Below are 72,089 nucleotides of genomic sequence, written 5' to 3' on the forward strand. Positions count from 1 at the left end.
ACACACACACACACACACACACACACACACACACACACACACAAACACACACACACACACACACCAATATAGAGCATTTGCCAGTCAGCCTACCAAGTTCCATCTCTAGGAACTCAATATTATTTTAGAAAGAGGGAGAATGGAAGGAAGGACTTGCTCCAGGAGGTGATATAACTAGTGCCAAAATTCCACTGGAATTCTAAGATGTGGAACAGGACAAAGTGCCTCAGGCAGAAGGTACACAGCATGGGCAAAGGTCCTGAGGTGTGGTGTAGAGCAGGTGGTATGGGGGGGAATGAAGGTTCTGTGTCTTCAGAAAAGTCTGGCTGAACACTCAAGGCTGGGTCAAGATTTGTACTTGAGTCACAGGTAGGGCAGAGGGTAGGGTCCAGAATGGGGCCCAGGGGAAGATTAGCTTGACTTTTCGCAATGGACCCCAGCCATTTCCTGTGGCTGAACGCCTATTTTTCACAGCTCCTGACCCTAAGGCCTCCTTTGCATGGAGGAGTCAGGGCAAACGCAGGGAAGAACACTTGCTTAAGAAAAGCTTCTACCCAATGACACCAGTGGCTCATCCTCTGTAAATCCTAGCTACTCAAGAGACTGAAATCAGAGCTCATGGTTCAAAGCCAGCTCAGGGGAAGAAAGTTAGTGAGACTCTTCTTGCCAATGAACCACCAAAAGCCAGAAATGGAGCTGTGGCTCAAGTGGTAGAGTACCAGCCTTGAGGGAAAATTTTAAGAGACCAGAGCCCAGACCCTGAGTTCAAGCCCCAGTACAGGCACAGAAAAAATAAAGAAGATTTCAGAAGCTCTAAGTCCACTGTGGAGAAAGGCCATTATCAGCTGGGTGAAAGTGGCTCAAGCCTGTCATCCTAGCTACTCAAGGCTGAGACCTGAGGATCAATCAAGATTCAAAGCTAGGCTGGGCAGAATCTTATCTCCAATGACTCACCAAAAAGCTGGGAAGTTGAGCTACTGTAGTTCAAGTGGTACAGCACAAACCTAGTGTAAACAAGCTAAAGGATAACATCTAGGCTCTGAGTTCTTGTCCTGGTAAACACACACACACACACACACACACACACACACACACACACACACACACACACACATACACACTAACATCATTAGCAGGTGCCAGCAATCCTAGCTACTCAAGAGGCTGAGCTCTTAGGATGGCAGCTTGATGCCAGCCCAGGCAGGAAAGTCCATGAGACCCTTATGTCCACTAAACAACTAAAAAGATGAAAGTTCAGCTGTGTTTCAAGTGGTAGAATGTTAGCTTTGAGCAAAGGAAGTTCAGGGACAGTGCCTAGGTCCTGAGTTACAGCTCAAAGATTTTTTAATACACCCTTTGCCAGCCCCGCAGGCCATAAATCCAGATTTTGGTCATCCTAGATCTCACCTCCACTTCCGTCACTTCCACAGTACTGACACATGTGGCCAGTGTGTGGTCAACACTGGGTTAAGAAGTGAACGTACACAAGGAGGGAGGGGCATAGCCAGGTCAAGACTAATATCCCAGAACATTGAGTTTTTGGTCATACCAGTCTCTCATCCCCCAGTTCCCTGGCCCTGGAATCTAAAGTCTGTGCCTCTGTATTCTGGGCATCCGGAATTGTCTAGAAGGCCCAGGTAGGGCCAGAAGATAGACTTTCCTATGATAAAGTACATTTACATTTCCTAGAAACTGACCAATATTTCCAAGCCACCTTAGTCTCACCTCCCATGTAGCCCTGGATCCTCCTTGCTCGGGTGGCCTTCAGTCAGATGTCAAGCTTGAGTTAGCCAGAGCCACCAGCACCCCCCATTCCCCAGTCCACTGCCAGCCTGTTGAGAGGGATGTCATAGGCCCAGCTGAGGAAAAGGACAGGACATCATATGACTGAGGCCCTCCTTCTGAGGCATGGGAGACCCTATGCCAGCTGGCACTGCTGTACCAGAATCTGCTGGAGGCGGCCAAATATTTGGACAGCCAGACTTGTGCCCCAGAGAAAATATGGAACACAGGCCACTGGCAATTTACGACTCATTGTAGACCCTGATAGGGAGCTAAAGGCAAGGTCGGTGTGGAGGAAGGGCACAATCTGAAGTCAGAAAGAGGAGGATAGGCACCTAAGAAGGGGACAGAGAAAGATGAGGGAAAATTTCACACACACAGACACACAGACACATAAACAGACACACACACACACACAGACACACACACACAGACACAGACACACACACACACACACACACGCACGCACACACATGGACATTCCTAGGCCTCAGCGGTTCCTGTGAACAGAACCTCGAACTCCCTCCATTTGGATCATATCTGACCTGTGAGAAGATGGCACTATCGTACTCATTCCAACTGTCGACACAAGATTGAGCCTCTAACATATCTGGAATGTCTCATAACCTAGCATGGAATTTCCTACCATACACACTGCTATGTTGAAAACTCAGCCACCTCTTTGTTTATTGCTGGTCATGGGGTTTGAACTCTGGGTCAGGGCACTGACTTTCAGCTCTTCAGCTGAAGATGATCACTCTACCACTTGAGCCACACCGCCAGTTCCTGTTTTCTGGTGGTTCATTGGATATGAAGTATCACCAAGCTGGCCTTGAACTTTGGTCTTTACATCTCAGCTTTATGAGTAGCTAGGATGCCAGTTGTGAGCCACCAGCAGCACCCTGCTTTAGCTACATTCATATACCCAGAGGAAACCCAATTTGTCAGGCCACGAACTTCTTGCAGCCCTTGACTTCAAACTTTGACACTCAGCATCCAAATCCATCCTTCAATGGAGAAAATACAGGCACAACAATCCGACCTCTGCACCCATTCACCCACTCACTGCCTGCCAAAGGCCTCATCCTCTTGAGTACTTGGTAAGGGACTGCCCATCCTACTGTGGCTTCAAACTGGGGAAAACTTGGGGAGTTCTTAGAAATGTCTGTACAGTGAGGCCAACACCTGGTCTCTCAACCACAGCACCCCCACACACACCTCCACATTTTTGCAGGCAAAGATGGTTTACTTTCTTTCTTTTTTTTGGTTGTAGGGTTTGAACTCTGGGCCTGGGTGCTTTCCCTGAGCTCTTCAGCTCAAGGCTTGAGCCACAGCACCCCTTCTGGTTTTGTGGTGGTTTGTTGGATATAAGAGTCTCAGGGCCGGGCACTGGTGGCTCATGCCTGTAATCCTAGCTACTCAGGAGGCTGAGATCTGAGGATCACGGTTCAAAGACAGCCCGGGCAGGAGAGACCGTGAGACTCCTATCTCCAATAAACCACCAGAAAACCGGAAGTGGCGCTGTAGCTCAAGTGGTAGAGCTCTCGCCTTGAGCTGAAGAGCTGAGGAACAGTGCCCAGGCCCAGAGTTCAAGCCCCACGAATGACAAAAAAAAAAAAAAAAGAAGAAGAAGAGTCTCAGGGTCTTTCCTACCCAGGCTGGCTTTGAACTGTGATCTTCAGATCTCACCTCCTGAGTACCGAGGATGACAGTCATAAGCTACTGGCACCTGGCTAAAGATACTTTTCCATGATTGTCATCTTATCTCCTTAGGAGACTAAGATCTGAGGACTGCAGTTGGATGCCACCCTTGGCACCAAGTCCATGAGAACTCTTTATCTCCAATTAAACCCAAAAAAGCTAGAAGTAAAGCTCTGGTTCAAATGTTAGAGTCCTATCTTGGAGCATAAAAGACAAGACAACCCCTAATTTTAAGCATTTCCTAGCAAAGATCCACTCAAGAAAGGGAAGCAGGTGGGCACACGGGTGCTCAAAGCTCACACTTAATAATCAAGACTCTCAGAAAAGATCCCACCCTGCTATGATTCTCTAGATAATTTGTCCTACACCATGGCAGTCTTAGATGGGACTGACCATGCAACAAATTAGGACGTTCAAGTATGATCTCATACTGAGGATCCCCGGACATTATCAAAGACTCAGGATCTCTCAGAGTCCTGCCTCAACACTGGACAGTAAAATGAGATCTAGTAATCCAAACACATGATATGGGAACCAAAGGGTTTCTTGGTCAAGGGACTGAGACTGGGGAGCTCTAGCTCCCTCTCTCTTGGGAAGGTGAAAAGGGCTGTTCTATCCCAGGAATGTTCCTCTGTTTGAGTATTATCAAAAAAGCAACCCTGCTCAGATCCTAGTGCCTCTGGTTTTCCCACCAGTCTCTACCCAGCCCTGCCCCACCTTCAGCCTGCCCTCTCTGAATCCCAAATCTGCCATCTAGATTAAAGACTGAGCCACCAAAGAGACCCCCTTCTGCCACTGAGAATGGCAGTCACAGGGCCCTAGCACCTTCTATATGAAGTCTCAGAGCAACATGGGTCCCAACTCCCGCCCTCATTCCCAGGCTGTCCTGTGCCAGTGGCATGCTTACCTCTGACTCTCATGGAGGAATGAACACCAGGGGTGTCATCTTCAGATGAAGCCCGATTGAGCACTCGAAAGCCCCAGCCCCCAAGGTTGTACTGCACAGGCATCCTGCAGTGAACGACAGCCAGGTCGTCAACGGTGAAACCAAGGTGCCAGGAATTTTAACAGCATTGTGGCTGGATCAAAGGCTCGATCACTGGTAGTCTGGTTTGTCAGGTGAGATCATAGCTAAAATATCCTGACACACCTGACCTGGGATCATCCTCCCTCTTCATCTTCCTAATTATCACTTGCCCCCGCCCTTTACACTCCCTCACCCCAATACCTCCCTAGCCCTTGGACACTTTCTTCTTATCTGACCAGAAAATAAACTCGTTGGGGCCAGGGATGATTTAAATCTGGTAACCCACCCTGATCCCTAGGGTCTACTGAGGCTGCTCTGCACTCGGTTGAGCACACAGCTCCTGGATGTCATGAACTTGCTGAGGGGTCAGTCGCTTGATCCAACATACTGGCTTTGATCTCTGAAACTGTCCCTACAGAGCTTGTGAATGGTTGGCTCCCTTGATCCAGGGACACCAAACCAAGTCTTGCATGTTATCCCTTCTTCCTTCCTTTCCTCTTTTTCTCCCTCTGTCCTTCCCTCCTCTCTCTCTCTCTGTCTCTGTCTATGTCTCTCTCTCTGTTTCTCTCTCTGTCTTTCATTTCTTTGTGTCAGTCATGTGCCTTGAACTCGGAGCCTAGGTGCTATCCCTGAGCCTTTTTACTCAAGGCTAGCAGTCTATGGCTTGAGGCATACATCCACTTCTGTTGTTTTGTTTTTGGTAGTTAATTGAAGACAAGAGTCTTACAGGCTTTCCTGCTTGGGCCAAAAGTCTCCATCCTTGGATCTCAGCTTCCTAAGTAAGTAGGATGACAGGCCTGAAGCACCAGCATCCAGCTCAAACCAAGGTTTCTTGATGTTCTGTGGAAACAGCCTGGAACCTTTCATTGTCTAAGACCTCCCAGAGCATGGTGCACACTGTATATGTTTGTTGGATAAATAAATGAGCATCTGTCTATGACAATACTACAGAAAAGTCCCATCTGATTCAGGTAACTATCCCCTGTAATTATTCCTCTGATGAAGCCTGATGTAGCTCTCTCACAGTTCTCTCTCCTCCCTCTTCATGCCCTCCTGGTGGCACCACACTTAACTGTTTTGACTCATAGGATGTGAGCTATGATGTACTCACTGTATTCCAGGGCCTCTAGGATGCCTATCTTCTCAAAGATCTCTGTCCAGCGGCTGACCAGCTCTGTGGCACTCAATTCCCCACTCAGGTATGAACAAGTTTGCCATGAGCTGAATGACTGGCTCAAGAGGCCTCCTCTCCTCCCCCTGGGACCAGCCAGGATGGTCTACCACATCCCGCCCCCAAGATTCATGTTGCAGACAAAGGATCTTTGAGGCAGCCTGGGGTCTCTGAATCTCCGATAATCCAGTGCAGTTGCTGGGAATCGTCTCTACTCACAGCTGGCAGGCTGGGGATGGCAAGGTCACAATCTCTGCTCCCCAGGACGTCCCCGACTTAGGTGGTCACCCTAGAGAGAACTGGAGGAGATTCAGCAGCTGCCAGAGAAAAGCTTAATCAAGGCACAAGGTTCAAAGCAAGAAAATAATCTGGCTTGGGACCTCTGCCTGTGACACTTTGAATGACATTTTTGGCATTCATCCAAGGCATTCGTGGAAATTGCCAGCTTAAATAAAAAAAACCTGGAAAATGTAGCATTTAAATTGTCCCAATCAAACTTAAAGGGTTCCAAAATCAGTGGTCCCCTTTTGCTTCCAGACAGCCTACAGCAGGTTACAGAAACTGGCATTCATCAATCCCTATCTAACTGCCATATCCTGATACCAAGCGGGCTCCAGCAGGGGGAATGGAATAACCTACCACCAGCATGAAACGTCCCAGACAGGACACAGATTGGAGTCTGCAGGAATCCAGGGAGGATTGACCACTGGTGCACTGCCCCGGGAGAGAATCCATACCACCACTGGGGCCCCGGAGCCCTGGGCTTGGATGCCCACAGAGACCATAATCGCCCTAGGTAAGGTTCCCCTCTCATCCTCGGTCATGGTGAAACATCTGCCATGTCACACTGTACTCCAGCCCCCAAAACCTCATAGCTTCACAGCCCCTGCCCTACCCTTTCCCCCATCTCCTTTCCTAATTATGTTTGGCAGACACATTCCCAACCCTTAAATTAGCTCCAACTATACACTGAGAGCAAAGTGTCTGTCTGGAAGAATGTGGCTGTGGACACACTTGCCTCACCAAGCTTCTGGCCTGGGATAGAAGGACAGGTGTCCACTCGAGTTCACACAGGTCTCCTAGGGGAGGGCCACGCAGGCCCAGCAGCTATTGTGGGCTACAGGAAAAGGGGAAAAGTGAGGTGGAAAGGGGAGGAAAGGAATGTCTACTGAAATCTTCCATAACGGACCCATGAAACTGTGAAGGAGAAAACAAAAATTGTGGCTGGGTTCATACTTGGTACTGATGAAAAAAGAACAACAACAAGTACATACACACAGAGAAATAAAATGCTTTTGCTGTTTTTAGACATGGTGACACACACACACACACACACACACACACACACACACACACACACACACACAAATCCAGAACAGTGACAGAAGTGTCTTCCATGCAGCACCTACAATTTGCCAAATGATCACTCACCTGAGCACAGTCAGGCTGTACAAGGAGAAAGATGATCTCTCTCTCTCTCTCTCTCTCTCTCTCTCTCTCTCTCTCTCTCTCTCTCTCTCTCTCTCTCTCTCTCTCTCTCTCTCTCTCTCTCTCTCTCTCTCTCTCGTTCTCTCTCTTTCTCTCTCTCTCTCTCTCATGCACACACACACACACACACACAGACACACACACACACAGACACACACTCAGACTCAGAGTAGTGCCTCTCTTAAGTTTGTTGGTTACTCATCTGGGGCAATGTACAGCTAGATCATGCATGTTCCCATTCCCCATTCCCTTTTCAGAACCAAGGGTTCCCACCCAAGGGGAGCACCACTGTAATGACACAGCACCACCCTGCCTCTCGCCTTCTCCAGCGCCAAACTCTTCCCCTTGGGAACAACTAGCCTTATATCCCCATTCACCAAAACCCTAAGCCAGGACACTGGGTGAAGGAATCCCCAGACAGCTGGCTCCTCAGAGCAAGGACTGAAAACAAGCAGGGGGTCATGGGGTCCCCAAGGGAATGTCTAACCTGGGGTGGGCATGGTGTTGAGGAAATGGATGGGGTTTTAAAGGCTACACACATGGACACACTCCCTACTTCCAGCCTAGATGCTTCTGGGAGACTGGGTGGATTCTTGGAGGGACAAGGAGAACAGATGGACCAGGAGCACCAGCAGATGCTGGAAGAGCTGGGAAATGTGACCAAACTGTGAGTACTATTGACAGCTGGGGTGGGGGGTACAGGCCAGGTGTATATGTGTCAGAGAGAGTGTGTTCCTCCCAGATATTCACCTTTCATCTGACCCCCAGCGCTGTAACCTACCTAGTGGGATTTTCTGATACCCTCCTCAGGTGAGAGGGTGACTGAGAACAGAGGACAAGAACTCACACAGCAAATGGCCCCTATCTTTGGCATCCAATACCCCCCACCCCCAGAAAAAAGGAAAAGACCTGAGAAGGCAGGTGTGGAGTTGCTGCTCCCCACCTCTTTATAAAGCCACAAAATTCCAACCTAGGAGAGGAAGTGTGAAGATGTGGGGCTATGTGGTTCCCACTGCTCCAGGCCAGGGGTTTGGTGATACCCCCTTCTCACCCAACCCTCCATCTCCCCATTTCCTGGGACACTGACACTAGGGATGGGGGTGGGATCCTTGGGATGACACCCACTCCCCCCCCCACTCCTGGGGAGTATTTGTGGCATAACCAGGGCTGGCCCCTGGCACAGGTGAGGCAAGGTTGGGATGTGAGAAGGGAAGTGGGAGTCGCGGGTCTGGGTGGGGTGGGGAAGGGAGAGGTCACAAGGTGCGGGCCTATGGGACAGCCACTCATGTGTGCTGCTGGCAGATGCTATAGCCTGCCATTCTGGGTGTAGCAGGAAGCAATGGCAGCATCATGGCAGATGCTCAGGCCCAGAGCAGAGGATGGGGTCCAGGACATTGTCAGGGCCACAAGCTGGCCTGGGGCACATCACTGGATGACTCAGAGGCCCTGCCGGTCCGAGCCAGCAGCCCATGTTTGAAACGTGATGCCACGGGGACAGCAGGAAAGGGGTCCAGGACAGGGGCTGGCAGGTGGCAGGGCTGAGCCCACCTTAGGCCCAGCTATGCTCATGGCACTGGAATCTCAGACTCAGTGCCTCCTTGGCCTCTGAGCCTCCCAGGGCCTGTGGGAGGGATGTGATTGCTGTGCTGGCTTTGTGTGCTCTGTGCTCCTGGCACAGACCTGTGATCCTACAGCAGCAGAAGCCAGCCATTGATGCCGCCTTCCCTGGTGCTTGTTCCTGCTCTTCTCTCTGCTGTCTCTCTCTGACCCCCACTTTTCTCCTGGGCTGCCACACCCACGCTGCACAAGTGAGCCAGCCCCCATGTGCCCCTGGCTGCAGCAGATATGTGTCCCCTCGGCCACATCCTTTCCTCTCCTCAGTCATGCCCCCTCCCCACTCGACCACACCCCCCATCCCTGACCTTTTGGTGCCCTGACTGCCCTAAGGCTAACAGGCCATGGAAGAAGCAGCCTCACCTCAGCTCAGGACTTCCTCCCAAACCCAGCAGCTGCCCATGGCATCGAACCCCTCCCTCTGCCCAAAGGCTGGGAGAGACTCTTCTCTATCCACCTCACACACTAAGCAGGTGCACAGTTACCCTCTGTTAGTGTGTGTGTGTGTGTGTGTGTGTGTGTGTGTGTGTGTGTGTGATTTTCAGGGATACCTACCTCACAAGGACTCAGAACATAGCACCCTTTTGGATGACAGCACACAGCATACTTTAAAAATATATCACAAAGAAATCTGTGTAATGGACTCAGCACAATGCGCCTTTTGAAGGACTCAGCACATAACACCCTTTGGGATCCTCATGGTAATCTAATGACCAATAAAATTAGACATGCCATTTTGACATCACCAAGCTTAAATATCATAAAATTATGACAGCATACATCATAGTGAAATTATAGACATATTGTGAATGCCTATTTTGTGATTTCATTCTAGTTCAAGCAAGCAATATTGGTGGATATCAGAAATCCATTGTGACCTCAAAGCCATTGTGACTTGAAAATCCTTTTGTGATATCATAGTGCCATTGTGATATCAATAACCTGTTGTGACATCACAAAGCTGTCCTGTCCATTGTGACCTCCTCACCAATGTGACATCACAAAGCCATTGTTATATCACATTGCTGTTGTGACATTACTATCACCCTGAGACCTCCCAAACCAATTATGACTTCTTTAGCACCTTTGAAAAAACACATGGCCTTTGTGACACCACAGTCCCTTTTTGTATCCATATCTTCATTGTGAAATGTCAATTGAGATCAGATATGCCATTGTGATATCACAAACATTTACAATATAATCATACTGTGACATCACATTGTCATTATGACAACATCAGGTCATTATGATATCCCAAATCTATAATGATATCATGCCATTATGACATCACATTTTCATTGTGACATCATATTTACATTATGAATGCCTATTATGTTATTTCATTATATTTCAAATGTGGCATGTGGGTTCATATCACAAACACATTTTGACTTCATAACCATTGTGACATCACAATCCCTTTGAGACAAAATGTTGCCATTGTGATATCTCTAAACAACTGTGACACCTCAAACATGTCCTGTCTTCATAAGTTTTGACATGTTGCCACTGTGTTATGTTAGGACCATTAGCTCATTCTATTTTTGACCTCATATTATTTCAGGTATGACATAAAATATTAATAATGTACTGTGACATCTTAAGTATTGTGACATCACACTGCTAGATGTAATGACCATTGTGTCACATTGTTACATCACATATCTATTCGACTTCATCACATTTATGCCAACAAATGCCTTTGGAATCTTCACAATCCCATTCTAAACTCATATACTCACTGTGAGCTATTGACAATTGAGGAGTCGAATGCCATTGTCACATCACCAATCTATTGCAACATCACAAAACTATTTTGAACTCATCACTATTATGGCATCACCAACTAATTGTGATTATAACAACACTCATGACATTATAATTTGACATCATATTACAATTGTGATATTACTGTACCATCATGCTTTCACAAACCTATTACGACCTCATCACATCTTAGAAAATGCATGGCCTTTGGAACATCAAGCTCCTTTTCTGAATTTGTATCATTTTGAACTTGTAGCAATTGAAATTTGAAATAAGGTGTGATATTACAAACTCGTTTGACATCACTTACACATTTTTATATCATTAACACTTTGACAAATGAAACCTGTTAGGAACCTTAGCACTTTTGACAAAAATAACATGGCCTTTGTGTCATCACAGTTCATTTGTGTATGTCATCGTGACTTCATTCTCATATCCTCATTATAAACTAATGGCAGTTAAGATCTGACATGCCATTGTGACATCACAAATCCTTTGTGACATCATCAAACTGTCATTATGATATCATCAGCTCATTGTGACATCACCGATCTACAGTGATATCATAACTTTAAGACATCACATTGCCATTTTGCTGTCATAGACATATTGTGAATATATATCCTGTGATTTCATTCTATTTCAAATGTGTCATAATAGTTGATATCAGAAACACATTGTGACCTCATATCCATTGTAACATTATAAACCCTGTGTGATGTCATAACCATTGTTACACCATATTTTTGTTATCACATCTTTAGCTTATGGTGACAACACAAAATGAGAATGACATTATAGCATTTGCCATTATGTAATTGTGACATCATATTCACATTATGAATGCCAAATCTGTGATTTCATTGTATTTGAAATGTGGCATGTGGGTTGATATCAGAAACTCATTGTGATGTCATAACCATTGTCACATCAGAATCCCTTTGTGACATCAATTTGGCAATGTGACATCACAATAGCAATATGATGCTACTAAGGCACCATGATATCACAATGGTCATGAACTCACAATGGGTTTCTGATATCAACCGACATGCCACATTAGAAATAGAATCAAATAACATAATAGGCAAACACAACATGTCTATGATATCAGAATGACAATGAGATGTTACAATGCTATGAAGTCATTGTAGTTTTACATGTCAAAATGAGCTGATGGTGTCATAATGGCAACATGATGTCACAATTATGATAATGTCAGAAAGGATTTTTTAATGTTTAAATGGTATGTCTGATGTCAGTTGTCAGTTCCCCATGAGGATATGGATACAAAAATGTTCTGTGATGTCACAGAGGCCATGTGTGTTTTCAAAGGTGGTAAGAGGTCATAACAGGTTTCAAAGGGAAAAATGTGATCCATAATGTCACAATGAAAATGAGATGTCCCATTGGGTTTTTGATGTCACAATGGTGATGAGGTCAAAATGGTTTAGTAATGTCACAGTTTGTAATATCAGAATGATACATCCAATTTCAATTACTCATAATTCAATATGAGGATACCGGGTGATAGAAGGAGCTTCATAGTATGTGCTCATACTATGTGAAAACCCAATGGAACAGTGATTTCACAATGACAATGTGATGTCTCAACATCATGTTATAATAATGTTTTGATGTCACAATTGGTGATGCCATACTGATGAGGAGGTCACAATAGATTTGAGATGTCCCAAGGGGTTGATGTCACAATGGCATGTGGGATCTTAATTTTCATTAACTCACCATGAGTATATGAGTTTGGGGAGGGATTCTGATGTCACCAAAATAAATGCAGTCAAGAAAGTGAAGAACTAACAGGTCTGAGATGTCACAAAGTGACACAATGGTTATGATGTCCAGGGGTGTGATATCATGATGTTACATTGGATTTTAGATATCTCATGTCATATTTGAAATATGAAGTCGAACACAGATTTTCAACTTACAAAGGGCCTAAGATATCACAATGGCATTTCACAAAAGTTATGAGGACAGGAGAGGTATTTGATGTCACAGTGGATTAATGATATAACAAATGCAAAGTGCTGTGACAAAGACATTTTGATGTCACAAAGGTTATGAGTTCATAATGATTTCCTGATATCAACCCACATGGCACATTTGAAATAGAATGAAATCAAAGTATAGGCATTCACAATGGGTCTATGACATTAAAGTGACAAGGTGATGTCAAGGCAGCAATGTTCGATAGGATATGTACTCATTACCTTACTCATGTAACTGTAATCCCTCTGTACAGTACACTTACAATAAAAAAACGTACAGAAGAAAAAAAGAGAAAAAATGGTATTGTGTCATTGCGGTTTTGTGTTGTCACAATGAGATGATGGTGTCATGATGACAATGTGATTTCACAGTCATAATTATTGTACAAAGTATTTGTGATGCTACAATGCTATGTGTGATCACAATTTTCATTAGTTCACTATGAGGATATGGGTACACAAAGGGTCTGTGATGACACAGAGGTCATGTGTATTTTAAAGGTGCTAAGAGTTCACAATTACTTTGTGATGTCACAATGTGATTGTGAAGGCACAACAGTAATGTGATATCACAATGGGTTTTTGATGTCACAGTGATGATGAGGTCACAATGAGTTTGTGATGTCACTATGAGTTTGTAGTATTACAATGACATGTCCAATTTCAATTTCTACTAGTTCAAAATGAGGATACAATTTCAAAGAAAGTATCTGAAGCTCCAAAGACCATGAACTGTTAGTCATAACGTGTGATATGCTGCCATTAGGATGTTTTAGGCCTTTAGTAAGCTTATATTCTGTTTTCAAATTCATAATTCAGGCATGACATCTGATATCAGAAATTGATTCTGACAATATGAACATTGTGACATCACATTGATAGACATCAAGACCATGGTGTCACATTGTGAACTCACAAATGTGTTAGGACTTCATCATATTTGCCTCAACACATGACTTTGGAGACAACACAGTCCTTTTGTGAACTCATATCTTCATTTTGAATTAAAGACATTTGAGAATCGGCATGTCATTGTGACATTTCAAACCAATTGTGACAGCACAAACCTATTATAGTAGAAACACATTGTGATATAATAGCCATTGTGGTAGCACAATCCCTTTTTGACCCCATATTTCCATAGTGATATCACTAACCCACTGTGAAATTCCAATCCTCTCATACCCAATCCAGGTATGAAATGTGATACCTGAATCCAGTGTGACATCTAGATCATGGTGACATCACACTGATAGATGTTATGAGCATTTTGTCATATTCTGACAACACACACCTGTTAGGATTTCATCATTTTTGAGACAATGCATGATTTTGGAGACATTACAGTCCCTTTGTGAGCCCATATACTCATTGTGAGTTGACAATTGAGATCACATGTGTCATTTTGATGTCACCAACCCATTATGACATCACACACCTCTTGTAAACTCATCACCAGTATGGCATCACCAATTGTGGTAACAAAACTTTATTAAGTCATCATATTGCAACATCCCATTGCCATAGCGATATCACTGTTCCAATGTTTTTTCAAAAACCTAGTATGTCTTCATAGCATTTTAGAAAATTCATGGCCTTTTATACTTCAGTCTTCTTCTGTGAACTCATATCCTCATTGTGAAATAGTAGCAACTGAAATTGGACATGTGAGTATGAGATGTGACTTCACAAAACGTTGATTTCATCACCAATATAACATTACAAACCCATTGTAAGCTTTCATTGCCATTTGATATCACTATCACATTGTGACATCCCAAACCTATTTGGACCTCTCAGCACATTTGAAAAAACACATGGCCTTTGTGACATCAGAGTCCCTTTGTGTAACTATACCCTGATTATGAACTGACAATTGATATAAGACATGCCATTGTAACATCATGAACTCTTTGAGACATCACCAGTGTCACATAACATTCTCATTATGACAGGATTAACTACTTTTGACATCACAAAACTATGACAAGATAGCATTATGAGATCATATTGTCATTGTGATGTTATAGAGAGATTGTGAAGGCCTGTTTTTTATTTTTTTTGTCGGTTGTCGAGCTTGATCTCTGGGCTTGGGTTTTGTCTCTGCTCTTCAGCTCAAGGCAAGCAATCTATCGCTTCAGTCACAGCACCACTTCTGGTTTTCTAATGGTTTTTATTGGAGATAGTCTCATGGACTTTCCTGCCTAAAGTGGCTTTGAAGTGCAATCCTTAGATCTCAGCCTCCTGAGTATCTTGGATTAGTCATGAGCCACTGGCGCCCGGCCTTTTCATTTTTTTTCAAATTTGACATGTGTGTTCATATCAGAAACATAATGTGACCTCATAACCATTGTAACATCATAAATAAGAAGTGACATCAAATTGTCATTATGACACCTTCGTCTCGTTGTGACATCACCAAACAACAATGACATCATAGCATGATAAATCACAATGACATTGTTACATCATAGTCATAGCAGTGTGAAGGCCTATTCTGTGAATTCATTCTATATCAGGAACCCATTTTGACCATATAACCATTGTGATATCACAATCTTTTGTGACGTCATTAATCTGCTGTGCCATCACAAACCAGTCCTTATAAGTTTTGTGACATGCTGCCATTGTCATATGTTAAGCCCTTTGTTAGCTCATAATCTGTTTTAAATCTCATATTTCTGTTATGACATGTGATATCAGAAATCCCCTGTGACATCATACTGCTATATATCATGAGTATTGTGTCACATTGTGACATCACAAACCTGTTAGAACGGCATCACATTTGTGACAACACATGCCTTTGGAAACATTACAGTCCCTTTTTGAAATCATATATTCATTGCCAATTAATGACAATTGAGATCTGCCATGCCACTCTGACATCATGAACCCTTTCTGACATCACAAACTTATTGTGACCTCATCACGAGAATGGCATCAACAACTAATTGTGGTATCAAAGCATTATTTTGACATGATATTGTGGTATTGCCATTGTGATATCACTGTCCCATTGTGTTTTTACAAACATATGGCCACATCACATCTTAGAAAATTCATGGCCTTTGAGACTTCAAGCTCTTTCTGTGAACTCGTGTACTTATAACTTCTAAGGCAAATAGACAAACCAGCAAGTCACATTTAGTATAATAATCCAGTTTACACTAGAAAGCGGACTGTGATTACCTTATGCTGGACCGGATACACAGGTCCAAGAGCAGCCTTGATCACCAAACCTCAGACCTTCAATGGGCAGCCCCAAACTTTCTTTATTGGTCCGCAAACCACCAGTCAAAAAATTATGATCTCCAAAACTCCAAACCTCAATGGGCAAGGCTTTTTACTTTTCCATTCCTCCCTCCTTCACTACAGACTTGTTCTTCCTTCCTGGTCTTTCCCTATTTCCCTTCCACCACTTCCTTCTGGCCTCTCCAGTCTCCACAGGCCTGCCCTACTCTGCCCCAGTGAACATTTGCCAACCTTCTGCTCTCTCTCAACTTCCTCTCCTCTCAAGTTTTTCCCTTCCTGCTGTCTCACCACTTTCTTCCATCTGGGTAGCTTTCATTTTTATGTCCCCTTCCAATGTTCTGAAAATGCACTTCATATATAGGTTGTACCCCTCCTCACTCCAATGTGTCTTCTGCCTAACAGTTTTCAACCGTCACTTCCCAAACTGCCCAATGTTCAATTACTTCTTGACAGCTCACCATGTGAGGCTTGACACCTCCACCTTTGGCGGTATTCCCCACACTCTCCGGTGGGCCAGGCCAAGAATTTATAATGATTATCAGCTCCCACAGATAATTCTGGCCTCACTGGTTATTACAGTATCCTCATAGTGAATTAGAAGAAATTGAAATTGTATATGTCATTGTTATATTACTTGATGAGATATCACTAACCCATTGTGACCTCATCACCGTGGTGACATCACAAACTCATTGTGATATCACATTGCCATTGTGTCACCATGCTCACATTGTGACATCCCAATCCTATTATGACCTCAGAAGCTTTGAAAGAAAGCATGGCCATTGTGTCATCACAGGACCTTTGTTTACCCAAATCCTCATTTTGAGCTAATGACAATTGAGATCAGACATGCCATTTTAACATCTCAAAACCTTTGTGACATCATCACCACTGTAACATCACATTGTCATTAAGACAACATCATCCCATTGTAACATCATAAAACAACAATGACATCATAGAATTATGACATCACATGGCCATTGTGATGTCACAGATACATTGGAATGTCTATTCTGTGATTTCATTCTATTTCAAATGTGACAGGTGTGTTGATATCAGAAATAGATTGTGAACACATAACCATTATGGCATCACAATACCTCGATGACGCTACATTGCCAGTATGATATCACTAACCCACTGTCTCTCCTATCTTCATAAATGTTTTGACATGCTGCCAGTGTGAACTCTGGCCTCTTTAAGCTCATAAATTGTTTAACTCATAATACTTCAGGTATGACATGTGATATCAGAAATCCACTGTGACATCACGACCACTGTGACATCACACTGACAGATGTCATGACCACTGAGTCACATTGTGACATCACAAACCTGTTAATACTCATTCCACTTGTGCCAACATATGCCTTTGGATACATTATGCCTTGTGAACTTAGGTATTTATTGTTAGAGACCTGGCATGAGATTGTGACATCAACATCCCATTGTGAAATCACAAATCTATGTGACCTCATCAGCTGTATGGCATTACCAACTATTTGTGACTTCAAAACAATACTATCCCATGTAATGGTAACATCACATTGCCAGTGGGATATCTCTGTCCCATTGCATTTTCACCAATCTCTTATGTCCGCATAATATTTTACAAAATCCATGGCTTTTCTGACTTCTTGCTCCTTATGTAAATGCGTATCTTCATTGTGATCTAGTAGAATGAAATTAGATATATAATGGTGATATTACAAATTCATTGTGACATCACTATCCAAGTGTGACTTTATCACCACAGTGACATCACAAACCCATTGTGACATCACATTTCCACAGTGATATCACGATCACCTTGTGATATCCCAAATCTGTTGTGACCTCTTAGCACCTCTTAGCAACTGACATCAGACATGCCATTGTACCATTACAAACGTTTTGTGACATCATCTCCAGAGTGAGATCACATTGTTGATAGCATACCATGAGCCCATTGCGATATCCTTAAATGACAATGACACCATAGCATTATGACATCACATATTCATTGTGATGTCCTAGAGACAATGTGACTGCCTATTCTGTGATTTCATTCTATCTCAAATGTGGCATATAGGTTGATTTCAGAAACCCATTGTGACCACATCACCATTGTGACATTACAATCCCTTTGTGACCTCATATTGACATTGTGATATCATTAATGCAATGTAACATCACAAATCTGTCTTGTCCTTATACATTTTATAACAAGCTACTACCTTGACCTGGGCTGGATGCCCAGCCTCAACCATGCAGCCTCAAACATGAACCCTCAGAACTCCACAGAGCAGCACAGCCATTTGTTAACTGGTCTTCAAACAACCAACCCCAATAATAATGATATCCAAAGCTCCACATTTCAAAGGACAAGGCTTTTTCTTATCTCCTCATCCTCCTTCACTACAGACCTGTCTGACATTTCAGGTCTTATTTTTTTTCCTTCCACCATTCCCTTCTTTTCTTCAGGCTGTTCCACTCTTGACAGGCCTGCCGTGCCCTATCCAGGTGTCCAGGTGCCATCCTTCAGCTCCTGCTCTCCCTCAATTTCCTTTCCTCCAAGCTCTTTATCCTCCTGCAGTCTCATCACTTCTTTCCTTCCAGGTCTTTCCCCTTTTTCTGTCCCCTTCTGTTGCTCTGAACATGCAGCCTATATTTAGGCCGTACCCTTCCCCTACTGCAATATTTTTCCTACATAACAGTTTTCAATCATCACTTCCCAAATGGCCATGCCCAATCACTTCTTGGCAGCTCACCATGTGGGGCTTGACATCCTATCTCCTTCAACAGCATCATACACCTCTCTCTCTGGTGGTCCAAACCAAGAGGCCATGATGACTATCTGTTCCCGTGGATTATACGGGCACTGATGGTTATTACACTGTCCTCACGGTGAACTAGGAGCAATTGAAATTGGACAAATAATTGCGATATTACAAACTCGTGACATAACTAACCCATTGTGACCTCATCACCACTGTGACATCACAAACCCATTGTGACAGCACATTGATATTTTTAATACCAGTATCGCATTGTTATATCCCAAATCTATTATGACCTCTTATGCATTTTGAAAAAATACATAGCTTTGTGACATCGCATTCCCTTTGTGTACTCATATCCCCACTGTGAAATATTGACAATTAAGAATCAGACATGACATTTTAACATCAAAAACAGTTTGTGAGTTTATCACAATTGTGACATCACATTGTCATTTTGACACCATCTGTTCATTGTGAAATCACAAAATTAAAATGATATGATATATTTATAACTTCACCTTGTCATGTGACATCATAGACACATTATTAATGCCTTTTCTCGTATTTCATTCTATTTAAAATGTGGCCTGTAGGTTGATATCATAAGCAAATCAAGAACTCCTAACCATTGTGACATTAAAATCCCTTTGTACATCACATTTCCATTGGGATATCTCTAACACACTGTGACATCACAAACCCATTCTGTCATCATAACTTTTGTGACATACTGCAACTCTAATACCTTTGGCTTTTTTGTCCTCATAATCTGTTGTCAACCTCATTAGATTTCACATATGACACTTGATATCACAAATTCCCAGTGACATCATGACTATGGCGAGATCACACTGCCAGATTTCATAACCATTGTGTCAAATTTTAACCTCACAAACCTTTTAGGATTTCAATATATTTGTGACAACACATACTTTTGGAGAAACCACAATCCCTTAGTGATATCCTATACTTATTGTAAGTTAAAGACAATTGGGAACCATCATGTCATTGTGACATGCCAACACATTGTGACATCACCAATCTTTTGTGACCTCATCACCAATTGTGACAACAACACAATATTTTGACATGATGTAGTGAGTTGATATTGCCATGATGCTATCTGACCCATTGTGTATTCACAAACCTAATATGACCCCATAACTTTAAAAAAATTCATGTCCATTAGGACTTCAAGATCCTTCTGTGAACTTGTATGCACATTGTGAAATACTAGCAATTGAAATTGGACCTGTGTTTGAGATATTACAAAATTATTATGTCATCAAAAACCCTTGGTGACCTCATCACAACAGTTTATCATAAAGCTATCATGACCGTTAAGTACCTTTGAAAACACACATGGCATTTGTGACATCACAGTCCCTTTGTATGCCCATATCCTCATTGTGAACACATGACAATGGAATTCATACATGCCATTGTAACATCACCATTTGTTACCCCATCACAAATAAGACAACAAATATTCATTATGACACCATTATGTCCTTGCAATGTCACCAATTTATAATAACCTCATAGCATTATGACATTATATTGTCATTGTGAGGTTATAGACACATTGTAAATGCCTATTATCTTAGTTCATTCTATTTCAAATTTGGCATGTGGGTTGATATGAAAAAACCATTATTATCTCATAAATATATGGCATCACAACCACTTTGTGACATCACAGTGCTATGGTGATATCATTAACACCCTGTGACATCACAAACCTGCCCTGTCCTCATAAGTCTTGTGACGTGCTGCAATTGTTTTGACTTAGGCCCTTTATGAGCTTGTAATCTGTTTTCAACCTTATAATATTTGTTATGATATGTGATATCAGAAATCCACTGTGACATCATGACAATTGTGACATCATACTGACAGATATCATGCACATTGTGTCACACTGTGATATCATATTCCTCCTAGGACTTCATCACACTTGTGAAAACACATGCCTTTGAAGATACCACAGTCCATTTGTGAACTCATATTCTCTGTGATTTCATGACAAATGAGATCCTTAATGCCATTTTGGATATCACTAACAAATTGTGACATCAAAGACCTACTGTGACCCCTTACCTGTATGGCATCACCAACTAATTGTGACATCAAAACCTTTTGTGATGTCATGTGACACGATGAACATGATATCTGTCAGTGTGATGACACATGGTCATAATGTTAGTGGATTTCTGGTATCTCATGTCATACATGAAATATGAGGTTGAAAACAAATTTTGAGGGCAAAAAGGTCTAAGATATCACAATGTTAGCATGTCACAAAAGTTATAAGGACAGGAGAGTTTTGTGATGTCACATTGTGTTAGTGATATCACAATGGCCCTGTGCTATCACAAAGTGTTTATGATGTCAAAATGATTGTGTAGGCACAAACATGCGTTTTTGATATCAACTCTCATGCCACATTTGAAATACAATGAAATCACAGAACAGGCATTCACAATGTGTCTTTGATGTCACTATGAGAATTGTTGTCATAATGCGATTATGTCATTGAGTTTGGTGATGCTCTCATAATGAAAATGTGATGTCACACTGTTGAGGATGTCACAAACACTTTTTGATGTTAAAATGGCATGTCTGATCTCAATTGTCATTGGTTAACAACAAGGATATGGGTACACAAAGTGACTATGATGTTGAAAAAGTCATGTGATTTTTCAAAGGAGCTAATTGATCATAATAGATTTGAGATGTCACAAAGGAATCATGATGTCACAATGACAACATTGTCACAATGGGTTTGTGATGTCGTGTTATGATGATGTCAAAATGGGTTTGTGATGTCATAATGAGTTTGTAATATCACAATCAAATTTCCAATTTCAATTGCAACTAATTTACAAGAAGGATACTGTAATAACCATCAGGGCCACAATAATCTATAGGGTCCGATAATCAGCCAGGCACCATCACCTGGACAGCTGGAGAGGACAAAGTATGCCACCAAAGAATGTGGGGCATTCTGTGGGAGGGGCTGGTGCATTAATCCCCGTCTATTGAGCTGTTAAGAAGTGATTGGGCTTTGGGCAGTTTCAGATGTGACAGTTGAAAACTGTTAGGCAGATGGAGTGTAGGATGGGTACAGATATTTTACAGGCTAGTTGTTCAGAGCAATAGAAGGAAAGAGAAAAAGGGGAAAGTCCTGGAAGAAAGGAAGTGGTGTGATAGCAGAAGGGGAAAGACCTGGGAGAAGAGGAAGTTGAGAGGGGGTAGGAGGTGAAGGATGACAACTGACGACCCAGGCAAAGCAGTTCAGGCGTTTGGAGAGTGGAGAGGCCTAAAGAGAAGAAGGAACTGTTAGAAGGGAAAAATGGAAAGACCTCGAAGGAAGTATAGTTCTGTAGCGAAGGAGAGACAAAGGGAAAGGGAAAAAAAGGCTTGCCCATTGATGTTTGGAGCTTTGGATATCATAATTTTGGTGGTTGGTGGTCTGGAGAACATTTATTATATGTGTCTCAATGGATTCTCTTCAACTATAGACTTCCTAATTTTCAGAGACCTCATCGAGATCATCCATTTGGATGGCATCAGGCCCAGGGAAAAATCCCCATAGGTGAGAGTGTCAACCCTCAGGGTTGAGAGTCTACCTCGAGTTTTTGTCTCCGGAGGACCATCATGGATAAAAGTCATTTAGACTCCACTAGGGGTGCGTCTGTGCAAGCTTGCCAGCCGGTTTTGGGGACCCCTTCTGGAGGTCATTTATGGCATCCTTGGGAAGCCATCTGGGAACTCCTTGAGAGGTCATGTAGGGTTTCTTTGGGAAGCCATCTGGAACATTATCAATAGTACATCTGCGACTTCCTTGAGAAGCCATCTGAGACCTAACCTGGAGGTCATTTGGGGCCTTCTCCAGGGGCCATATTGGGCTTTATCCAGAGGTCATCTGGTGCTTCCTCAGGAGGCCTCCTGAGACCTCTTCAAAAATAGTCATTGGTGCTTCCTTAAGAGGCAATCTAGGACCACCTCTTGAGGTCATCTGGAACTTCTTTGGGAGGTCATCTCGGGGTACCTTGATGAGAAATGTATGACCATCTTCGGACATCATGTGGGACTTCCTTGAGAAGACATATAGGGCCTTCTCTGGAGGTCATCTGTGCCTTTCTCAAGAGAGATATCTGGAACCTCCTCTGGAGTTTTTATGTATCCTCCTTGAGTGGCCATCAGGGAGCTACTTGAGAGGTAATCTCAGCTTCCTTGAGAGGACACTATCTTCGGGGGCCATTTTGAACCTCTATGAGAGGTTATCTCGAGCCTCCTACAGAGGACATATGTGACATCCACCAGAGGTCATCTGTGGTCTTCTCAATAGGCAATCTGGGACATTCTCTCTGTCATCTGGGACTTCCTGTAGAGTTCAACATTGAGTGGTGTGGGACATGTAATTTAAGTGTCTGTGACTATTGGTCTGTGTGTGTATGCTGATAGTTCTATCTGTATCCTGTATGCACTTCTGCTTACTCTTTTTCTCAGGATGGGGGAACAAGGCCTTAAAACTTGCCATATCCAAAAAATATTCTCCCCCAGGGTTATAGAGTCCCTCAGAGGAAGATTCATTGATGTACTCTCTCTCCTGTTCTTTGCCATCAGCACCTCTAATATTAAGTCCTCACATACCAAAAGTGGTTACTTGTACCAGTCTGAGGTGGTACAATGTGGTAAGTTACCCTTATTACCCTTGAGATAGGAGCATGGAGGAGATGGTGGGCAGGCCCCCTTTTTAATATATGTTCCCTTTACAACTAGTGACCTGTATAACTGGAAACAGAAAACTGCATCATTTTCAGAAAAAAAGAGGGGCTCATTACTTCATTAGAGACAGTAATTTTCACACACAAGCACATGTTGGATGAGTGTCAGCAAATTTTACAGGTGCTTTTCACCTGGTAGAAAAGGGAGTGTATCCTGCTCGGTGACTTGAAGGTGGTCCTTGGACCAGACATTATCCCGACTAATGAACCAGACCATTTGGAGCAAGTCTTTCCACATACTTACCCAAGCAGAGACTAACAGTGATTGCAGTATGGAAGTGCTTACCTATTATTGACAGGTTCGATTGGCAGGGATACCACAGTGGCTAGAAAGCCAAGTCATCAATCTATGGTGAGTGAGATGGTACAGTTCCTCAGTGAGTACCCAAATGCTCTTCTGAAATTTCTCTGAGAATTCTATAAGACTTATAAGCCTATAGATCTTGAAGCCCTGGAGAATCAATGAGCCTTAAATATGGCCTTTGTTACCCAGTCAGCCCCAGATATTAGAAGAAAGCTTCAAAAGTTAGAAGGTTTTGAAAGAAAGGTGTATTTTAAGTTGGAAGTGGTTGGCCAGGAGGTGTTTGATAACAGAGATACCCTGGAAAAAAAGACTCTAAGAAGGGGGGTTGAGTTTTGATAGAAGTACCAGAATAGGGATCAAGAAACCCTTGGCAAAGACAGTACAATTCATTTGCAAATTGCAGTAGGGAACCTCTAGGACTAGATCAGTGTCCTTATTGCAAGCAAAATGTACATTGGGAAAAGCAATGTCCAAGGAGGAGAAAGATAGAAAATGACAGCTTATGTATTCACATTAACCACTTGGAAAATGTGTTCATATCTCTGGAGGAGATAAGAACAGGAGATATGAAAAGGAGCTTGAGGCTCTGAATGCCAATTGTGTTCAATTTAAAAATCAGCCCTCTGAACTTAAGAAATGAGGCAAAGAAAAATTCACACACTTCTATCTCAAAACACAGGCTTATAAAAGACTGAATCTCCAATATGTGCCAGTCCAAACCCACCAAGAGTTTAAAAGCACTGGACACTGGTGAAAACAGGGAGAATAGTTTGACCTGAAGAAAAGATTTGAAGATATAAACTTGTGAGAGTCAAAATGAGAAGAAAATCCTCAAAAGGAACCTAGAAAACACTTAGAATAAAATGAAATTCAGGTACATTAGCCTGGGTGAGCATGAGGCAAATTAGGAGACCACAGGTCAGAGGTCGACAGAAGCACAAGACAGCAATGCTGCCATCCTTGCTAACATCAAGTGAGGCCAAAAAGAGATCCTGATGCTGCATTAAGAAATTTTGGCCATGCAAATGGAGCCAGACCTAATATAAGAATGTATTAGGGTGAAGTAAATATCTATTATAAGCCTTGAAGACTGTCACCAGAAATTCAAAGCAACAGAGAAAGAGGGAAAAAGTAGCTAGCAGAGAAGACGGGGAAGTGTTGTGTCATAGAAGATGAGGCCAAGAAAAGTGGACAGGAAAATATCAGGCTCAAGAAAGAGATTGATACTCTTCAGAAAGAGTTATAGGACCACATGCTCTGATAGACAATGCCGGGCAAAAGGAAAGAGCATTAGGAAGAAAAACAGAAGAGCTAAACAAACAGTTGAAAGATCTGTCGCAAAAATACACTGAAGTCGAAAACTAGAAAGGGAAACTAATAGAGTAAAAGGCCAAAAAGACTGCTGAGATCTTCACCATAAATGTAATGCAGAAACATCTTGTCCCAATGGAACAGGAAGAGATGGAAAAAAATACCTCTCAATAGCATCTTTGTGAACTTAAGTGAGGAGCTGTAGAGCAAGCAAAGGTGTTGTGAGAAGGAGCAGCAGTTGGTGATTCAAACGAACTCTCCTGTGACCCTGCGAAAACACTTGTAGGTTAAGGAGGTCATTGAGAAGGAGAGTGGGATCATGAAAGCAAGTTTGAGAGAAAAGGAGAATAACATGGAAGAAGTCTCCAAGGTTCAGAGTACTATACAGGAGTAAAAGAACCTGGAGACCTTAAGATACAGGGAAACATCTGAGCTGATCAGGTAGCTTGGGAGACCACTCTAAAACCAGTGGGGTCTCTAGAGTTACTACTCGTTAAGATTAAGGGAAGAAACAAAAACAGTGGTAATATGTGGGCAAATGTTGACACTGGACTTGTGAAAAATGTAAACCCTCTCAAGCTTTCTTTCAGTTTACGGGTAGATATTTGCACCCTGGTAAATTGCTCCAGGCAACTGCCTAAAACTGTTCAAAAATCAGTGGGGCCTCAGGCTGACAATCCTTTGTAATGTGTGTGTGTAATTTCCAAACAGGTAAATGCTGAAAAGCTGGAACATATGGAAAGAATTCTTATGTGAGGAACCTCAGATGGTGAATTTGGGAAAGTCGACTTCACAGAGGTTAAGCCTGGAAAGTATGGGTCTTCGTATCTGTTAGTAATAGTGGACAGTTTTTCAGGCTGAGGTGAGGCATGTAATAATTTCTTGATTTGGCTTACCCTTATTTGGGGTGTACCAAGATGGCCCTGCATTCATTGTCTAAGTTCTCAATTATTAACTAACATTCTAGGAATAAATTGGAAGTTACAATCCATTTATAGAACTCAGAGTTCAAGGCATTTGAAATAATTTAATTTAGTTAAATTAAATTAAATTAAATACAGAGACTAAATTAAATACAGAGACTGTCCATGGCTAGGTGAGCCTCCTCCACTTTGCTCTCCTTTGAGCAAGATGTAGCCCTTATGTTAAAGGATTTAATCCCTTTGAAATACTTTAGGGTAGACCAACCCCTTTGGTTCCTAAATTTGGGAAGGCTATATTAACAGAAATGTCTAACTACAATCTGCATGCTTTACAACATATTCTTTTATGTACCTATCCTTTGGTAACTAAGGCCCACCATCCACCTAAGAAAAACTCCACCTGAAGGGGAGAGGCCAAGATAGTGATGGAACAGTAGGTAAACACCACAGCTCTCCCCAACCAAATACATTGAATTTCAATGCTCAGTTTCTCCAAGTGACCCACAAAAAAAGGAGATTACTCAGAGAGGTACAGTAAGTGAAAAAAGAAAAGGGAAAAACCTACACAGACAGTCAAGTGGAAATAACCTTCAGCCACCCCTTGTTGGTGATAGGGCTGAATGCTGAGCAGCTTAAGTGGTGGAGCTTCTTGCCAGGCTGCTTAAGTGGCCTGGCTCTGGACCCTCGGAGGACCACGTACCCATAAGCATTCCAAGACTCCCAGAAGACTCTCACGAGCTGGTGCCAACCCAGAGGATACAAACAAATCTCAGAAGGCAGAGCTGGCATGAAGACTCCCCTCAACTTCCCTGGCATGGCGCCTCTTCCTGGCTGGTGCAAGCAGCACCACCCAGTCTGGAGCAGCAGCAGCTGTCTGCAGTGGCAAACGACCCTATGCACACAGCGTGGCACCTCTGTCCTGCTGGTATAAACAACCTAGCCTACCCTGGAGCAGCAGCAGCAGCTGGCAGTAGTGGCAAAGCACTCAGACTCTGGGCACAATGATTCTTGGCTCTAGCTCACAGGAACAGCCCAGACCAGCCCAGGGCTTCAGCGATAGTTGGACAGGGACAGTTGCAGGGAACAAATCTAGACCCATGTCGCTTTGTGCCTCTCCATACTGGCCCACATAAGCAGCCCAGCCAAGCCTGAGGCAACATCACTGGTTAACACCTGACTCCTGGTGGGGTGGAGGGCCTCTCCATACCGGCTTGCATAAGCAGCCCAGCCCAGCCCATGGTGACAAAGTTGGTGAACAAACCCAGACATGAGGCAGAGTTTGGTGCTGAACAACCCCAGAAAAAGCCTCATGAACTTTCCTGCCTGGGCTGGCTTTGAACCTGAATACACAGATCTGAGCCACCTGAGTAGCTAGAATTACAGACATTTACACCAGCAGGTTCTTACTCTTGCCAAACCCCTAACTTTTTCTACAATAGATCACAAGGAATTTAAGCAAATACAAGAGGATCGACATAATACCCTGTATTCAATCTGAACATAGTGGAATCAAACTAGTTCTCAATAACAAGGCATAAAGTAGGAAAAACTTAAACGCATGGAAATTAAACAGCACTCAGTTGAACGATACATGGGTTACAGAAGAAATTAAAGAAGAAATTAAAAAGTTCCTACAATTCAATGAAAATGAAGAAATATCACAGAGAAACCTATGTGACCCAGCAAAAGCAGTCCTAAGGGGCAAATTTATTGTTCTCAGTGCACATATCAAGAAAGCAGAGACCAAGAAAGCAATCTTATGAAGCAACCAAAACTGCTAGAGAAACAAGAAAAAATTGAACCGAAAGTTGCTCGGCAGAAAGAGATAATCGAAATAAAAGCTGAAATTAATGAGATAGAGACTGAGAAAATTATAAATAAAATTAATTTTAAAAAGCTGTTTTTAAGAAAAAAATCAATAAACCTGATGAACCACTGGCATGAGTAACTAACAAAATAAGAGAGGGGACCCATATCAATAATATCAGAGATACCACAGGGAAAATTACAACAAACATCCAGGACACTCAAACAATCATAAAGAAATAACTCCAGACTCTACTCACAAAGGAAGGAAAACCTAGCAGAGATGGATATACAGAAATAGAAATTGCTATCCCCCCTTTCCTTTTCAGCCATGCTTCTCCACCATGTATGGTGGGGGCAGCAGTTCGGTAAATAAACGTCTTTTCCTACCTTAATAGTGTGTGGCATTCTCTTCATAGGCTACCGAATGAAACCTACCTTTTTAATATATCTTACATATGGGGCCATGACTTGTATATGGTTTTTGATTTGGAAATGTTAGAATTTCCTAACCACCCCTTTTCTGTGAACCAAACTGCCTTGAGACACCACGCGAGACTTTTCACCAATACCATTGCTGGCCTTCCCATCCATGTCCACACCACTTCTCTACTCTGGTGAGTGAAACTACTCTCTATGGTTCTATGTTGCTCAATCTCTGTTCAGATATGACACCACACCAGAGAACTCCTATGGCCTTTTAGCCAAAAGGCTGGTCACTTCCGAAGCCGAGGATACTTGGTTTTGGGGCCATCACCATTAATCTCTAGTGGGCTATGGGAGAAGTCAGGACACTGCTTCTGCCTCTTCATCTCTCCTTCACTCACCAGACTGACTATCCTACACATTTAATGGGGTGTTGCGAGTCATGCCTGAACTATGAAACCCCTCTGAAATGCCTCTTGTGCTCCTTGGATAGCAGAGCACCTAATATTTTTATGTTGTTGTCTGATTTAGACAATTTTTGCCTCTGCAACGGTACATGGTCAGAAGTCTGCTTACTATCAGGCTCTCTTTGCTCTCTGCTATTCATGTCCAACTTTCTATATCTCTCCCTTTCTTTTCTACAATTATTTTTATTGTGCCCTGAAGAGTGTGACATAGGCTAGGTTCAAGGAATCCCCTCTAGATTCCCTCTAAAAGGCTAGCCAAACTAGGCTTGATTTTTTTGTTCAGGCTTTCTTTGCATTTTTTAAGAAATTTGCCATCTTGAGTTCGCCATCTTGGCCAAATGGTGGGTTAAGCGTTTGGCCCCCTCCAATCCTGACCCTTCCACCAAGCTTATTTCTTCTCCATCCATCTATTCAAATTTGTCCTGTTCACAAGTTGCTCTTTTCACAGACTTTGGTAACTGAGGCCCAACCATCTGATGTACTTTGTTACCAAAGATGTCTAAACATTGTTGTCAAAAATTTTAGGTTTTGAGTTTTGCCCTTTTGGTTTTGTATTGTGTAATCTAGAACTGACTACATGACTCTTTTTTTGGGGGGGGTCTGGTTGTGGGGCCTGAACTCTGGGCCTGGGCGCTGTCCCTCAACTCTTAAGCTCAAGGCTAGTGCTCTACCACTTGAACCACAGGGCCACTTCTGGCTTTTTTCCTTTTGCTTATGTGGTGCTGAGGAATCGAACCCAAGGCCTCATGCATGCAAAGCAAGCATATTAGTATGTGTATGCTAAGATTTTCCCATCTAACAATTTTGTCATTGCAGAATATTTGTTGGTCAGTTCTTCATAAGGACCAGGTAAGCTCTACTTATTCCATTTGATCTCCTTGTTGCTATAATGGGAAATACCAAAGGCCTTTTGTGGTAAAGATTGCAATTCAAAGCCAGCCTGGGCTGAAAAATCCATAAAAATTCATCTCGCAACTAACCTGCAAAGAGCCAGTGTGGAAGAATGGCTCGAGCCTCTTATCTCTAACCAGAAAACACTGCAAGTGTTTCTATAACTCAAAATGGTAGGGTGCTAGCCTTCAGCAGAAGGGCTCAGGGACAGTGCCCAGGCCTTGAGATCAAACCTCCTTGTATACCAACTGGGACAAACCATCCCAGCAATGAGCACCTAGACTCAGCCAGTCTGGGGAACAAGGGAACATGAAGAGGAGTAAGAGGAGATGATATCACATCAGCCATTTTGTGCCTCCCCTTTCAAGACAAACCAGAGCCAGGAGGTCAAGAGAAGAAAGAAGACTGCCCATCGAATGTCCATATCTCTCTAACTTTCGAATGGACAGGAATTTATATTCTTGCCTTTGTCACTTGACTTCTTCTCTACCTAGTCGCCAGGTGTCATAAGTAACTAGGGAAATTTCTACCAACATTTCCAGCCCCAAGTCCTTCCTCTTGCCATTTATTTTCTCTCTAGTATTTTTTTCAGTCCCTCAATGCCTCATGAAACGTAGCCATACTTCGTCCAAGAAACTTGTCTCCTCCAGACTTCATCTAAGGACTCATTGCCCAAGTGACAGCTGTTGATTCTGCCTTCTCCCAGAGGGGATCTCATCTCAGCCTTTTACACCTACTGTTGACACCCCTTGCAAAGAGGAAGTAGCTGGAGAGAATCTTCGACCTTTTTCATAATTATCAAAAGGCTGGAATGTAAGGTTTGAACAGGGACACCTCCCACTTCTTGGCTAAGTTTCCACCCAATATTTGTTACATAGGTAACTGGCAGACCTAGAAGCAGTTACCTTCCCCTCCTGCTAGGTCACATCCTGGGCCACCTCTGGTCACCAGAGTCCCATCTGACATTAGGAGGGTCCCAGAACCATGAAGTCACATTCAGAACCAGTGTGGCCACAACTTTTCCCCACCTGGCCACATCTCTTCCTGTCCCTGGCCCAGAGATGGGTCGCCCCCCTCCCTTTTCAGCCATGTGTCTCCACCATGCATGGTGTGGGCAGCACTTCAGTAAATTAAATCATTTTCCTGCCTGAGAAACAAAGAAATACAAATTGTCTAAACAGAACTAAGAAGAAATAAATCAATTAAACATTTCTATAACATACAATGAGATAGTAGAAATAATCAGAAATCTTCCAATAAGAAAAGCCCAGGATCTGATGGATTCACTACAGAATTGTAAAAGGCCTTTAAAAAGGAACTAATACCCACAACCCTCAAGCTCTTCAGAGAAATAGAAACAGAGGGAGTAATCCCAAACTCATTCTAAGAAGCCAAAATCACATTCATCCCCAAACCAGGCAAAGACCCAACAAAATAAGAACTACACACCAACCTCTTTGATTAAGACAGATGCTCAATAAAATTGTAGCCAACAGAATCCAGAAATATATCAAAAAAATAATACATTATGACCAAGTAGGCTTCATCCCAGAGATGCAGGGATGGTTTAACATATGTAATTCAATAAAAGTAATTCATCACATCAACAGATCCAAGGTCAAGAACCACATGATTATCTCCATTGATGCATAAAAGGCTTTTGATAAAATTCAACACTCATTCACATTAAAAGCTCTAAAAATATGAATAGAAGGAACATTTCATAAGATAATAAAAGCCTTACCTGGCTGATCAAAGACCAATATTATACTTAATTGGAAAACTACAACCAATTCCCCTAAAAACAAGAACAAGGCAAGGATGCCCACTCTCTCCACTCCTCTTCAATATAGTTCTGGAATTCTTAGCCAGAGCAATAAGGCAAGAAAAAGACATTAAAGGGATCCACATAGGACAGGAAGAAGATCAACTATCTCTTTTTGTAGATGGCAACATTTTATAAAATAACTATCCCTAAAGCTCCATCCCCAAACTCTTAGAGCTTATAAACCAATTTGGAAAAGTAGCAGGACACAAAATTAACCCACAAAAATCAGTCACCTTTCTGTATGTCAACAATGTACCAGTAGAAAGGGAAATCAAGGAAACAACTGCATTCGCAATAACCAAAAAAAAAAAAGTATCTAGGAATTAACCTAACCAAAGATGTAAAGGGTCTATTTCATGAAAACTATAAAAGCCTAAAAAAGGGAATCATAGAGATTACCAGGAAATGGGAAGAAATGGGAAAAAATATTTACCAGCAATATATCAGACAAGGGTCTAATATCCATTACATATGGTGAACTCAAGAAACTAACCCTTCACAAACCTAACAAACCAATCTTGAAATGGTCAAGGGAGCTAAAGAGAGACTTCTCAGAAGAAGAGATAAAAAAGGCAAAGAAGCCTTGAGGAAATGTTCATTATCCTTGTTTGTAAAGGAAATGCAAATAAAAACAACTCTGAGATAGCACCTTACCCCAGTTAGAATGGCCCTAAATTCAGCCAATGACAAATGCTGGAAGGGATACAAAGAAAGAAACATTACTGCATCGCTAGTGGGAATGTATACTAATACAACCACTTTGGAAAGCAGTCTGAAGTTACCTACGAAAGCTAAATATCGACTTCTCCTATGAACTGACCGTACTACCCTAAGCATCTACTCTGAACAACAGGAACCAGTATACAAAGACACACACACATCTATGATTATTGCAGCACTGTTCACAATAGCCCATATTTGGAAACAACCCAGATGAGCCGTAAGTGATAAGCAGATCCAAAAATTGTCGGACCTATATACAACGCAATACCATGAAGTCATTAGAAAGGACAAAATGATGGTATTTGCTGGGAAATGGATAGAACTAGACCAAATTATTTGAGTGAGGTAAGCCAAGAACAACGACACAAACAGCACAAGGTCTACCTGATACGTGGATGCCAAAATGCAAGAAGGTATGACAAAGTAAACAGGACTCGAGAAACATAGGACAGCCACTCATTTTTTTGTATCACCATTAATGACTCCATGTTCTTGACCATGTATATGGTAGAAAGATGCACGCAATGGAGGGAAGCCAGGAGGAAGAACACAATAAGTGGTAAATGGAACAACATACAACAAAGGGGCCCATGAGCTGCACTGGACATAGAAGAAAAATAACTAAGCAACCCAAACACAGTGATGGGAAAGGAGGAATGAGAGGGAAACAGGGAAAGAGGGAATAGCCTACATTAAGCAAAAGGAAAAAAGTGTAAACATCACCTGAGGTGAGAAAAATAATTTTGATTGTCAAAGCTCATAGAATTAACAAACTTTAGACCATGAAAACAATAATGTGCCTTGTCAAGGTTAAAATGTGTTTGTGACTTTAACTAAGTATCACAATTCCAAAATACTGCGAAATATATGTAATCACCTATCTCAATTTTTACAAAAACGGTGCGAGAAGGGAAAGATTACAAGGGATGGGTGACAATGTTGTCAGACAACTTATATTCGTGTACTGTTTTGTAGAATGCGAACTTCTTTGTACAACTACTTAGCGATAATAATAATAAAATGTGTTTAAAAAATAAACAGGATGAAAATAAAAATTTCAAATATCAATTAAGAAATTAAATCCAGTTGGAAGGAAAATTTCTTTGGGGAGAGTAATTTAGTTTATTCTATAGCAAGTGTTACTTCAGAAATAAATTAAAAAACTAGACTCCAGGTAAGTGAAATAAACTAAGAAATGGAGTTGAAAAAAGAAAAAAAAAAGAAACTCCACCAACTCTTTCTTGCCTGGACTGCTGGTGTGGGTAAAAATGCATCTTGGTCCTAAATTGGAACCGAAGTGGCAAGGACCTTACTTGGTGGTGCTATCTTCACTGTCAGCTATTAAATTAGCAGATAAACAGCATTGGATCCATCAGTCTCAAGTGGAATAGTTAGTGGACGAATATACAGAGAAGGCTGCAAGATGGACTGTTCAGAGACAGAGGATCCCTTAAGAATAAGACTTACTAAGTGTTAATTAGTGCTAATCTGTGTGTTTCTATAATTTACTTATTTTCTATTAAATTTACATTTTAAGCCTGTTCATTGGGAGGAGAGAAGGGAATTTTTAGGATTTGGTAAAAAGGAATCAAGGAATTGATTGGACATGAAAATTTGTGGTTGATGTATAAAGCAGCATGGTCCTAATAATGAGCAGGGCCCACTAATCAATGTGGCCCCATGACCTAGCCCACTGGAGTGCATGGGGCATGCCACCCAAGTGGGCAGGGCATGCTGTTGGAGGGGGTAGGATGTCATCCTCACATGATGAGCTGTGAAGAAGTGATTGGGGAACAGCAATTTGTGAAGTGATGGTTCAAAACTGTTAGGCAGGTGAATCACTTGAGTGATGGAGGGGTTCAACCTATATATATGCTGCATGGTCAGAGCAATGGAATTGAAGAAAATCCAGGGAAGGAAGGAAATGGTGAGACATCAGGAGGAAATGAAGTGGGAGAAGAGTTATTTGAGGGAGAGCAGGAGGGGAAGGATGCCAATGGGCCACCAGGCCAGAGAATTGGAGGCCTATGGATAGTGGAGAGGCCTAAAGAGAAGAAGGGAGTGATGGAAGGAAAAAAGTGAAATGAAGGAAAGATCTATAAAGAAGGAGGGGGAAAGGGAAAAGAAAAAAGGCTTACCTATTGAAGTTTGGAGCGTGGAGATGATAATTTGGGGGATTGGTGGTTTGCAAACCAATTAACTATGTGCGGGGCTGCCCATTGGACGTCTGAGATTTGGTGGTTGGGCTGGCCTGTCACAGAGTGTACATCCCAGAACAAGGTAAATGCAAGCCCATTTCCAGTGTAAATAAAGTTATCTTCAATGTGCCTCAATGGATTGTCTTGTGTTTTATGCATCATAAGTATACAAGTTCACAAGTTAATAGTCTCAAAGGCCACGAGTTTTGAAAAATGTTATATAGTCATAATAGGTTTGAAAAACCCAAAGGGACAGTGATATTTCAATACCAATATGACATCACAATATCAAGTTATAATAATATTTTGATGGTATAATTAGTTGGTGATGAGGTCACAATAGGTTTATGATGACACAATATGTCACAATAGGTCTATGATGTCAGCCAGAGGCTGTCACTCCCTACAGTGGCCTAGACAAACAATTGAAATTCAGCAAACATAAACCCCAAGAAAGGATCCAAGCTGGGCTCTGTGAGTGTCTCAGGAGCTAGCTCATCAGGGAAATGCTATTGTTTGCTGAAAGGCCTCAACCCTACCCAGAACCTAGCCTCATCACAGCATCTCCATACTAGAGGAAACAGCCATCTCCCACTTTTGTGATAGTCAAAACTGATCTCCCTCCCACTGAACTAGCCTGGGAGGAGGATCACAAAATCATGCCTAACACAGAGCAGTTTCTGCCTGCCCAAACAGAAAAGAAACCAATCAAGCCATAGGAAAACCAAATATCACAAGCAGACCAGAGACTCCACCAAGAAACTGGTTATGGACACAGGGGAGATACAGGTCTTCCCATTCACCCCTCCCCCCCACACACACAAAAACAAAAAATCAAGGAACTCTTTTTTGAAACTTTTCTTAAACTTTTATTTTTAAAGTGTTTTCTGTTGATCTTTTTTCTCATAATTTTTATTTTTCTGTTGATCTTTTTTTCTCATAATTTTTATTTTTGGTGTATGTGTGTATGTATTTGTGTGGGTGTTTAATCTCTTTTGACCTTTTGGTCCTTTTTATTGTTTTCATTTTTTCCCTTTCTTTTTTTTTCATGACTTAATTGCTGTTTTGCTATCCCCAGACATATACCTGTCATCTATTATTAGACCTTATCACCCATTGTGTACATACTTAATCCAGAAATTTATTACTCAATTCACAACTTCTTAGGCTTAACTTCTTTAAGAGCAGTATTTTCACTTTACCTACATAATTATCAAATAACTAATTTAATTTTTTTAATTTTTATGTTTCCTTTCTATCCCTTCTCTCCTCTCATCCTATCCTGTTCTTCTCTCGATATCATTTCTTTAAACTTACATAATTTTTAAGTGTTTCACTTCTTAAATATAAATTTTGTTTTTCCAATTTACTTGTTTATTTTTAATTCTCTCCTATCAGTCTGTCTAATCCATTTCCCTCTCTGAGATTAGGACGTGGTTAAATTTACTCTCCTTTTACCTCTCCATATCCCTCTGGTCCTATTTGTCCCCACATTTCTTCCTAAAGCTAATAATTTCTGGTTTGCCAAATCCTTTTTTGCTGCTTGTAGCCCATTAATACATAGTTGTTTGATGTTGAATAGATTGTATCTGTTGAACTAGATTGTATCTGCAGTCATTTTAATTATGCAACTAGAGAACTCTGGTTGATGCTTGCCTTAAAATAGTGTTCTAGTACAAAATTTGTGTTTCTTTCATACCAAATGGGCAGAAAAAGCCGAAAAGCACAAGAAAAAGGCAAGTCCAGGTATCTGACCTCCCACTAATGATAATCAGGTGACAGAATAGTTAATGAATAATCCAGAGGAGTTCCCAAAAAACTGTGCAAACTCTACTGGTAAACATGGTGAATGGAATGATTGAAAACTTGAAAAGGACTCAGTGTGAGCATGCTAAGGAGCGAGAGGAGTCAAACCAAGGATTAATACAGGAATCTTGTCAGCATTAGGAAGCTACTTAAAGATTTTTTTAAGGCTTTTAATATTTTTTGTGAAAATACTGTACAGTGGGGTTACAATTACATGGGCAAGATAGTGAGTACATTTCTTATCAAGCATTTTAGCATCCTCCTTTGTTTACCCTTCCCATCCCTTCCCATCCTCCCCTCCCCCCGAACCCCCACACACAATCCTCCTCACCCAAGTTATAATGTTCGTTTTCGACATGAAAACTTGCACTTCTCATTGTTGCAACAGGTCCGCCTGTATCCTTATTCAAATGATTTTTTTCCCCTTCCCCTCCACAAATTATACCGACATCAAATACAGTGAAATCAGGGGTTATTCTGTGGGGGAGGGACATACAAAGCAACAAAGAAATAATCTTATAATTGTGTTAGAAACAAATGCATGAAAGAAAAAACATTTAAAATACATATCTTAGGGTTCATTTTCGTAACATCACCTTATCTGAACTTTTCTGCTTGACTCATACATATAATAGATATTGCAAATAAGGGAAATCATGGGACCTATGTTACTTTGGGCTTGGATTATTTCACTTAATATAATTTTTTCCAAGTCTTTTCATTTCCTGACAAATGGGGCAATGTCATTCTTTCTGATGGAGGCATAGAATACCATTGTTTATATATACCACATTTTCTTGATCCATTCATCTGGGTTGGTTCCATATCTTGGCTATGGTGAATAATGCTGCAATAAACATAGTTGTGCTGGTAGCTTTAGTGTGGTTTTGATTGTAAACATTTGGGTAAATGCCCAAACCTGGGACTGCTGGGTCATAGGGGAGCTCTATGTGGAGTCTTTTGAGGAACCTCCATACTACTTTCCAAAGTGGTTGAACAAGTTTACAGTCCCATCAACAATGCAGTCAGGTTCCCTTCTGTCCACATTCCCTCCAGCATCTGTTGTTATTAGAGTTCTTGATTTTTGCCATTCTTACTAGGGTGAGGTGGTATCTCAATGTTGTTTTGATTTGCATTTCTTTCATGGAGAGTGAGGTTGAGCATTTCTTCATGTGTCTATTGGCCATGCTTCTTTCTTTTTCAGAGAAGTTTCTCTTTAAGTTATTAGCCCACTTATTAATTGGGCAGTTGTTTCTTTGAGGATTTGTTGTTGGGAGATTTAATTTAAGAAGCTACTTAAAGATTAATGCAGGAATTGCATAAGTTTGTTGAGAAGGGTAAAAGAGAAATACAGGAAATGCGTGAGTAGGCTGAGCACAGTCTAGAGAATTACAGGAATTGCATGAACGTGACGAAGATAATCAAAGAGTAATACAGGGATTGAGAGAGCAGGATGAGAATAGATAAATATCAATAGAGGAATTCATGGAATCCATAAATAGACAGCTGAAACAATTCAGGTAGACCACAAATGGAATGCTGAATGTAGCGCGACAGAAAGAATGGGTGTCCAGGGAAACCATAACCAGTCAACTAAGTGATTTGAGAATAAACACTGGACATCAAATTAAGGAAGTAAAGTTCATACAAAATCTAAAACAAAGCTCCAACAAAGAATTTGAAGCCATCCAAGCTGACCAATTATAAGGAAAATGAATAAAAAAGTAGAAAATCTTGACAGTAGGTTAGGCCATGCAGAAGATTGAATCTCGGGATTGCAGACAGCCTAGATATTATAGAGAAAGAACATACAAATATCCAAGACAAATCAAGAAATATGGTAGATCTATTCAACACTTGGAAGACAACATCAGAAATCATAATCTGAGGATAATGGGTGTAGAGGAGGTCCTAGAGAAAGAAGTTAATCGTCTAGGAAATTTATTTAACAGAATGCTAGCAAATAACTTCCCAAACATGCAAAAAGGTAGGCCTATTCATATATAAGAAGCTTATAGAACCCCACATCGACCAGACCAGAGCAGGATATCCCGCCAGTCACATTATAATCTGCACAGGATCAATTCAGACCAAGGAAAGGATCCTGAAATTTCTCAAGGAGAAAAGAACAATCACCTATAAACACAAACCAATTAGAATCACCCCAGATTTTTAGCAGAGACGATTAAAGCAAGAAGAGCCTGGAATGGGAGATGCCATGCGGTAAAGACAAACAATTATCAATCAAGAATACCGAACCCAGCTAAACTCTCCTTCATAACTGAAGGTCAAATAAAAACTGTCCATAGCAAAGAAAAATTAAAAAAGTATATCTCCACCAATCCAGCCCTATAAGAGACATTACAGTTATCCTACACATTGAAAACCATCAAGAGCACAGTAAGAGCCAAGAAACAGCATCCAAGGGAATAATATTAGAACTCAACACCGAAAGCCAACTAAGAAAGTCCTGTACAACATGGAGGCAGAACAACTGTTGGGTCATGGAAGAGATCAGAAAGGAAATGCAAATGTTCATGATATTCAAAAATAATGAACACACAAATTACTAGCTTCTCTGGGACACAGCAAAGGCAGTACTCAGAGGCAAGTTTATAGCTCTGAGGTCCTACAACAACAAATTAGAGAGATCTGAAACCAACAATTTAATAAGACATCTGAACCTCCTTGAAAAAGAGCAGCAAGATAAACCCCAATTAAGTAAATGGAAAGAAATAATTAAAGTTACATCAGAATTAAATGAATTAGAACCCAAAATCACCATAAAAAGAATCAACAAAACAAAGAGTTGGTTCTTCGAAAAAAATAACAAAATTGACATTCTCTTAGCAAATCTTTTCAAAAAGAAGAGAACATACCAAATAAACAAACTCAGAGATGAGAATGGGAATGAGAAGCAACCAAGATTCAGAACATTATAAGGGAATACTTCTCAAACATTTATGCTAATAAGTTTAAGAACCTGGCAGAAATGGACCTTTTCCTAGCCGTTTCCATGCCGTTGAGTTTCCATGACAAAACTCAACCAAGATGAGTTAAATCAACTTAATATACCCGTATCAAGCATAGCAATAGAAACAGCAATAAGAGACCTCCCATCTAAGAAAAGCCCAGGATCAGATGGATTTACAGCAGAACTTCAAAGGCCTTCAAAAGGCCTTCAAAGCAGAGCTCACACCAATACTCCTCCAACTCTTCAATGAAATTGAAAGGGAAAGTTCACTACCAAATTCATTCTATGAAGCCATCATCCCAAAAGCAAGCGGGGACTCAACAAAGAAAGAATTATAGACCCATTTCTTTGATGAAGATTGATGAAAAACTTCTCAACAAAATTTTGGCCAATCGCCTTTGACAATTCCTCCAAATAATCATACAGGATTTATTTCCAGGATGCCAATCTGGTTCTATATTTGCAAATCAATTAATATAATTCATCACATCAACAAGAGCAAGAATAAGAACATGGTTATCTCAATAGATGCAGAAAAAGCCTTTGACAAGATCCAACACCCCTTTATGATGAAGGCTCTGGAAAACCTATGAATCCAGAGAACATTCCTCAATACAATAAAACCTGTATAAGACAAACCTACAGACATCATTATACTTAATGGTGAAAAAATAATGCTATTTCCTCTTAACTCAGGAACAAGACAAGGATGTCCAATCTCTCCACTTCTCTTCAATTTACTCTTAGAATGCCTAGCTACAGCAATAAGACAGGATGCAAACATAAAAGGGATCCAAACAGGGAAAGATGATATAAAACTCTCCCTATTTGCAGATGACATGATGTTGTATTTAAATAATCCCACCGACTCAACTCTCAAATTATTCATGCTGATTCAGAACGTTGGCAAATAGTAGGGGAAAAATTAACTCTCAAAAATCAATGGCTTTTCTGTATGCCAACAATGAGAAAAGCATGGCTGAAATCAGGAAAGCAACTCCATTCATTATAGCCCCACAAAAAATAAAATACCTAGGAATTAATCAAAGAAGTGAATGATCTTTATGATGAAAACTTTAAAAGCCTGAAAAAGGAAATCAAAACGGAACTTACAAAGTGGAAAAACTTCCCATGCTTGTGGATTGGAAGAAACAACATCGTGAAAATGACAATACTTCCCTAGGCTATCTAAAAATTCAGTTCAATACTTATCAATCTTACAAACTCATTCCTCAAGAAAATAGAAGAGGCAATCTAATAATTCATGTGGAACAATAAAAGACCCCAGATAGCAAAAATGATCCTTAACAGAAAGAACAGTGCTGCAGGAATATTAATACCAAATTTCAAACTGTACTACAAAGCCATAGTAATCAAAAGAGCTAGGTATTGGCACAAGAACAGACCTCAGGAATAATGGAATAGAATTGAAAAGCCAGAAATGAACCAACAGACCTATAGCCACCTAATCTTCGATAAGGGAGCTAAAAAAATAGAATGGAAGAAAGACAGCCTCTTCAGTACATGGTGCTGACAAAATTGGTTAATCACTTGTAGAAAACTAAAGCTAGATCCATATATATCACACTGCACAAGAATCAACCCCAAATGGATGAAAGACCTCGGAGTCAAAGCAGACACCCTGAAAACATTGCATGACAAACTAGGATATAACCTATGTCTCCTTGGCACAGGCCAAAATTTTCTTAATATATACCAGAAACACAACAAATCAAAGAAAGGTTGGACAAATGTAATTGTATGAAATTGAAGATTTTCTGCATGGCAAAGGACAAAACTAGCAAAATCAATAGAAAGCATATGGATTGGGAGAAGATCTTCACTAGCCATAAAACAGACAAGGGTCGCATATCTAAAATATACCTAGAACTCAAAAAAATTAAATCCTCCAACAAATCCTCAAAGAAACAACTGCCCAATAAATAAGTGGGCTAAAGACTAAAAAGAAACCTCTCTGAAGAGCAAAGAAGGATGGCCAATAGACACATGAAGAAGTGCTCAAACTCCCTAGCAATAAAAGAAATGCAAATCTAAACTACACTGAAATACTACCTTACCCCAGTTAGAATGGCTATAATGTAATATAACAGAAGCTGGACGGGATGTTGGTGGTACTATAATCTTGTATAACCACGTTGGAAAGTAGTTTGGAGCTCAAAAGATTCCACATAGAGTTCCCCTATGACACAGCAATCCCACTTTTGAGCTTTTATCCAAATAATCACAAAAAGGACCATACTAAATCTACCAGCATAACTATTTTTTTTGCAGCATTATTTAACAGCTCAGATATAGAACCAAGCCAGATGCCCCTAAGTAGATGAATGGATCAAAAAAATATGGTATATATACACAAAGGAATTCTATGCCTTCATCAGAGAAAAATGGCAGGCATTGTACCGTTTGTTAGGAAATGGAAAGCCATGGAAAAAATTATATTAAGTGAAGTAATCCATGCCCAAAGAAACATAGGTTCCATGGTTTCCTTTATTGCAATAACTAGTATATGTCGGAGATAAACACAAACTGTCAGACAAGTTCATGTTAGGTGAAATGAACACCAAGATAAGGACTCAAATGGTTTTTGTTTCTTACTATTGTTTCTAGAATATTTACAAGATGATTTCATTGTTGCTTTGTCTGTCCCTCCCCTATGCTTTAACCTCTATTTTCACTGTATTGATGTTGGTATAATTTGGTGAGGGGAACAGAAAAACAACTTGGGATACAGGTGGACTCATTGCAACAATGACATGTACATGGCAGGGGGGGCGTGGTTTGTGGGGGGCATAAAGGGAGATGGGATGGGATGGAAAAGGGAAACAAGGGAGGAGGTAATAATGCTTGATCAAACAATAGCACACTAAAGCTACCATCACAACTATGTTTATTGCCGCATTATTTACCATAGCTAAGATATGGCACCAATCCAGATGCCCTTCAGTAGATGAATGGATCAAAAAAATGTGGTATATATATACACACAATGGAATTCTATGCCTCCATCAGAAAGAATGACATTGCCCCATTTGTTAGGAAATGGAAAGACTTGGAAAAAAATTATATTAAGCGAAGTAAGCCAGGCCCAAAGAAACATAGGCCCCATGGTTTCCCTTATTTGCAATATGTAGTGTATGTATGAGTCTAGTGGAAAAGGTCAGATAATGGTGATGTTAGGAAAATGAACCCCTAGATATTTATTTTAATGTTTTTTTTCTTTCATGCATGTGTCTCTAACGCATTTATAAGATTATTTCTTTGTTGCTTTGTATGTCCCTCCCCCACAGTATAACCCCTGCTTTCACTATATTTGATGTCAGTATAACTTGTGGAGGAGATGGCGAAAAACAAGTCGTTTAAGGATACAGGTGGACCTGTTGCAACAATGTGAGAAGTACAAGTTGTCATGTCCATAACGAGCTTTACAATGTCTGTGCGTTGGCGAGGGGTGGGGGGTACAGAAGGATTGGGACTGGGGGGGTGGGGGGAGGCTGGGAAGAGATGTGAAGGATAAACAAAGGAGGAGGCTGCAATGCTTGGTAAGAAATGTACGCATTATCCTGCCCATGTAATTTTAACCCCTCTGTACAGTATGTTCACAAATAAAATAAAATAAATTTTTTAAAAAAGCAAACTTATGGAAACTTCTGGCTTTTTCTAATAAACAATATTATATTTTCAGCATTAGTTTATAACTATGTTATTTTTAGATGTAACTTGGAATTTTTAATAGAATCAAATATAAGTTTTATTATTACTCAGTATCTCACAAAAATCCACTGTAATTTACTTTCCCCAAAGTCAATTGTTACATACTGTATTACTCATTATTATTATTACACTCTATATTACATATAATGTGAAGTGAAAATAATTTGGACCATTTCGTGTAAATTAGTAGTTGCTACTTTAGCATTATAAATTCACATCTGTGATTTTAAATGAAGGAAAGAAGATTTTCGAGTTAAAATGAAATATGAATGTGTAATGTCCCAACTAAACCAAAAATTCTTAGTTTACGCAGACAAAAATACGTTCTTTCCACTAAAGACTTTGAAGTAATACCATTGAAAATAGTGAGGCAATAGGAGGAAGAATTAAAATCACATCAAAAAGTCTGTTATTCTGCTACCACCTCCTTTATGAAGACCTGCCCATTCCCAGATGTCACAAAATTTCAAGTGTCTCTCTTAAAATTCTATTTGGAAAAGTTCTAAATCACTGATTCTTTTCGCAGTTTCTGTTATATGAAACAAATCATTGACACAAAACAATTGAAATAAAATGCGCACATATGTTGAAGTCACTACAACTGGAAAAACAACCAACATAGTAGAACCCCAGGAACAAAAACATGTTTTGCCCAATTTTTTAAGCACAAAAACCTCAAATACATATTAACTTGGAGTAGAGCCGTAAAGATAACTGTGTCTCATAAATACAGTTGTGTTAATTTGTAATTAAATTCTAGATTAACCTAATATAGGAAATCCCTTGAAGAGATCAAATTGTTTAAAACAAATGTGATTGTATGCGATGTGAGATATGCACATATTTAAAAGAATAAAATAACAGAATCATAACGTACGTTAAAAAAATCAGAAATTTAATGAATAAGTCCAATAGCATCTATACTGAGAACTAATGCCTACTGGTATAACAAGAAAAAATATGCAAATATTAGAATCTGAGAAGTGTACATGTGTCCATAATTTTAAACTACTCCAAATTACACTTTGTAGAAGACTGAATGTGGCTTGTCTAAGGGAAAACATCAACACATGACATAAATGAAATTAAAAATCTCATGAAAAGAGAGAAGGAGTTTCTGGAAAATAATAGTTTAACAAATGGAGGTTAAAATATTTCTAGTACTGACAAAATTGCCTACCTATTCATTTAGATCCAAAAAAGGAACCAAGTTTTTAAGCGGATTTGAAACTTTGGCAAAGTAGCAGGATAAATCTGTAACATTATTATGGATGTTGACTCTGGCATGGAATTCATTTCCTCTTTGATCTGACAAATGAATATATGAAAGAACATAAATTCTCTAACTAAATATCAAGACCTAACTAAACATATCACCAGAAAAGTCATCATGTAAGCCATATTGCAACTGGGGTAAAAGAAAAATCTGTCATAGTGATTCTGTATTTATTGTACATGTTGATGTTTTTCATAAATTATTTCCTTTAGTTTGCATTTTCAAACCATTGTGTTACATGATGTATATCTTGGTAACTCATTTTGGATGCCTCCTTAAATTTTGTTCTGAGTAAAATGTCTCACTTCAGTTCCTAACCCATGAAATTATGTTGATTCCAAAAACATTCAAATAACCACTGTATATAATACACAAAATCTCATAAGTATGATACCACTAAGAATTGGTTATCATTTTGATATCAGGGTCCCATGACTTATAAGGCCTATCTGCATGAGTATCGTTGTACCGAGACTCCTAAGCCTAAATTTAGCCACTGTTAAAAAATGTTTATATCTTCATTTGTCACCCATCAGAGATTAAATCTGAGTATAAAGCCTAAGGTAAACGATAAAGTAAGAGTTTAGCTTTTCTGGATATAAAGTAAACAAATGCAGCATAGAGTAACTCACTGGTTTAAAGTCAACCTGTTTCACCCAAACATTCTAAGCATTACCTTACAATGTGTATTATTCTCATGAAGGGAATGGGGAATTTGAGAAGAGGACTAACCAAGCATTTTCTTGAAATATATATAATTTCGATTTATCTCTAAATTTCTCTATAAACATTTCTGATAAAAACTGAATAATTGATTTTCTGGTCAGCTTTAATATATCTTACTTTCATATACCAATCTACATTCAGAAAATGCAATACAACAATTAACTAAAAAAATGTCCTGGCAGAAAAAATGGCATCTCTTTATTATGTGATGCCCAATTCTTAGGTATTATGTCTCCAGTTAATGAATGTGATTGTTTAAATGCTTCATAAAGTTTTAATTAAAATCCATCATTGTACTATAATATACTTGTGGAAAATTTTGTCCTAGAATCATTCATGAACTGCCCATTCAATCAAGATATACATCAAATTCATTTGGTATTCATATGCATAGGAATGAGTTTCTTAGGACCTCCTGCCATTTGGAGGTGGCAGGACCAGGATTTGAACTGTGGGCTTCAGCTCCCACCACTTCAAACCGAGGATTGGGAACTCACTTGTCTGTCCAAGAACATCAGCAAGACCAATGATTAGGCAGGCACCAGTGGCTCTCAGCAGTCCTCCTTGATACTTAAAAGACTGTGATAGGAGGATCATGGTTGAAGTCACCCTAGGGAGGAGAGTCCTTGAGATCCCTGTCCAACTTCAAGGCCAACAATGCCAGAAGTATAGCCGTAAGGCTCCAGAGTTAGAGGGCTATCCTTAAGTAAAAGCAGCTCACAGACTGTGCCCAGATCCTGAGTTCAAGGTCCAGGATTGGCAACAAACAGACATACACAACAATCTGTGCAGCCATCTACTTAAAGCAGGTCACCCTCAACAGCCTTTATTTACATTTTATTTTGAGGCCAACGCAGGATGAATCACAAACCAGGCAGGGGAAGAGAAGATCAGGTTTCTTAGAAAGAACCGGTATTCTGAAAATTAAACTTGGGGAATTAAAATGGTAGCATACTTATGTAAAAACTAACATTAAGAAAAAGATGAAGGTGCTGGGAATGTGGATTAGTGGGAGAATGCTTGCCTAGCATGCAAGAAGCCCTGCGTTCAATTCCTCAGTAGCACATTCAAGAAAAAACCAGAATTGGTGTTGTGGCTCTAGTGGTAGCTTGCTAGAGACAGTGCCAGGCCTTGCATTCAACCCAAGAACTGGCAAAGAAATAGCTACTTAGGTAGGTAGGTAGGTAATTAGATAGATAGATAGATAGATAGATAGATAGATAGATAGATAGATAGATAGATAGATAGATAGATAGATAGATAGATAGATAGATAGATAGATAGATAGATAGATAGATAGATAGATAGATAGATAGATAGATAGATAGATAGATAGGTAGATTAGATAGATAGATCGATAGATAGATCGATAGATAGATCGATCGATAGATAGATAGATAGATAGAAAGATAGATAGATAGATAGATAGATAGATAGATAGATAGATAGATAGATAGATAGATAGATAGATAGATAGATAGATAGATAGATAGATAGATAGATAGATAGATAGATAGATAGATAGATAGATAGATAGATAGACAGATAGATAGAAAGAAATATGATAGATGAATATGGAGTTGGATGTCAGGAGGAAAGTAAGGAAGACTTCCCAGTGATTAGGCCTTCTGCAGTGTGCCAGGACACCAACATGGCCTTCACACAACCAGAGAACAGGAAGACTGTCTCTTTCCACTTCTCAGGTAGGCAAGGGCCCCAGAGTCAAGAGGGCAGAGCCAAGTTCTAACTGAGGTGCTTGGAGACAGAAGAGAAAAGGCCTTGCCTCTCCTTGGATGGGGAATTTGCATTAATGTAGTGGAGAATGAAGGAAGGAGAATGGACTGGCAGAGGTAGAAAAAGGGCCTTCATATCTGACAGATGGAGAGTCAAAGACCCACTCCCTAAGACCAAAGAGCAAGGTTTTCTACTCTGTTCCTGCCCTCTCTCCCAATAAAATGGCTCTCTATTGTCAACTTAAAGATAGCCTGAGGCTCCCTTCACCTGAGGGAGGAAGGTTAGTCATTGTTTGAAGAGGCTGAGAAAAGCCTGATCCTTGTGTAACTCTGACAAATGTTTCATGTTTCCCCTCATTGCTGGCCATGCCTGGAATGTTGAGTGTGTACATTCTGCCTCCTAACCCTGCATGCCTTTTTCTCTTCACCTAGCCTGGCTTTTGTAACTGATTTCTGCATTAAAATATTGTTACATTGGAGTACTTCCTGCAAACAGGACTAATGCTTGGATGCTGAGAACTTCATTTGAACCCAGGATGGGTCAATAATGTTTCTTTCCTGCTTCTATAGCTCAAGAACTCTAAGAACCTTTAGCGTATGAGTAACGTCTCATCACCAATGGAAACACAGGAAGCTCTTGAACATCTGACCTTTCAGAAGTGTAATTCAGAGTTTCAGACTTTCCTACCCTGGCTGGCTTCACCCTGTGATCCTCAGACTTCAGCCTCCTGAGCTAGGGTGACAGGTGTTAGCTACTGGTGCTCTGCTAGGTTCAGAACTGTAATTACATTGGCATTACAAGTCAACTGCTTATCACAAAGGGCTTGGGCAGCATATTAAGCCTTTCAACAATGGACCTTTCAGAACCCTGTAGGACACAAGGTTATAATGCTAGAGTCTGAAAGGCTGTGTATATGGATGGGCTACACTTGAACCTTGAGCTCTGACTCCAATTCTGGTGTACATGAGCATTCATTTTCCATAGAATGTTATCCTAATTAGCAAACAAAAAAAGTACTTCGCTTAACCCTCACTTTTTCCACTTTTGTGTCTCAAACTCAAGGCTGGGCACTGTCCCTGAGGCCTTCAGCTCAAGGCAAACTCTCTACCACTTGCCCCAAAGCACCAAATGTGGTCTTTTTGTGGTTCATTGGAGATAAGAGCCTAACAGGTTTTCTTTGCCTAGGCTGTCTTTGAACTGTGGTCTTTAGATCTCAGTCTCCTGAGAAGTTATGGTTCCAGTTGTGAGCCACAGGCATCTGGCCTATTGTTTTTGACAGTCCAGGCGCTTGATCTTAGGCCCTGGGTACGGTTTCTGAGCTTCTTTTTCTCAAGCCTAAGGCTGTGCTACTTGAGCCACTCTGATTACATTGCACTGAGCACTCAAACCCTAGCATTCATGCATCCTGAGCCAGCTCTCTACCACTAAGCCACATTTCTAGCCCCACTCTTACAATTTTATCCCTCAACTTGCCTATCCCCAAGAAAAGGCTTCTGAGTAAAAGTCATCTAAAAAAATTCCTATAGCAAGGTTCCAAAGATAAAGAACACAAAGCTCATACTTGGGAGAGACTCTAAACATATGAAGACTGTGACAAATGCTTCCATTATTTATGTATCATGTTTCAACACTTAAAATATTAATGAAAAACGAGTCAATGACCTAAATTGTTGTGTATAAATTTATAATAGATGCACAACATGTACTAATTATTATGTGTATAATAATACTAAATACAATGTATACAATAAATAAATGAATCAAGTGAAAAATAAAATAAATACAAAAATCAATAATAAAAATCATAATATGTAATACACACATATGTAAATATATATCATATATTACCCATATATAGAAATATTTTTTCCATTGCAGGGCCTTCATTCAGACCCTTGTAACTCTAGCCTGAATTTCTTTTCCTCAAGGACAGTAAGCTATGTCTTCACTCATGGTGCAAAAGAGTTACCTGGCTGGTGAGATCAAATCCCAGCAATGATGGAAATACTGGCTCAACTTCCAAGATAGTGACAATTTTTTTAATGGAAGCAGTTATGTTTATTCAGTGACATACTGAACATTTTTTAAAAAGCAGTGTAACATTTTGTACATCTATTCAGACATCTTTCTCTTACCCCCAAAATGCTTCTTTTGATCACTACTTTTCTTCATTTTTTTGTTGTAAAAATGTTGTACAGACAGATTACAGTTAAATGAGCATGGTAATGAGTACATTTCCTTTTGAGCATTGTTGTCTCCTCCTTTGTTTTCCCCCTCACATTGCTACATATTTACCAAGACCCTGAGTTCAAATCCCAGGCTAGGAAAGAAAACTGGTAGAAATTCCAAACCAGGGAGCTTTGTTTCTTTTTTAATTTAAATGATTATTTTTTATTTATTCTTTATTTTGCCTACATGGGGCTTGAGCTCAGGTAGTGGCAACTCTGCCTCAGCTTCAATTGCCCTAGGGTGGGGTACACCCTCGGACCCATAGACAATCCAGGGATCCTAGGTCCAGAGGGCTTGCATAAAGAAAAATAAGTAACATAGCATAAAAAGTGGCGAGCTGCAGAAGGCTGGGTGTTTTACCTTTTTTTATTTGCAGGGTGACCATCCTGGGTCTGAATGACATGGCTACAAAGTGAACCTGACCTGCCATATCTGAATGCTGGCGTGCTATCAGGGAATCCATAGGCCAACTTGTCAACATAGGCCCTGGGTTCAAATCCCGGTCCTGACACCTACCAATGGCAGGAGACCACAAAAGACTCATTCCTATGCATAGGAATACCAGTTGAGAGTAGTTCATGCTTTTGTCTAGTCTAAAATTGGAAGCAATAATCCTAGGATGCTGATTGATCTTAATTAATAGATTATTATTCATGGAAAGAATAATATTCCTTCAATGGTAGTATAATAAATGCCTAAGAGTTGGTAGGAACATAGTAAGTATCCTTCAACCATAGATAGATGGCTGTGGTGCTGTTTACCAATACATATTTATTTGTATACCACCCTCTGCCTATCCATGTATCACTGTTTTGGCCAAACCTGAGACTGGTTCTAAGCACCTGACAGCTTCATTGATTAGAGGCTGCCGTGCTTACACTCATCCATTCATGAATTGGGCTTGCTAATCCCTGAGATCATATCCCAGCATTGCCAAAAATTTAATCTTGGAGTAAAAATCCAAGTATGACACATGTTTTCCTTTTCTGGGAAAGTCCTCGGTGTCAGGCATGATGGAGAACGTATAGACAAATCTGGATGCTGTGATATAAGATGTAAACAATGTAATAAATGTTAGAGGGGTCATCAGAGTCAATAAAATAAATGGAAAATAAATGAATAAAACAAGAAATAAAATGAATAACCACACCCAACAAAATATGGAATATCTGTATGGAAGTATAAATCCTCTCTTTAAAATGGATATAAGGAGTATGTTTTCCATGCCTGAGGCTTGAATTCAGGCCTAGGGAACAGGCCTGCCTTTCTTGTCTTCAAGCATGGTCAGATTCCCTTCCCTCACGATGTTGCATATTTATGCAGACCTTGAGTTCAAATCCCAGGCCTGGCAGAAAAAAAATGGCATGAATTGCAAACTAGGAAGCTAAATATGTTTTTTTAATTGCAGGCCATTGGAGAAGCCATAGTCCCTCCCAGCAACATGGGCCTACATTTCGAATACTAGTCATGCCACTTCTGGATCGTGGGAGATATTAATAGGCTCATTCCTATCCACAGGAATAACAATGGAATATTATCAATGTCACAGTTGAATGAGATGCTCATGAATGATATTTGTATACAATTAGACATCATGATTTCAGTCGGTTGATTGATTTTATTTAATATCTTATGAAGCATTAAAAGAAAATTATTTCTCACAAGGATACAATAATTTCAGGACACTGATTTACTTAATAGTTTATTAAAGATGAAAATAATAACATAAATTACCTGGAGGCATAATAAATACCCAAGAATTTGTAGGAATGTAGTCTATATAAATGAACAATGGATAGACATCTCTGGCACTCCATAAATATATGTATATATATATATATATGTATATATATATACATATATATATATATATATATATGTATTAGCATACTACAATCTGCAAGTCAATCTGTACTTGTTTTGTCAACCCCTTGTTCTCGATCTCAGATCTTGGGAACTGCCTATCAGCTCAATTTGCCCCAGGATGGCATGCTGACACACACCCTTTCATGAATTTGTCCCTGTAGGCCATGAGTTCAGATGCCAGCATGCCCAAACAATGAATCATGGAGTAAGAAACTGATGGTGACACGTTTTCCTTTTCTGTGAAAGTCTGGGGTGTCAGGTATAAGTGGAATACATATGCAGACCTATATCCTATTTAATCAATGTAATCAATGTTATATGTGCCATATTAGTCAATTAAATAGTCAATACATGTTGGATCTTTGTCCACCCTAATAAAGATGGATGGGGTCCAAGGAAACATAAGTGCACTTGCTCACTGGTTACCCTCCCCCCTTAGCCCAGGAGACATTCAGACAAAGCTGGGAGTCAAGTCATGCAAGAACTCATATATTACCACTCAGAAAGCATCTTTTAAAGGGAAAAACTGCATGGCATGGAAGGGGAGGGAAAGGAACCAACCAACCACTGAAAAGGTCACACCCTATCATGCGACTAAGCTTTATCCAATCAGATTTTAAGGTAAACAACTCGGGCTGTGACCACTCAACTTCCTCTCACCGACATCTTTTCTGCCCATGTGCCCCACAAATACATGAATCAAACAAAAAATAAAATGAATAACTACACTGAACACAATATGGAGTCAACCTATGAATGTAAATATAAATTATATATTTAAAATGTACACAAATATGATGTATTCTAGTGCTGGGGATCTATTTCAGACCTAAGGAACAGACATGAATTTCTTGACTACAAGAAGGCTAGCTTCCCCTTTCCACACAGTGCAACAAAGTTACCCAGACCATGAGTTCCGATCCCAGTCTTGGCAGAAAAAATGGCACCTTTATACTATGTGACACCCAATTCTTAGGTGTTTCATTATGCCTCCAGTTAATGAATGTGATTGTTTAAATGCTTCATAAAATATTGATTAAAATCTATCAGTGTTCTCTAATATAATTGTGTATAAATTTATCCTAGAATTATTTAAGAACTGTCCATTCAGTTATAACGTACATCACATTCCACTGGTATTCATATAGATAGGAATGAGTTTCTAAGGATGTCTTTCCATTTGCAGGTGGCAGGACCAGGATTACAACTGTGGGCTTCTGCTCCCACCATTTAATCCCAAGGATAGGGAACTCACTGGTCTGTCCAAGAACAGAATGACCAATGATTAGGCAGGCACCAGTGGCTCTCAGCAGTCCTCATTGATGCTTACAAGGTTGTGATAGGAGGATCATGGTCAAAGTCACTTTAGGCAGGAAAGTCCTTGAGACCCCTGTCCAACTTCAGTGCCAACAAAGCCAGAAGTAGAGCCATGTGGCTCCAGTGGTAGAGGGCTAGCCTTGATCAAAAGCAGTTCACAGACTGCACAGATCCTGAGTTCAAGATCTGGGACTGGCAACAAACAGACATACACAACAATCTGTGCAGCCACCCTCTTGTCCCCAAATCACCCTCTTGTCCTCAACTGAATTGGACAGAGTTCACTGGGAAAAGGGCTGGGGGAGCCTCTGTCATTTTGACTCCACCCATTTGCCTGCATCACAGATTCCCACCACACCCCCATGCTTTCATTGTTCTTTCTGAGCAAGGGGATACAACAATTGTGGCCATGCCCACATTCCATGATGTCTAGCACCAGGATTCCTTCTGTTGGTTGACACCACCACCAGCAGTTGAGGAAGGTAGAGGTGACTGTGTGGTGAACAAGAGCTTTAGTCCACTTTGGAGTAGAGTCGAAATTGACGTCCTAGTCAGTGAGTGGGAGAATAGAGGATTTCCCAGGCCCTGGGAACCTGGGCAGCCCATCTTTCCCATCCCAGAACTCAGATGTCTGAAACAACAAGACTTCGTGAGAGCTGTGGGCAAAAAACTACTGCCAGAACACCGGCAGAAGAATTCTCCCATCAGACCTGCAACATTCAAGAAAACAAAGAACAAAAAAAGGAGGGGTCTTCAAGACAAACACCAGTGGGGAAGGTGATTCACCAGAAGGTCCAGCCAAAGATGATGCTGACCTTGGGCCTCCCTTACCTTTGGACACAGTCACAGTCACCAGGGTTCAGAGTGTCAAGGGTCCCTATAGCACCAAGGATCTTTAGAGGTGGTACCGACACATGGTGCCTGCCCTGGACCACAGCAAAAGAAGAAACCAGGTACGCTGTGCCAAGATCCAACCACTGAAGCTGGAAAAGACAGACCTGCAGGATCGATGGGAGAAAGAGAGGGAGAAGATAGCCCAGGTGCACGAAGCACCAAAAACAGAGCTAGACATCCACAAGCCACCCATACAGAGGTTGGTTTCGGCAGAAAGCAATTTACAATTTGCACTGGGCTAGTGAAACAGGAGGCCAATGACAGAGAAATGGAGCAAGAAGCTCTCACCTGCCACCTCCAGGTCACAGGGTGTAACGTGTTGGAGCTGGAGATGGCAGTCGCTGCTGCACAGAAGGAGACCGAAATGTTCTTCGAACAGCTGAATGATGTGACACTTCAGCTCGAGGAAAAGACCAGAAGCTTCAATGACCTGGAGCAAGTGAACACAGAGTTGCAGGAGAAGCTGGAAGCGATCTGGTCAAAGAAGAGCAACAGGAAAAACAGAATCTGCAAGTTTCAACAAGTGCTGGTGGGGCATGAGGTAAAGAGACTACTGGAAAACCTGAGCTGGATGGTGACCTCAGCAATTCTGGAAAGAGACACCTTGATGGAAAGCCTGAGCATTGAGAGGTCCACATGGAAGGAGGAGGCTCAGTGGCTGACCAAGCAGGTGAACCAACTGACATAGGAGAAGGAGCAAAGGGCGAGGCAGGTGCTGGCCCTAGAGAATGAACTGGAGGAACTGAGAAGGACGCTGGCAGAGCCTTGGCCCACCGCAGGACCATCTCAGGCCAAGTGGCAGTTGCAGGCCCAGGCCTACTGCATGCAGATGGAGTTGGAAAACCTGGAGGAACAACTTCACATCCAGGTCCAGGAAAACTAGAGGCTCGGTCTCCAGAATGTGGAGCAGTGGGAGCAACTATGGAGACTGGATGAGAAGGCCAAGGATTGGCAGTAGATCCCTGAGACCCCACAATGCGCATGTGTGTGTGACCCATAGATAGAACTGGCCCTGCTGTGGGATGCTCTCCACAAGGTGAGCTATGAGAAGGAATTGCTCACCAGCATTCTGGAGCTCAGAGCCACCTGTGAGCAACACATTGCCTCCAATGAGCAGCTGAACTCTAAGAAGGAGGCCTTGCAGCAGCACTTGAAGAGGCAGACCCAGCTGCTAGAGCAGCTGAAGCAAGTGCAGGACTGACCAACTGGGGGGAGCAGGTGGTGCCCCCAAACTGGAAGGATACTTTCAAGTCCCTAGAAGTGACCAGACCAAATGAGGAGCACCTGAAGGCCTAGCTGAGCCTGGCTTTCACCTGGGAGGGGAAGTTGTGAGCCCTGGAGAAGCAAAATTTGAGGAGGTGACTCCTTCACAAAGTGAGCATTGCAGAGGATGGATACATGCCCCAGACCTACAAGGATGTGGCTCTGCAAGTGCTCTCAGAGGCTGAGATCCACAGGGGGAAACTCCTGCTGCAGTAGCAGTGACCCCAGTGCAGTTGCATGGCCAAGCCGGCAGCTCAGTGTCAGACAGAGCTGGAGGCACAGGCACCCCCGCCCCGTGAGCTGCCACCACAGCAGGCTTGGGCCTCGTCCACAACTTGTATGATGAAGTGGACATCCATAGTCCAACGGATGAGCTCCACAATCGATGCAGCCAGTTGTTGTAACACATCCACAAATGTCAAGGAGTCCCTTGTGGCATATAAGGAGCAAATGTTTGTCCTGGATGAGCTGTGTCAAGAGAAAGCCAAGCATGTGTGAAGATGGAGAAGAAGAGAGAGCTTCAGGAGCTGCTGTTACTCCTCGCAGGGGAAGGAGTGGACAGCGGGCTCCAGATGCCAGCTGAGCCCTCTCCCCCACTGCTCCAAATGCCTCAGGCTCCAGGGTGGGCAAAATGAGTGAGGAGCACAAAGGTTTTGAAGAATTGCAACTTTAAGACAACTTGGACACTGCCAGAGTAGTGGTTCGGGGTTCACAACCTCGTAGATGACTCCCCCACAGAGCACGTTCTACAACAGATAACCCACACCCAGAGCAGCCTAGAGCTTGTGGACTTGGTCTAGGAGCACTCCCTCCCGTTCTTTTGTAGACTGATGTGGATGATGACTCTCTAAGTGAAATACTGACTCTCAAAAGCCAAGGCAGCCACCAGAAGTGGGTGGCCTGGTGGCCTTCTCTCAGGCCTCCATCTGCTGTGAGATGGGAAGGGTAAACTTCAGGTCAGGTAGGGCAGAGGCTACCGGGAAGCAGCCCAAATTCAAGGGACATCTAATGGCCCATTGGTGGCCAGGGAAGAGACCCATGTTATGCTTATCCCAAACAATAAATTGTTTTCAAGGGGAAGAAAAGCCTACAACAAAGATTTGTTCTTCCAGTCCTGGGGCTTGAACTCACGGCCTGGCTACTCTCCCTGAGCTCTTATTGATCAAAGCTGGCACTCTACCCATTGAGCCCCACCTCCCCTTCCAGCTTTTTCTGTGTGGAATTGAACCCAGGGTGTCAGGCATGCTAGGCGACCACTCTACCACTGAGCCACATTCTCAGCTAGGATGATTCTCTCCCCTCCCAAACCCATATGGCCATTCCTCAGATAAATAGGAAGTAGAGGCTAGGATGAATATGAAGCACAAGTATAGTTCACAAAGAAATACTCCCCTGCCCCCTCTTTGACCCCCTTAGTTGCTTCTACCATTTAGGGATGAGAGAGGGAGAGGGAGTCCCGAGAGAGGAGTACCAAGAAGAATAGTCCCCTGAGCCACACAGCCTACCCCACACAAGTGGTCCTCTAGACTTCAATATTACCTGATTTAATGTGGAGTCTACACTGTCTCTCTATCACTTCAATGCTCAGGATGAAATAAAGGTCAGCTTTGTCCTTAGCCCACACACAGGGAAGAAGCTCCTAGTCCCAGACCAACTTCCACCTCTGACTGCCCGGCCACAATGGTGGCGGTGATGACCTCATGCATAGATTCCAGGAAGAAGGTCTATGGCAAAGGGCAAAAGCAGCAGGGTGAGCAGGGGGAAGGAGCTGGGGCAATTGTTCTGGGATCTTCCTCCTTGGAGCCCTCCCATCAAGCCAAAGCCATGCTGACCCAAAGCAAAGCCAAGGCCAGAGTGTGAGAAAAGATGGAGGAGCATGGTACTAAAGGAGGTACTGCTTTGTCTTGGAGCACTTGAAAATTCCAATTATATTTGGCCCATGCCAATTGGGATTGGCAACATGCAATGCCTCTCCTTGTTGTTGTTGTCCCTGAGTGTTGTCCCTGAGCTCTTTTTCTCAAGGTTGGCACTTTATCACTTGAGCCACAGGGACTCTTCTTGTTTTCTGATGATTCATCGAGGATAAGAGTCTCACACACTTTCCTTCCCAGGCTCTCTTGGCACCATGATCCTCCAGATCTCAGCTTCCTGAGTATCTCAGATGACAGGTATGAGCCACCAATGCCCAGCATGTGATGCCTTTTGAAGGCATCTTGGCAAGTCTGTTAAAGCAGCCAAAAAGGGCCTGGATAGACCATGACCCAATCAAGGAGCTGGGATGGGGGAAGACTGACCTTCTAGCCATCCTGTTCCCCAAAATTAAAGATGCCAGATGGTGTTGGATGCATCAAACACCTAGGCCAACAGCCATCAGGCTTAGTGGGGAAAAGGTAGAGAATATCCAAAGATAGCAGTGTCGAAATCTCTGATTTTGCATGCATGTGGTGAGTGTGTGTGTGTGTGTGTGTGTGTGTGTGTGTGTGTGTGTGTGTGTGTGTGTGTGTGAGAACTCAGGACCTAGGCTCTATCCCTGAGTTTTCTTGCTCAAGGCAAGTGCTCTGCCACTTGAGCCACAGCCCCACTTGCTTTTTGAGAGTTAATTGTAGGTAAGTGTCAAGGACTTTCCTGTCCAGTGTGGCTTTGAAGTATGATGGTGGCCCCAGGGAAGCAAGAGTAAACAAAACTCGCAGGGAAAATCCCTATGGAGGAAGACTCCTGCTCCCTGGTGGCCAGATGGGGGACATGTGGGCCCTTACCATAATCCTCTAGAGTTCAATTGGGGGAAGTGACCATGGCTAAGCTGACTCTTGCTCACCCTGAGTGCTGATGCCAGAGCAGATCTGTTCCAATCTAGGCCAAGAGCAGGCATTACTTCGTGTGACATGTTGCAGCTCTTGCCCCTCCTGGCCCAGAACCATGGTCTGAGACGTCGATTTACTACTGCTCAGATTCATATTGCACCCATGACATGCCATTCTGATGTTCTCCATGCCCCAGACTCTACCCTTCTCTGGTAGTGTGGCCGGCTCTGTAGGCAATGGCCTCCAAACAGACTACAAGACTTGTACGACACCTAGACATTGGGAGACCCTCAGGGGACCACTGGAAAGTACTCTGCCTAGAGCCACAGAGCGAGGTCCAAGCAGGCCAAGGGTTGGTCATGGGGCTTGAACTCTGGGCCTGGACGCTGTCCCCCAGCTCTTCAGCTTACCACTTGAACTACAGAGCCCTTCTGGTTTTCTGGAGGTTGCTTGGAGGTCAGAGGCTCCAAGACTTCCTCCCCGGGCTGGCTTGGAACCGCAATTCTCACATCTCAGCCTCCTGAGGAGCTAGGAAGACAGGAATAAGCCACCAGTGCCCAGCTGATCTGGCCTTTCACTACAGTGTACTAGGAGCTCCTGAAAGCTTTTCTTTATTTTTTTCTTGCCAGTACTGGGGCTTGAACTCAGAGTCCGGGCTCTGGTCTGAACTTTTTCCCTCAAAGTTAGCACTCTGCCACTGACCCACAGCTCCACTTCTGGCTTTTGGTAGTTAATCAGCAAGAAGAGTTTCACTAACTTTCCTCCCCTGAGCTGGCTTGACCCATGATCTCTGATTTCAGTTTCCTGAGTAGCTAGGATTTACAGGGGTTGAGCCACTGCTGGCATTGGGCTAGAAGGTTTGCTTAAGCAATGGTCCTTCCCTGTGTTTGCCCTGACTCCTCCATGCAAAGGAGGTCTAAGGGACAGGAGCTGTAAAAAATAGGCTTCCAGCCACAAGAAATGGCTAGGGTCCATGGTGAAAAGTCAAGTTGATCTTTCCCCTGGGCCTAATTCTGGGACCCTACCCTCTGCCCTGTGACTCAAGTACAAACGTTGACCCAGCATTGAACGTCCTGCCAGACTTTTCAGTAGTCACAGAACCTTCATTCCACGCATACCACCTGCTCTACAGCATACCTCAGGACCTTTGCCCATGCTGTAACTTCTGCCTGAGGCTTTCTGTCCTGTATCCACATCTTAAAAGTCCTGTGGAATTTTGGCCCTGGTTATATCACCTCCTGGAGCAAGACTTTCCTTCCCTTCTCCCTCTTTTTAAATATTGAGTTGCTAGAAATGGAACTTGTGCAGGCTGACTGGCAAATGCTCTATCAGGGTGTGTGTGTGTGTGTGTGTGTGTGTGTGTGTGTGTGTGTGTGTGTGTGTGTGTGTGTGTGTGTGTGTGAGTACCAGTACTGGGGTTTGAATTCATAGGATGCTATCCTATCCCTGAGGTTTTATAATCAAGTCTAGCCTTCTACTACTTGAACCACAGCTCTATTTCTGGCTTCTTGGGTTTTTAATTGGAGAATACTGTCTTATATAGACTCTCCTGCTTGCAATGGGGATCCTCAGATCTCAGCCTCCTGAGTAGCTTACAGGGGTGAGCCACCAGCACCAGCCCTCTATCCTACTGCTTACCTATATCCTCGGCCCTCCTTTGAGTCCCAGAAAAATATGTCTCACCAGGCTCATTTTTTTGACAGTCTTGGGGCTTGAACTCAGGTTCTGTGCATGTCCCTGAGCTTATTTACTCAAGGCTAGCACTCTATCAATTAAGCCACAGTGCCACTTTTGGCTTTTTCTCTTTCGGTGGTACTGAGGAATTGAACCCAGGACTTAGTGCATACTAGGTAAGCACTCTACCACTAAGCCACATTCGCAGCCCAAATCCCACTTCTATGAGAGTGGGATTTATTGGCATACCTCTTTTGGCATAGAAATAGCTTATTATTTCCTATCTTTGCCAAGATTTGGGACCAGCCTATGACTTAGCAATGAGGAATGATTAATTAGTGATAGCCACCAGGCCCCAGAGGTCTAGGCTCACATCCTACAGAAGGATAGAGAATATGGAGCCAGAACCTTCGACAACTATAATCTAGGAACTGTGGTCTCCTTGGAGGCAGTGACTGTCTGCTATGTGACCCGATGGGCCACCTCAGCCAGAACATAAGACTTCAGTTATTAAATGGCAGAGAAGGATGCTTTGTTCAAGCTGCTGGCTCAGACTTAGTTCTCTCTGAGGGCTTTTCCCTGCTTGCCCAGTTTGGGGGGCTGGGCATGGGCAACCTGCTGAATATCCATCATCCATCCATCATCATCCATACACAGAAACATGGAGTGATTGCCTCCTTTTTTGGGGGGAGGGGGCAGTTCTGGGTTTGTACTATGAGCTTAGGCCCTGTCCCTGAGCTCCTTTTCCTCAAGTGTAGTGCTCTGCCCTTGAGCCACAGCCCCATTCATGTTTTCCTTTCCTGTGATCTCTTAGAAATTAGAGTGTCACAGACTTTCCTGCCCTGGCTCAATTCAAATTGGCATTCTCTACATCTCAGCCTCCTGAGGAGCTAGGATTACAGGCAAGAGTCCCTGGATCCTGGGTTTCATTTCTTCTTGTTGTTCTTTTTTGTAATTGTAACAATCTGAAATCTTCATGGTGTCGATCCAATGGTTTGCATCCGAAGTAAACTACCCAGGCCTGGAGTTCGAATGCCAGGACTGCCACCCACAAATGGAAGGAGATTCTGACAAACTCATTCCTATTCCTGTGAATGCTAATGGAATGTTATACAAGTAATAAATAAATTTTCAGTTAATTCATGATTCTATTTTAGAATGTCAAACAAAAATTATTGGATTTATATCTTCCATTCTAGCTCCATGGTATGATTCCCCTAATGGAAATATATTGACTAATTTTTAATTAATGCTTTCCTAAGTATTATATGGAGGCATAATTTAATAACTAATAATTGGTATATATATACAATTTAATATCTGCACATTCCCTGTTTCTCTATGCATGTATATACTATTGGGAACACCTGTGGATTGATCACAGGTACTCAGACCTTCCTGGCAGCTCAGTTTGCCGGAGGCTGGTGTGCTAAGATTGTGACCCCATTTTTGGATTGGCAATTGTAGGCCGTGATTTGAAATCCCAGCATGGCCAAAAATTTATTCCTGGAGTCAGAAGCCAATCTTGGCACATTTTTTTACTTCTCTGTGAAAGTCCTGGGTCTCAATATGATGTATAATCCATATGCAAATATATCCTATGTGATATGTTGTAATAAAAGAAACATATATATGTAATAATATTAAATATATAAGAGTAATAAACAACATATGCATTATACCTATGTATGTAAGTAGATCTTATATATTAATATTACTTTTTCCAGAGCTGGGGCTTCAATTCAAGCCCTGGGAACCGATCTGAATTTCTTGTAGTCAAGGATGGTGATCCTTTCCCCTTCACCCGCAGTGTCACAGAGTTATCCAGGCCCTGATTTCAAATACAAGGCTTCCAGAAAAATGGTGCACATTCCAAACCAGGGCCTTATTATTATTATTATTATTATTATTATTATTATTATTATTATTATTATTATTGTTAGCTGAGCACAGAGCTTGCACTCAGGTCTTGGCATCTTTGCCACAGCCGACCCTTATATCCCAGGACCCGAGTTCAATTCTTGGGCCTGGGAAAAAAATAAAAAGTAGAAGCATAAAACTGAGAAGTTCAAGAAGGTGGTTTTACTTTTATTTTCCTTTGAATTGTGGCCTTCCTGAGTGCAAATGACAAGGCCCAGAAAGTAAATATAACCTAACATTGCTGATGTTTGTTGGGCTATTAAGGAAGCCATAGCCAAAACTGGCAACTTAGGTATGGAGGTCGAATCCCGGGATTGCCTCTAATGAATGGCGAGATTCTAAGAAACTCATTCCCATATAAATCCATACAAATGGAATGGTATAATTGTAACAATTAAATTAGTAGTGCATGATTATATTATAAAATTATACACAACAATTATACTACATTGACTAGTTTTCAATTAGTACTTTATTATGTATTCAATCATGATACTCTGAAAAGGAAGGAATAATTTCATTGCCAATAATGGTGAGTAATATGGTATATGTAATTTCATAGTATACAGACATCTTTCTCTTGTTTTATGCAACTACATCTATCTATCTATCTATCTATCTATCTATCTATCTATCTATCTATCTATCTATCTATCTATCTATCTATCTATCTATCTATCTATCTATCTATCTATCTATCTATCTATCTATCTATCTTGTCTGTCTGTCTGTCTGTCTGTCTGATTATCTACAAATCTACACATTTATCTGTTTATACACTTGTCACTCCTGGGGCTCAGTTGTAGAGTGCTCGCCTAGTATGTACAAAGCCCTGGGTTCCTCACTACCATGTGCACACAGAAATCCAGAAGTTGTGCTGTTGCTCAAGCAGCTGAGCACTAGCTTTGAGTATGAAAGCTTAGGGACTGTGTCTAGTCTCTTACTCAAGACCCAGGAATGGTACCAAAAAAAGATGGAATGTTCTGACTGCAACTATATAAGGATAGCACTCCAAATACCTCATCACAGAGCAAGCCTTGAGTCTGGTGCTGACAGCTGCCATCTAACCTGACTTAGCCAGAGGTAAACTGCTGCAAACCAGCTCCACAGAACCAGATGCTGCTGGCTTGCTCATCCCTGGCATCCAATATACTTGGAGGCTAAGATCTGACACTGGTGGGTTTAAAACCCGCTCTGGCAGGAAGTCTCTGAAACTCTGAGCTGTGGCTCAAAGTGGTAGAGGTCTAACCTTGAGCAAACTATCTTAGGACAGTACCCCCAACCTTTCAGTGCAATCCCCGTGTCTCACTCCACCTCCCCCCAAAAAAGCCATCCCTCTAAAGCACTAGATGTGAACTTTGTGTGGCTTGGGATGTGTTTCTGCAAGAATGATAATACTGATGAAAACACCCTAATTCTAATGACAGTGTGTGGGATACAGCTATGTGATGAGTCCTTCACGAGGTGTTGTGTGCTGAGTCCTTCACAGGGTGCATTTTTTCATCTGTTTCTTATAAGAGCTCCACAAGTAAGATGATTGTGTAGATGAGAAACTTGAGGCTCAGATATGTCCCCATGTCAGGGTCAAAATTATGTATGTACCTAACTCTAGTGAGTTGTCTCCTGCAGATAATTGTTTTGGTTTATTTTTCTCAGTCATTAACCTAGAACTTAAGGCTTAGCCACTGACCATTCTCTGTTGGGTTCATGGCTAGCACCTTACCACGTGGAGCCAACAACCGCCTTGCAACAGAGTGTTGCAGTCTAGGTATCTGTAGCTCAGGTTTGTCATCCTTCCTACTCAGGAAGCTTAGATATGATGATCTCCGTTCCAAACTCTCCCAGACACAAAAGGTCCCATAAGTCTATTGTCTCCTATTCACCACTTAGAAATTTGAAGTAGAAGCTGGGCGCTGGTGACTTGCACCTGTCATCCTAGCCACTCAAGAGCCTGAGAGCTGAGGATCACAGTCCAAAGCCAGACTGGGAGGAAATTCCTTGAGATGCTTCTCTCCAGTGAACTACCAAAATCCTGCAGGGGTGCTGTAGCTCAAGTGGTAGGGTGCTTGGCTTTAACTGAAGAGCTCAAGGATAGCTCCCAGGCCTAGACTTCAATTCCTCCAACTTTCAAGAAAAGAAAGAAAGAAACCTGAAGTGCAGTGCTGGGACTGTGACTTAGGGGTAGAGTGTTTTGCAGGTATGAATCCCTGGGTTTGATTCCTTAGTAAAACATCACTAGAAAAAAGCCTGAAGTAGCTGTGTGGCTCAAGTGGTAGAGTGCTATCCTTGCACAGGAGAAACTCAGGTACAATGTTCAGGTCCTGAGTTCAAACTCCAGGACAAGTGTATGCACACACACACATGCACACACACACGCGCACGTGCGCGCGCGCGCACACACACACACACACACACACACACACACACACACACACAGATACCAGAATTGAAGCTGTGATACCAAATGGTAAAATTCTGAGCTCATGGTCAGCATCCAGGCCCCGTGTTTAATCCCAAAACCTAGCCACCCAGGGCCCATTTAGAAGAGGTAAAATGTTTCAAAACCTGATGAGCTTCAACAGCCCTAAATAACAGGAAGCATTGTGATATTAGACATATGCTTGGATTTAGCAAGCTTCCAGAAATCTAGGAAGGCACTGTTGCCAATAATGAATCATTGTATTAGGTTCAGCTCCCTTATTGTCTGCCAGAAGGACCGTTGAATTAATTGTAGTAGGTTATTTCAACACTGGATCATCGTATAACAAAGACAGGATAAGTACAGGGAAGTTGGCCTGCCACGGGAGGTAGCACAAATGAAGGCTTCCTGGCAAAACAAAGCACTGGGGAGAGTGATAGCTTGGGGTACAAAGAGGAATTTTTCTCCTAGCCTTCAGAGCCTGCCCACACTCCTCCTCACTAATTGTCCTAGATGGAGTTTTTTGTTACACAGCTGTACAGGAGTGAGGCTTTTTGTCTGCCTGTTCCAACAATGAAGCAGATTTTCTCCAGCAGCCTGGGGTGTGGAGAAAACCTCAGGCTCCTCTGAGAACAGTGAGGAGAGCCCCAGAACATGCACTGTCTTGTAAACACTCTCTGTGCTATGAAATCATTCTATTTAAAGCACATTTCCTAGCTGGGTGCCTTTCATCATAGGGACTCTGGACATTCACAGATAGAAATGCATGCATACATACAAGGGGAGACATGGAGTTACTTGTGTTTTGGTTTTTTTTTGGCAGGTCCTGGGGTTGTATTTTGAGCCTAAGCACTGTCTCTGAGCTCATTTTGCTCATGGGTAGTCCTCTGCCCTTTAGTCACAACCCCATTCATGGTGATCTTTTATTCCTGTGATCCCTCAGAAGTAAGAGTGCTGTAGACTTTCCTGTCCTGGCTGAATTCAAACTGGCATTCTCTACCGCTCAGACTCCTGAAGAACTAGGATTATAGGCAGGAACCTCTGACCCCTGGCTTTCTTTTCTTCTTGTTCTTTTTTGTTCATTGTGACAAAATGAAATCTTCACAGTGTCATTCTAATGGTTTGCATTTCGAAGTAAACTACCCAGGCCTTGAGTTCAAATGCCAGGACTCCCACCTACACATGGAGGGAGATCTTGAGAAAAGCTTTCTTATTCATGTGAATGCTTAATGGAATGTTATAAAAATAACAATTAAATTTGCAGTTAGTTCATGTATATTATTTAATTATATATACACTACTACCAATTATTGATAAATTATCCCTTACTTTATTTAAGTATTATGGTTGAATACATAACAAATATTAATTGCAAATTAGTCATTGTACTATAATTATTGTGTAAAATTTTATAATGTAGTCATACACTACTAATGTAATTGTTACTTTACAACATTCCATTCATATTGATATATAAAAAAGTAGTGGATTATGTCTTCCATTCTAGCACCATGGTATGATTATCCCAATTAAAGAATACTGACTACTTTTACATTAATGCTTTAATAAATATTCAACCATTATACTTCATTAAATGGAGGCATAATTTAATAATAATTCACAATATATATAATTTAATATCCTCACATTGTCTCTCTCTTATATGTATTGCAAACTACACATCTATCTATTTATCTAACCATCTATATCTATACCTACATCTACATCCATATCTATATATATCAGTCACAATTATAGCTTGTTCCCAGGTTCTCAGAACTGGCTGGTAGCTCAGTTTGCCAAAGGCTTTTGTTCTACAACTGACCCGTTCATAAGTTCGGCATTGTGGGCTGTGAGTTCAAATCCCAGCATGGCCACAATTTTATATGTGGAGTCAGAAGCCAATTTTGACACATACTTTTTCCTTCTCTGTGAAAGTCCTGGGTCTTAGTATGATGTATAATCCACATGCAAATATATCCATGTGATAATATGTAATAAATATAATAAATGGTATATATGTAATGAACTAAAATAAAACATAAGGTTAATAAATGTCATATGTATATAGATCTCATATATGAATATTATTTTTATCAGTGCTGGGGCTGAATTTGGTCCCTGGAAACTGGGCTGAAATTCTTGTCTTCAATGACGGTGAGCTTCCTCTGCCCCACAGTGCCACAGAGTTACCTAGACCCTGAATTCAAATCCCAGACCTGCCAGAAAAATGATCAAAATTCCAAGCAAGGCCCTTAATTTCTTTTGGCCAGGATTAGGGCTTGAACTCAGTTCATGGCAACTCTGCCTCAGCTTCGATCATCCTAGGCTGGGGTGCAGCATCTGGACCCCCAGTCCATCCTGAGATCCTAGGACCCGAGTTCAAATCTTGGGACTGGCAAAAAAAAAAACAAAAACGGAGAAGCGCTGGGAAGGTGGCTTAGTTATAGATTGCTTGCCTTGCATGCATAAGACCCTGGGTTCCATTCCTCAGCACAACATAAGCAGAAAAAAGCAGGAAGTAGTGTTATGGCTCAAGTGATAGAGAGATAGCCTTGAGCTGAAGAGTTGGGGGACAGCACCCAGACCCAGAGTTCTGGCCCCAAACCGAAAAAAAAGAAAGAAAAAAATAGTGCCAGGAAAAAAAGGGAGAAGGATAAAACTGGGAAGTTCCAGAAGGCGGTTTTACATTTTTTCCTTTACAACCATCCTGGGTCTAAATATCAGGGACCGTAAAGTGTACATGACCTTGCACTGTTGAACTTTGGTGGGCTATCAGGGAAGCCATACCCAAAACCAGCAACCTAGGCCCGGCGTGTGAATCCCAGGACTGCCAACTATCAAGGGCGGGAGATCCAAAGAAAAGCATTCCAATATAAATCCATATGAATGGAATGTTGTAAAGTAACAATTACATTAGTAGTGCACAGTGCAGTGCAACAGAGCTACCCACACCTGAGTTAAAATCCTAGCACTGACAAAAGAGTTATCCTGATGTCAGAAGCCAGTTGTTGCACATGTTTTCTTCTCCTGTGAAAGTCCTGAGTATCAACTAAGAAGGGGAATTCATATACAACCCTATAACCATGGGAACCTTTTGTCATTCATGTCAGCACAGTTATCCCTGTCACCATACTTAGTAAAATACACAATACCTCCATGATGTAGATACAAAATAAGGAGAAGTTCACTAAACACAATATGCTCTTGACTGATGTATGTCAATATAGATTGTATGTTTAAATTATGAATTTATGACTATAGTCTACCACCTTGGGGATAAATGTCAGATCCTGGGACTGGCTTAGCTCCTAAGATGCTCACAGGTTGGTGTGTTAACCTGGACTTATTGGCCAATTGGTCCTACTAGGCCCTGAGTTCAGATCCCACCACTACCAACAAGTGGATCATGGAGTAAGAAGACAAGTGTGAAACTTGTTTTCCTTTTTTCTGAATATCCTGTGTGATCCTGAGAATCCTGTCATGGTGGAGAACATTTCTACAAATCTAGATGCTCTGTGACAGGATGTCATCAATGAAATAAACAGAATGGGTTTCATCACAGGACAATCAATGGTAAATAAATGAATAAAACAAAAAATACAAAGAACAACCACACCAAACATCTATGGACTGAACATCTACAGGTAATTATAAATCCTATCTTTACAATGTATATAATTAGTATGTTTTCCAGAGCTTGGGTTTGAATTCAGGACTAGTGAACAGGCCTGACTTTCTCATCTTCAAGTACGGTGATCTTCCCCTTCATCCACATTGCTCCAGATTTACCCACATCCTGAGTTCAAATACAAAGCCTAGAAGAGTAAACGGCATGAATTGCAAGCCAAGGAGCTTTTTTTTTTAATTTTTACTTTTCTCAATATGGGGCTTGAACTCAGGTTGTAGCAACTCTGCTCAGCTTTGATCAACCTAGGCTGGGGTGCAGCCACTAGACCTATAGCTGCTCCTGGGATCCTAGACCCCCAGGCCTTGCAGGGAAAGCAATGCACAGAAAAAATGTGGGTCTGAATGGCACTGTTGCAAATGGTACTTCATCTTGAATTGGTGAAAGCTGCCAGGCTATTGGGGAGGCCATAGGCCTATGTGGCAACATCGTCCCTGATTTCGAGTACCCGTCCTTACTCCAACCAATGGCAGGAGATACTAAGAAAATAGTCCCCCATCCATAGGAATAACAATGGAATGTTTTCAATGTCACGGTTGAATGAGTTGATCGTGAATGATGCTCCTATAAAATTAGACAGCACCATTTCAAGAGGCTGATAGACTTTATTTAATATTTATGAAGCATTAAAAGAATTTTATTACTTACAGGAACACAATAATTTCAGGACACTCATTTCATTAAGGATGAAAACAATAATATTAATTACATGGATGCATAATTAAAACCCAAGAATTGGTAGGAATGTAATCTATATAACTGAATAATATATAGATATCTCTTACACTCGATAAAGATATATATTTATTAATGTACTGTCATCTTCATATCAATATTATTATTTTGTTAACTCCTGGGGCTTGATATCAGGTCCTGGGAAAAGCCTGTCAGCTCAATTTGCCCCAGGATGGAGTGCTGACACTCACCCATTCGTGAATTGGGCCTTGTCGGCTTGTAGGCCATGAGTTCAGATGCCAACACTGCGAAAAAAATGAATTGTGGAGTAAGAAGCTGAGGGTGACACATATTTTCCCTTTCTGTGAAAGTCCTGGGTGTCAGGTATGAAGTGGAATACATATGCAGACATATATCCTATGTAATTAATGTAATAAATGCTTTTTGTGTGTGGGGGGGTTTGGTCCTGGAGCTTGAATTCTGGGCCTGGGCGCTGTCCTTCAGCTCTTCAGCTCAAGGCTAGCACTCTACCACTTGAGCCAGAGTGCCACTTCTGCCTTTTTTCTTTTTGCTTATGAGGAATCGAACCCAGGGCCTCATACATGCAAGACAAAAGTTCTACCACTGAGCTACCTTCCCAGGCCCATGTAATCAATGTTTTATGTGACATAATAGTCAATAAAATAAATGTTCAATGCAATGCATGAATAAAATAAAAAATTAAATAACTGCACTGAATGAAATATAGTCAACATATCTTTATAAATATAAATCATATATGTAAATTGTACATGAATAGGATGTTTTTTAGTGGTGGGGATCTATTTCAGGCCTAAGGAACAGACTTGAATTTCTTGACTTCAAGGAAACCAGCTTTCCTTTCCCACAAAGTGCATCAGAGTTACCAAGACCATGAGTTCCAAAACCAGTACTGGCAAAAAAATGGCTCCTTTATAGTATGTGAGACCCAATTCTTAGTTATTTCATTATGCCTCCATTTTATTAATGTGATTGTTTAAATGCTCAATAAAATATTAACTAACATAGATCAGTGTCCTATAATATAATTGTGTATAATTTTATATTGGAATCATTCAAGAACTGCTCATTCAATGATGACACACATCACATTCTGTTGTTAATCATATGGATAGGAGTAAGTTTTTTGGATCTTCTGCCATTTGGAGGTCGCAGGACCAGGATTCGAACTGTGGGCTACAGCTCCCAACACTTAAACCCAAGGATAGGGAACTAACCTGTTTGTCCAAGAACATCAGCAAGACCAGTGATTAAGCAAGCACCAGTGGCTCTCAGCAGTCCTCGTTGATACTTACAAGGCTGTGATTGGAGAATCATGGTTGAAGTCATCCTAGGCAGGAAAGTCCTTGAGACCCCTTTCCAACTTCAGTGACAACAAAGCCAGAAGTGCTGTGGCTCTAGTTTGGAGGGCCAGCCTTGAGCAAAAGTAGCTCACAGACTGTGCCCAGATCCTGAGTTCAAGGTCCAGGACTGGCAACAAACAGACATACACAATAATCTGTGCAGCCATCCGGTTAAAGCTGGTCACCCTCTTGTCTCCAACTGAATTGACATTGTTCCCTGGGAAAAGGGCTGGGGAGATGCTAACTTCTTGACTCTGCCCATGCTGCTTGCATCACAGGATTCCGGCCATACCCCCATTTTTTCATGGTTCTTTCTCACCAATGGGATACAAGAATGATAGCCACGCCCACATTCAATGTTGCCTAGTAGCACCGGGATTCCCACTGTTAGTTTACACCACTAACAGCAGTTGAGGAAGGTGAGGTGTTTGAGTAGTGAGGAAGAGACTCAAGGCGACAAGTGGGAAATGGAGAAGCCTGCCTTCGCCCCAGCAGCTTTCCCCCTTTCCTAAGTTTCGAGATTTCAAATATCAGGCAATGTCATGCTGCCAGCCCAATTAAAGCCCCAACCTGATCCCTGGACCTGGTTCTCTACTTTGGGCCTATTTGTCCACAATCCCACTGCCATCACTTGTCGCCCCACCTGGAGCAGCCTACAGCAGCTTCTCCCAGCAGCACAGGTGAGTGGCCACCCCCAAATCATCCCTACCGAGGGACCCCCCCTGGGGGCACCATGACCCCTGCTTGTTTCTTCAATCTGGCTCTGATGAGCCAACTTTCTGTCTTGGGCATTTATGAAACAGAGACTCAATATATGCTCTGACTGGGCTGGATCGAGGTCCGCATAGATGTGACAGGTATGCTCCTCCAGGCCTGGTCCTCTGTAGTTGGGATGGTAGACATGTAGCAACATGGCCAGTCATCAATTTAGATGGCTTATTCCCAACTTTTAGTCCAATCCCAATCCTTCTCCTTCCCCACCCCCCACCCCCCGCACCGACGTTGTAAAGCTAGTTTTGGACATGACAACTTGTACTTCTCATTGTTGCAACAGATCCACCTGTATCCTTAAACAACTGGTTTTAAGCCATCTCCTCCACAAGTTATACTGACATCAAATATATTGAAAGCAGGGGTTATACTGTGGGGGATGGACATACAAAGCAACAAAGAGATAATCTTATAAATGCTTTAGAAACATATGCATGATAGAAAAAAACATTAAAATACACATCTAAGGTTTCATTTTCCTTACATCACATTATCTGACCTTTTCCGCTTGACTCATACATATGATAGATACTACAAATAAGGGAAACCATTGGACCTATGTTTCTTTGGGCCTGGCTTAATTCACTTAATATAATTTTTTCCAAGTTTTTCCATTTCCTAACAAATGGGGCAATGTCATTCTTTCTGATGGAGGCATAGAATTCCATTGTGTATATAAACCACATTGTCTTGATTCATTCATCTACTGAGGGGCATCTGGGTTGGTTTCATATCTTAGCTATGGTAAACAATGCTGCAATAAACATAGTTGTGCTGGTAGCTTTAGTGTGGTCTTGTTTGTAAACATTTCGGTAAATGCCCAAAAGTGGGATTGCTGGGTCATAGGGGAATTCTATGTGAAGTCTTTTGAGGAACCTCCATACTGCTTTCCAAAGTGGTTGAACAAGTTTACATTCCCACTAACAATGAAGTAAGGTTCCTTTCTGTCCACATCCCCTCCAGCATCTGTTGTTGTTAGAGTCCTTGATTTTTGCCGTTCTAACTGGAGTGAGGTGATATCTCAATGTTGTTTTGATTTGCATTTCTTTTATGGCTAGGGATTTTGAACATTTCTTCATGTGTCTATTGGTCATCCTACTTTCTTCTTCAGAGAAGTTTCTCTTTAAGTTTTTCACCCACTTATTTATTGGGCAGTTGTTTCTTTGAGGATTTGTTGTTGGGTGGTTAAATTTTTTGAGTTCCAAGTATATTTTAGATATGAGACCCTTGTCCGTTGTATGGCTAGTAAAGATCTTCTCCCAATCTGTGGGCTTTCCATTGATCTTGCTAGCTATGTCATTTGCCCTGCAGAAGCTCTGCAACTTTATGCAATCCCATTTGTCCAACCTTTCTTTGATTTGTTGTGTTTCTGGGTCTCTATTCAGAAAATTTCGGCCTGAGCCAAGGAGACCTAGGGTTTCTCCTATTCCATCCTGTAATGTTTTCAGAGTGTCTGTTTTGACTCTGAGGTCTTTGATCCATTTGGAGTTGATTCTGGTGCAGGGTGATATATAAGGATCTAGCTGGAGTTTTCTACATGTAGTTAACCAATTTTGCCAGCACCATTTAATGAAGAGGTTGTTTTTCTTCCATTCTATTGTTTTAGCTCACTTATCAAAGATTAGATGGCTATAAGTCTGTAGGTTCATTTCTGGGTTTTCAATTCTATTCCATTGATCCTGAGGTCTGTTCTTATGCCAATACCAAGCTGTTTTGATTACTATGGCTTTATAGTAGAGTTTGAAATTTGATATTGATATTCCTCCAGCAGTGTTCTTTCCATTGAGGAGTGTTTTTGGTATTCGGGGTCTTTTATTGTTCCATATGAATTTTTGGATTGCCTCTTCTATTTCCTTGAAGAATGAGGGTGGAATTTTGATAGGTATTGCGTTGAATTTGTAGATAGCCTTGGGAATTATTGCCATTTTCCCGATGTTAATCTTTCCAATCAAGGAGCATGGCAGGTTTTGCCATTTTTAAAGTTCTGGGGTGATTTCCTTTTTTAAGATTTTAAAGTTTTCGTCAGAGAGGTCCTTCACTTCTTTAGATAAATTAATTCCTAGGTATTTTATTTTTTGTGGGGCTATTACAAATGGAGTTGCTTTCCTAATTTCAGCCACACTTTTCTCATTGTTGGCATATAGAAAAGCCATTGATTTTTTGGGGTTAATTTTATAACCTGCTATTTTGCCAAAGTTTTGAATCAGCTTGAGTAATTTGGGAGTGCAGTCTATGGGATTCTATAAACATAAGATCATGTCATCTGCAAAGAGGGAGAGTTTTATTAATTCTTTCCCTATTTGGATCTCCTTTATGTTTGCATCTTGTCTTATTGCTGTATCTAGGCATTCTAATACTAGATTGAAGAGAAGTGGAGAGAGTGGGCATCCTTGTCTTGTTCCTGAGTTAAGAGGAAATGGCTTTAGTTTTTCACCATTGAGTATAATTCTGGCTGTATGTTTGTCATATACAGCCTTCATTGTATTGAGGAATGTTCCATGGATTCCTAATTTTTCCAATACCTTCATCATAAAGGGGTGTTGGATCTTGTCGAATGCTTTTTCTGCATCTATTGAGATAACCATGTGGTTCTTATTCTTGCTCCTGTTGATGTGATGAATAATATTAATGGATTTGCGTATATTGAACCAGCTTTGCATCCCTGAAATGAATCCTCTTTGACC

This window comes from Dipodomys merriami, unplaced genomic scaffold, assembly GCF_024711535.1.
Source record: "Dipodomys merriami isolate MVZ:Mamm:240054 unplaced genomic scaffold, mDipMer1.0.p SCAF_341, whole genome shotgun sequence".
Lineage (NCBI taxonomy): Eukaryota > Metazoa > Chordata > Mammalia > Rodentia > Heteromyidae > Dipodomys > Dipodomys merriami.